Consider the following 72089-nt stretch of genomic DNA (forward strand, 5'->3'; position numbering starts at 1 on the left):
ACATTTGAGAAGGCCAACCCACTTAGGTTCTTAACCTGGAATTTTTCTTGTGCTCCTCCTTCCTCTCTCCTTGCACTTTACTATAACAAATTGCACTTTATTTTGCTTTTGCCTCTTCTTAAAAGTACTCTGTTGTATTTATTGTGCTGTATTCATTACTGCTTGGTAGTATCCTGATTAAATTGTAACTGTTATTCTAAGCCTTTTAGTTTAAACACTTGGGCTCCAGACCAGTTGTTTTACATTAAGAAGGTTTGTGCTCTGCACTCTTGTGGCAGGACAGGTAGCTTACATCTTTCTAAGTTGGGAATTGCTGATTGAAGGCTCAGTGTCTGTTGTTCTAAAAGTGTATTAGTTCTGGTTAAAGCACTTGGGCTTCAGGCCAGTTATTGTTCATTAAGAAGGTATATGGTCTGTACTCTTGTGGGAGGACAGGCTAGATTCTGCCCTTCTGAGCTGGGAATTTCTGGTTAAAGGTGTATTGTGCCTGCTTATTTGAACTGTTTCTTTCTGAAATTGGTGTGCCTTGTTTGCTGTAGCATAGACTAGATTTAGGCATCCTGAATCTAGCATTGTTTATATAACTTGAGCACTAATCCAGGCCATCTTTTTTGGAGAAGGTTCCCCTGCACCCTAGTGGCAGGAGTGTGCAATTAGAACTTGTCTGATTGAAGACTGCTGGAACAGGGCTCAGTTTTGAGCTTTTTTGCTGGTTAATTGGGTAATTTGTTTAAATCAGTTTGCTTTTTTTCTATTGTATAAAAAAAAACAAATTGCACTTTATTCATCTGCTTTTACTATATTTGTGTTTCTTCCTACTTTATTTTGCTTTTGCAGCTTGTTCTTAAAAGTACTTAATTGCATTTATTCTGCTGCATTTATTACTGCTTGTTAGTAGCCTGATTAAATTATAACTGTTATTCTAAGCCTTTGGTTGAAGCACTTGGGCTTCAGACCAGTTGTTTTACATTAAGAATGTCTGTGGTCTGCACTGTTGTGGCAAGGCAGGTAGCTTACATCCTTCTAAGTTGGGAGTTGCTAATTGAAGGCTTAGTGTTTGTTATTCTAAAAGTGTACTAGTTCTGGTCTAAGCACTTGGGCTTCGGGCCATTTATTTTACATTAAGAAGATGTGGTCTGCACTCTTGTGGGGGGAGAGGGTAGATTCTGTCCTTCTGAGCTGGGAGTTTCTGGTTAAAGGCTTATTGTGCCTGCTTATTTGAACTGTTTCTTTCTGAAATTGGTACGCCTTGTTTGCTGTAGCATAGACTAAATTCAGACCTGCTGAATCTAGCTTTGTTTGTATAACTTGAGCACTAATCCAGACCATCTTTTTTTTTTTTTGGAGAAGGTTCCCCCTGCACCCTAGTGGCAGGAGTATGCAGTTAGAACTTGTCTGATAGAAGACTGCTGGAACGGGGCTCAGTTTTTAGCTTTTTATTGGTTAATTTGTTTAAATCGGTTTGCTCATTTGCTACTGTTATATTAAAAAAAAATACACTTTATGCATCGCCGCTTAGCTAAGGTTAAACTATTCCTGGTGTCATAAAGTCTGCTTTTCAAATTTTCCCGTAGAATTAGCCAGTTTTTTAGTTTTATCACTCAGATCTGTTTCTTTGAGGTCAGCACTTGTTCAGAACTCGTAAGTACTAAATAAGCTACAAATTACTACAGCACACAACTTTCTCACTTGTCTACAGGAAAACAGTTTTTAGAACTTAATAAGTAAGCACCTATCCAGGCATGTCTAAGGGTCAGCTCCCAGTGTTTTTTCCTGTCTACCTGATGAATCTGAACATCTTGGGGGAATGCAGCAATTGCCACATACACAGACAACCCTCTCCTCCTGCCATCCAACACTACAACCTGTGAGAGATGCACTTATATAGCCAAACTGGAAGCAAAGCTGTCTTCACCCAAGACTGGACTAGATAGTCAAGAGGAGAAGGCAAACACTTGCACCACACCACACTCATCACATAGTCCCTCAAAACCTACATCACCAAAACACACAGATAGAAACACAAAACACACACCTACATTCGTGGAGGCTCTCAATAAAAATCTGCTCAAGCAACAGAGACCTCCAAACCAGAAACGCAAGCAACCTCCGCCCCTCAGCACAACCCAAATGACACATAACCCACAAACTCAGTGTGCCACTCAACCACAGCCCATAAGGCATAATAACGTACAAAACACTCTTGTCATAGGTGACTGTATAGTCAGGCACACTGATGTTCCACTCACCAGGCTAAACAAGGAGAAAGTTGCTGTCAGCTGCCTGTTGGGTGCCAGGATCCGCCACACAATGCACCCACTCAGGTCACTCCACAACAAGTACAAATATGACTCTGTCATTGTCCATGTTGGTGTGAATGACCTGAGATGTACCTCCCTGGACTACATGAAAAGAGACATGGAGGAGCTCTCCGATCTTGTAGCCCAGGCAGGTATGACCCTAGCCCTGAGTAGCATCCTGCCATCACCCAGAATGATACCACAGTACAAGGACAAAATGATTGACTTCAACAATTGCTAAGCTTCTGGTGTCATTCTAAGGGGATCCAGTATCTGTCTTCCTGGGATGACATGATCGACTGACCATGATGCTTTGCCAGAGATGGCCTGCACCCAGCACCCTTGGGATTCCGGATACTGGCTAAGGCTCTTGCCACCCCTATAGTGCCTTTTTTAGGCAAGGTTCAAATGACAGATTCACTGTAACAGGTAGAAGCAAGCAAAATCTGAGAGAATGCTACTTAGTGCTAGAAGTCTAAACCTCAAAATGCATTCACTTGAGGCACTCCTTAAAATGAAGAACATCGACATTTGTGCAGTGGCAGAGACCTGGTTCAAGGCTCCAGAGAGCAGCCCTGCATTATCACTCTATAATTCATTCCACACCTTTCTTCCACCTAACCTGTTCCGTAACACTAAAGGTGGAGGCGTGTCCATATTCATTAAGGATTTCCACACCTCCAGGCTAGGTGCTCAGCATAATGTATCCGAGATTATCCAAGTTCAGCTAACTCTGGGCAAGACCACAATTCAAATTGTAACTTGCTACAGATCCCCCACCATGCCCCAGGATTCCCACTCCTCATTTCTTGATGCACTGGAAAATATTAAGGAGCAACCCAACACCCTAGTAATGGATGATTTCAGCTACCCCACCATTAATTGGGAAAACTACTCGTACCAACTATTTTGCTCAATGTTTTCTGGATTTCATAATTTCCAACGCCTTGGATCAGCTTATCCACACCCTCACCAGGGGCAGCAATATCCTAGACCTGGTCATTACCAACATGGGCGACTGGTGTTCCACACCAGAGGTCAATTCTTCGTTGGTCAGATCTGACCACAAGCTAATCACCCTAGACATCCACATCTCTCCCCCACCCCCATTAGGGAAACCACCATAAAAAATGTCTCCCAAGCCAAATTCACGCTTCTGAAGACAGAAGTGGCAATCTTCACAACACCCATGCAGATGGACAATAGAGGTACGACTGCTGAATCCTACACAAAAGCACTTTATAAGCACTTATACGAGTGCATGGATTGTGCTATCCCTAACAGAACCAAGATGCTATCCTCCAAAAAAGGAAGCCAATCTGGTGGTCCCCTGTCATAAACAAGCTCTACAATAGAAGAAAGAAACTGTTGGAAAAAGAGTAAAATCCCATGATTGGAGGAACTCCCTGGTCAGCCTTAGTAAGAAGCTGAGATCCCTCATAAAATCCTCCAAAGCTAGTTATGAAAACAAAATCGCCACTGATTCTAAAGACAACCACAAAGCATTCTATAGCTATGTCAAGAATCTCATTGGCAACACTCAGATCTGCTCTGAGTTACAGTACAATGGCACTAAATATACAGAACCAACTGATATTGCTAACATCTTGGCAGATAGGTTCAGTGCTAACTTTACCCCCCCCCCTTTCACCCTCTAAATGGGCCATCTCTATATCAAAAGAATGCAAATTCCTGTAATCACAGCTTCACAGGTAAAAACCACACTCTCCAAAGCCAAGAACACAGCATCCGTGGGACCTGACAACATCCCAGGCTGCGTTCTACACGAGCTAGAGAAGGAACTGGCACCCCACCTAAGCACCATGTTCAGTTATAGCCTCATCTCAGACTTTGTACCCACTGAATGTCGCACAGTAACAGTTATCCCACTCCACAAAGGGGGAGCCACCACAGACCTCAGGAACTACCACCCCATTAGCCTAACGAGCCTGGTCTGCAAGGCCATGGAATATATCGTCATGGAACTTGCAAACAAAGACATTGGTAATCTCCAAACTCTGGACCCCACCCAGTTCAGGTTTGTAAAAGGCAAATCATGTCTCCTAAACCTGATAGACTTCTTTGAAGCAGTCACCAAAGCCATAGATGAGGGTAAGGTGGTTCACACAGCCTATCTAGATCTTGCCAAGGGTTTTGACACCATCCCCCACTCTGGAATTATAGATAAACTTACTAAACTAGGTATACATCCCTATGTCACAAGATGGATTGCCAACTGGCTCACTGACAGAACCCACAGTGTGAAAGTAGCAGACTCCAAATCCGACATCAGACCAGTGACAAGTGGAGTACACAAAGTTCAGTCCTGGGTCCTCTCCTGTTTGGTGTCTACTTTTCCGAAGTACAGGCTAACACAGAAGGTCTTTGGCTACCGAAGTTCGCAGATGACTGCAAATTAGGAGCCATAATCAAAACTCCTAACGATGTGGACATCCTACAAAAGGGCCTCACCGAGATAGATGCCTGGTGTCAAAGCCATGGCCTCAAGCTCAATGCCAAAATGTGCATCGTCATCCCCTTTCGTAAAAGCTCTGTACCCATGAGCTACCACATAGGTGGTAGTCTTCTTGACACCGAAAGTGTGATGAGACCTTGGGACACAGGTGGACAGTAGTCTTTCCTTTGATAATCACATCACCACAGTAGTCAGGAAATCCTTCTACGTGGCACACATCATTACAAAAGATTTCTCATCCAGGAAAAAAGAGGTCATTGTTCCCCTCTACTCATCACTCATTAGACCCATTATAGAGTACAATGCTCCTTTTGGTATTTACCTCACAAGACATCTACAACAACTGGAAAGGCTGTAGAAGTACCTCACAAAGAGGATTACCGGCCTCAAACCGATCCCCTACGCAGACGGTCTCAAAAAACTCCCGCTTTACTCCGTCACATGTCGCCTACTCAGAGGCGATCTCTGCCTAACATAGAAAGCTATGTCAAACCCAGAGCTGTTGGACATGCTCCATTTAAAGAAATCCCAATCCCTCCGAACTACACGCTCTAGGGACCTAAACCTTGTCACCACAATAAACAGAACATGCTGGAGGGATAGAGTCCTTTCCCAGACACTTCCCGTACTCTGGATCAAACTACCCATCTATCTCAAACAAAGCTCCTCATTAGCACTCTTCAAGAAAAATCTTGATGATTGGATGGGAAATAGAAAATTCACCCTGGGGATCAACAGGGGCACAGGAAAGTAATTTTCTTGGGTGGCGAAAGCCAGAGTACCTTTTTGGCTAGGCTTATATAGGCCCTAGGGCCAATAGCCCCAGATCAGGTTGCCAATGCAGGCTTCTCCTCGCCGCCCTTCCAGGCCGGTGTCAGTCACCTCTTCCTCCTGCTCCACCTGGAGCCTTAGTGAAGCAGAGATGCACAGGATGATGCAGAAATTTATCCGCACCCAGATTCAGATGGGAGTCTTGCCTGTCCCCCTTCCCTCTGGAGCAGGGAGCATGCAGCCTTTTTTCAGCCTAATTACTCCTCCTCCGATCTGACCTTTGGTTTTGGAGCCCTTGGAGGACACTTGGAGTCAAAGGGTCGACGTTGATGGTGCCTTCTACCTCTACACCGGCTATGACCCTTGAGCAGGTTGGATCCGACAAGCTCTCTGAGCAGTAGCCTTGGTGTCAGATCTGAAGGGGTGGTTTCCGCTCAGTGTGTGTTTGAGTGCAGCGTTCCTCTCGGTATCTCGGCATTTAGAGGCTTGGTTCTGACTCCCCCCATCGGGTTGAGGTGATGATTGCTCCTATTGGCCTTTCTCAGCATGTTCCTTTCCCCTTTGGCTTTCGATGTGGTGGAGAGGGTTCTCTCAATTTCGTTGAGACCCTTGACCATCTCGTCTTTGGACTCTGCCCTGACTCCCTCTGTTTTGGATATGGTTTCGGCCATTCTGCCATCTCAGGGTCAGCCTGCTGCCACTTTGCCTCAGGAAGCTTCCCATTGGGAGCAGAAAGATGTTGGCGAATCCTTCCCAGAGATCCAACTGAGGAGATCCCTTGCAAACGTACGTGCAAAAGGAGGCACTTAGACTCCCCACCGGAGTCTCTAACTGAAGACACCGACTTGGAGGAAGGGAAAGGTTCCTCCCAGTCATCTCCGAGGATGTCTCCTTTGGAGACATCATGGAACTCTTCCGCCAGCGAGGGCGCCAGCGAGGGAGGTTGGTCTGCCCAGAAACCAACCTCAGATGAATCGGTGTTCCCCGAGGCATTTGGTGCAGGACCCTCTACTTCCTGAGTGTCCCCCTCCCGCAGATCCTTTAGTGGACCTGATAACATCTTGGAAGTGGAAGGAATCAACACAGTGGAGCCCATCCCCAAACGCCAGGATAAAGTTTTGAGCCCCCCTTCAGATAGGTCACCAGTTGATGCCATGCTGGTGGCAGCTGCCACTATGAAAGAGCTCGCTCAGGAGAGCTCTGCAGTTTATCCTCCGGACCGAGAGTCAAGAGTGATGGACCACTTCGGGAAGCTTGTGTATGCTTCAGCAACTTTTTCTGTAAGAGTGCTGAATTACATGACACGTGATTTGGCTGCAGTGAGACCTAGTGAAGGAGATCACTGAGCCGACCCCCCCCCCCCCCCGAGTCCATGTCGTCGGACGAAAAGATGATGTTCATTGTGTTTCACTGTTGCAGTCATTACAATTGGGTTATCCTGCTGGCAGGCTAGCCACAGTCGGCCTGAATTCCAAAGTCTAGGTCTGGCGTCGGTTGCTGTCACCTCCTCCCTGACGTCAGTGCACCAGGGGTATAAAAGATGCAGCTGACGCCATTTTCTTCAGTCTTTCTTGCCGCGCGGTGCCCGAAGCAAAAGCAGTTCGCAAGTGCCGGTTGGCCGTCTCCTGAGATTTTCGTGTTCGAATTTCAGATCCGAAGTCTTCATTAAAAGCCAAGTACCCCGTTAGGGAAACGTTTTCTTGCTCCAGACCGATGTCAGAAAAAGTTAATTGTATTTCTTGTGGGAAGCAAATACCTCATAAAGACTTCCATTCTTACTGTATTCCTTGCCTAGGCCCAGATCACAACGTTGCTAATTGTCGGTTTTGTGCTAGATTTAACCAACGCACTATTAAGCGTCGGTACGATTTTGCATTTCACTATTTTGGCAGAAGATTTAATTACAAGATGTCATCAGATAGCCATCCGACTACCGCAATTCAAAAGAAACGCAAAGAAAAGGACAGGCATCCAAGGTCCAAAACTGATGAGGCTTCTTCTAAGCCAGTCGCCGGTTCGCCGGTTCTCAGTGAGTTGCTTTTACAGCCCCTGACGCCTGCTACTTTAGAGCCGCAGGCAACTTCCGATTCCCACGTGGAGCCGACTAGACCACTGGAAACTGAAGGTATTGGAACCTCGGAAACTATTCCCTCAGATGGGTCCGGAGCCGCTGAGCAGGCATCGGCTTCTGAGGGTATTTTCAGGCCTACACAGTTATATGTTAAAACTACTTCAGCATCAAAGGCATAGACTAAAGCATCTCTAAGGACAAAGAAACAAGTACAACAGCCCCATGGACAGGCCTCCATGCCTAAAAAACAGATGCTCAAAATGGCTGAAGACCTAATTACTTTGATCAGGGGTTCACATCCCCCTCCTGATAAGAGGCCTAGGCAAGAGACAGAATATGAATCTTCAGATCAGGTTTCCATTTCTTCTGATTCCTCTTCTGATCAGGAATACTCTCTTCCTCCTTATGAAGATTCTGATGCTGAAGAATCTATCCCTTCAGCCTCTCCTCCTGAGGATTATTCTTTTGGGGAAACTCTGCATACCATGAGGGAGCATTTCCACTGGGCACGCCAAGATTATTCAGAATCTAAGAAAAGGCTCAGAGACTTCCTTTTACTACCTCAGCACAGGCCCCTTGCTATTCCACCTGTGTTAGACATTGTTGATGATGTATTTTCAGAGTCCAGTCTGACTCCTGACTTTTACCTCCAGCTCATGTTAAGCCAGACAGATACGACAGGGTTCCTGATTCACATAAATTTCTTTTTAAGAACTCTGCTGCTGACCCAGAAACTATTTCTCAGGGTCCCAAAAGGGTCAAGGCTTCCACTGCAAAAAACCCTACCCCCTCTGACAGGGATTCTAGGGCAATGGACAGATAGGGAAAAAAGATTTACACTTCTGCTACCTTGGCTATAAAGGCTTTAAATTGTCAGTTTCATATGCTTAAATATCAGCAATATATTATGCCACTGCTTAAACAGAAAATGTTGATAAATTCTGAATGTGCAGAAAACAAAGACATGCAGGATATATTGCATGCAGCTGAACAAGTGGGAGAGCATACTTTGCAATGTGGTTTTGATTCTCTGGAGGCAGGGCCGCTGTTACGGGTTCTGTCATTAAGAGGCATGCTTGGTTAAAGGAACAGAATCTGCCTGATCATGTTAAAGCAAAATTATTAGATGCTCCATTACAGCATGATGCCTTGTTTGGTGTTAAAGCAGAAGAGGTGTTGAAGAAAATGGAGGACAAAGCTAAATCTATGCAAACAGTCAAGGATTTCTTACAGGTACAGCCTCCAAGATTTAGCAGGCACTGGCCTACAAAGAATTCGTCCTTTCCAGTGTCAGACAGGCCACAAAGAGGCAAATACAGACACCCTAGAGGCAGATCCCAGCCCCAAGGTTCATACAGGTCTAAACAATGGGGTACTTCTAAAAAGCAAGAAGACAAATCACAGCCATACAGGAAACAGTCCCAATGATTTCCCCCAGCCTGCGCCAAGCATTTATCTTCAGGCAGCACCTTTAGGGGGAAAACTAGCACTTTTTTCTCAAAATTGGCACGTAATAACCCAGGACAAATGGGTCTTGGATATAGTGTCACAAGGCTACAGGTTTCACTTTCACACCCTGCCAAGGGCAAACGGTTTGTCAGACCTGCCAAAAAATCAGTGGGCAGAGGCACAAAAGCAAGTGTCATCCCTCATGCAAGAGCAGGGACACGGATTTTACTCGACTGTTCTGGGTACCCAGAAAGGACAAAGCCTGGAGACCAATACTGGACCTATCCTAAACACATAACTGGATATTCCAAGATTCAAAATGTTGACTCTGCAGCAGCTTCTGCCCATGCTGGGCAAGGGCTTGGCTTGTGACTTTAGACCTAAAAGAGGCATACCTGCATGTCCCAATCAGACAATCATGCAGAAAATACCTCAGATTCGTAGCTGGCTCAATTCACTACCAATTCTCTGCACTACCCTTTGGCTTATCTACTGCGCCCAGGGTCTTCACAAAATGCCTGGCTCCAGTAATTGCATTTTGCAGACAAAGAGGAATACAAATATATCCTTACTTGGACGACTGCGTTATTCAAGCAGAGAACAAGGACATTCTACTACAGCATCTGGCATTTCTAAAAAGATTACTAACGTGCCTAGGGTACACAGTAAACGAAAAGAAATCAAAGCTAGTACCCTCTCAATAGATAATAATCCTGGGTGCAAGCTTAAATACAACTGCCCAGATGGATTATCTCACGCCAGAAAAACAAAGGCAACTGACTACTTATTTCTAAATGTTGGCAACAAAGACCCAGTTATCTGCAAGAAAAATTCTGCAGGCTTTGGGCTTCATGGCATCCTGCATTCTGCTAATTCCATATGCAAAACTGCATATGAGGAAACTTCAATGGTATTTAAAAAGTGTTTGGACTCAACATTGCCACAGCCTGGAAACACCATCATTCCCTGCCTGCAACAGGAGTTGCGATGGTGGGCAAAGGCCTGTCACCACAACAAGGGGCAGCCATTCGCTTTACCCACAGCCAGGCAGATATTAACAACAGATGCATCAGATTATGCCTGGGGGCTCACATGGCAGGAAGATGTATTCAGGGCACATGGTCCACAAGCCAAAATGCATCTTCATATCAACCAAAAAGAGATGCTAGCTGTTCAGAATGCCCTGACAGCCTTCAAGGATCTACTTCATCTGGGACAACTACTGATAAAGATGGACAATACTACAGTCATGTGGTACATAAACAAGCAGGGAGGCACTCATTCCTACCCCCTATGCAGACTAGCTATGAATTTGTGGGACACAGCATTGACTTACCAAGTACATCTGCAGGCACAATTCCTGCCAGGAAAGATAAATACTCTGGCAGACGAACTAAGCAGAAACCTCATGGATCCCCACAAGTGGAAATTGGATCCGCAAGTCTTCAGCATGATAACAAGGAATTGGGGATGCCCGGACATAGATCTATTTGCCTCCCCCTCACAACTGCCAACTGCAGAGATTCTGCACAAGGACTTATCACAAGCAAGTATGGAAAGTGGATGCTCTATCTTTCAGCTGGAAAAACTTAACAGTAGATGCCTTTCCTCCACTGCCTCTCCTCCCCAAGGTACTCCTAAAAGTCAGACAAGAGAAGCTAAAAAATATACTGATTGCCCCAGACTGGCCCTGCCAGCACTGGTACCCAATCCCAAGGAACTTGTCTCAATACCCAACCTGGACATTACCTCAAATTCCTCACTTATTGTCCCAACACAATCAGATCCTGCACAGCCAACTCAAGACCTTAAATCTGGCAGCATGGCAGATAATGTAGTCATTCAAAACACACCTCTCTGTAAAGCAGTGATGGATCTTATTTTGGAGGCCAGGAGGCCTAGTACCAGAAAATCTTATGCTGAAAAATGGAAGAGATTCTGTGCTTGGAACCAGGCACAAGGGATTAACATGACTGTACCAAATACTCATCAGATTTTGCAATATTTAACTGAGATGCTGGACAAAGGCCTATCCTTATCATCAATTAAGATTCATGCCTCTGACATTTCAGCCCGTTACAATACAGAACCACCTATATTTTCTCATCCTTTATTAAGGCAGTACTTCAGAGGAGCCAAAAACCTAAGGCCTCCAAGGAGATCACCAATACCTGCATGGGACCTCAATTATGTCTTGGAAAAACTCACCCTGCCTCCTTTTGAGCCAGCCGCTACAGCTGATATAAAATTTTTATCGTGGAAAACAGCACTGCTCCTAGCAATAACCTCTGCAAGACGAGTCTCAGAGCTCCAGGCACTCATGGCTGTGGAACCTTTTTATCATTTTCCATCCAGATAGGGTTTCTCTGAGGACAAACCCGATATTTATGCCTAAGGTAGTGTCCAGTGTGGCCCTTAACCAAACTATTAATTTGCCTATCTTTTGCCCAAACCCACAGAATAAGGGTGAGAGACTTCTGCATTCTTTGGACATACACAGACAACTGTGCTTCTACTTGGACAGAACCAAAGCTTTTAGAAAGACTGAGCAATTACTAGTGGCATATGCTGCAGGATCAGAAGGAAAGGCTATCTCAAAGCAGACTATTTCAAAGTGGATAGGCCACTGCATTCGTTTCTGCTATTCACAACATGGCAAGTCAGTGCCTAAGGGCATTAGGCCACATTCAACCAGAGCAGCAGCCACTTCAGCAGCCTTCCTCAGAACAGTACCAACCAAAGACATTTTAGTGGCTGCAACCTGGAGTTCAGTGCACACTTTTACAAAGCACTATCACTTACCACTCTACTCTAAATCCAGGGCAGGCTTTGCCACTGCAGATCTGCAGGGCCTCATAGCCGCTCCTAATCCTATTTAGCTCCAGCGTCCCAACCTTAGGTTTGGGATTCAACCCAATTGTAATGACTGCAACAGTGAAACACGATGAACATAGTACAGTTGTGTACTTACCACAAATGTAGATGTTCGAGTGTATTCACTGTTGCAGTCCAGGTTACCCTCCCACCATCCCCCTTATCTTTGCTGGAACTATCTGTACTTCTCTATTCTATACAACTTATGTGGTGTATTTGCTTGTAGATGAAGGAAAAATTTACCTTGGTGCATGCATGCTTTATTGACATATTTTTAGCCTATCCTTTTGGGGGCACCTGACATCTGGGGCAAGAAAAACTGAAGAAAATGGTGTCGGCTGCATCTTTTATACCCCTGGCGCACTGACATCAGGGAGGAGGCGACAGCAACCGATGCCAGACCTAGACTTTGGAATTCAAGCCGACTACGGGTAGCCTGCAAGCAGGATAACCCAGTTGTAATGACTGCAACAGTGAATACACTCAAACATCTACATTTATGTTAAGTACACAACTGCACTTTTTCCGTTCGTATGGCCACTCTCCTGGTTCTGGCTATGACAGTTCTCGGAACCTTTTAAGACGTTGTTCTCCAGTGCCCCGTTTGACGGTTCTTCCCAGTTTGGAAAGTCGGTACTAGAGACGTTAGTTCAGAGTGAGAAGGACGGGAATTCTCTGTCTGCCATTGGGATCCACTTCTCTGCCTCTCAATGATCCTTTTCTAGGAATTAGTGAGGGATTAAGAAGTTGTGGTTCTGGAAATTTCAGACTTTTCCCCAAGACACTTAGGACTCCCTTTTCCCCAGGGGCAGAGGGGGATACTATAGAAGTCGCCCCAGAGGCAGATGCGGTCCGAGAAATTATGGGTCTTGAGAACCTTTTTCGGAGAGACCCACACAGCAGCCCTGAAGGGTTCCTCAACTGTTTGCCTCTGGAGTCCGTAGGGGGCCGGTTACCGCTACATCTAATGGAGTGGAAGTCCATCACAACAGATTATTGAAGGTTATTCATTCCCATTCTTCAAACCACTCTTACCACCGAAACACCTCCCGGACGTCCCACCCACGCACAGGGAGGATGCAACACTGGAATCCCCAAGACCAGTCTGGATTAGGCATTTATTCCTGGTTCTTTTTAGTGCCAAAGAAGACGGGGTACCGAAGACCAATTCTGGATCTGTCCACCTTGAACCTGTCATTGGCCAATACAAAATTCCGAATGGTCACCCTTCAGTCTATCCTGCCATTCCTGCAGGAGAACGATTGGATGTGCTCGATCAATCTCCAGAATGCATATTATTATATCAAGATGGACAGATGCTCTTGGAGGTTCCTCTTCTTCTGGGTAGGAGCCAATCATTATCAGTTCAGAGCACTCCCCTTTAGTCTCACCACAGCCCCCAGGGTGTTTACCAAAGTTATGTCAGTAGTAGCGGCTTACCTGAGACTCTAGGGCATTCAGGTATTTCCCTACCTGGATGATTGGCTCCTCGCTGCCCCTTCCAGGCATCAACTTTGTCAAATGAGGGATTCCTTTCTCTTACTAGCCCAGAGGTTAGGCATCACCATCAGTCTCAGCAAATCATCTCTGACACCAATTCAGACCTTAGACTTCATTGGGGCTTGGTTAGACATGATTCAGACAAGAATTTTCCTTACTCCAGACAGGTTACGCAGTCGACAGGTTACGCAGTCTAAAGCTACATGTTCTTCAAGTTGTTCATACTCAGTATCCGACGGCAGAAGTGGTACTACAGACGTTGGGATCCATGGCGGCCACGATCAATCTTTTACTTTTGGCACATCTCCACATGCGAATCCTTCACTTGATCCTTTCCATACAATGGTCTCTGTTAGATCTCCTGTTGTGTCACCCAGTTCGAATCTCTCTAGTGTGCAAGGACTCTCTTCGGTGGTGGATTCTTTCCCTGGGTCTGGTTTGGGGATGTCCTTTTCTCCCATCATTTCCCAAGACCACGATGACTACTGATGCCTCTCTAGGTGTGGGTGGGTACATTGCTCGGGAAGGACAGTTCAAGGCACGCGGTCCTCTTATGAGACCAGTTCACATATCAACTTCCTGGAGATGAGAGCGGTGCTTCTCACATTGCAGGCTCTCCATGCCCATCTTCCCTCAGGAACAATTGCTATACAGACAAGGCAATATGTCAGTGGTCTGGTACATCACAGACGGGGGGGAACCAGATCTTATCCCCTTTGTTGCGAAGCCATCAGAATGTGGGAATGGGTGATCTCCACCAGCTGTTTTCTGGTGGCAACGCATATTCCAGGATGGTCCAACATTCTAGTGGACAGGCGCAGCAGATCTATCCTTATGCCTTACGCGAGTGGTCTCTAAACCCTTCAGTAGCTGAACAGATTTTTCACAAGTGGGGTCAGGCTTGCTGCGATCTATTCACTCCTTCCAATACGAAATGCAGTGAGTTGTTCGCTCTGAACCTCACTCTGGGGGAAGCCCCCCAGAGATGCTCTGACTTTTGCTTGGCCTCCCAGTCTTCTGCATGCTTATCCTCTTTTACCTTTGATACCAACATTTCTTCAGAAAGCTCACAGGCTGGGGAGCTTTGTGATCCTCCTTGCCACATTCTGGCCTCATCAAGTCTGGTTTCCCTCTCTCTGGTGTCATCTGGTGACTCCCACTATGGACATTGGATCCAGTTCTGGATCTCAGTTCTCATCCCTCAGGGATTCTTCAACCAGACTTGGACAGTCTAAAGCTCACTGCTTGGTTACTCCAGTTCCCATGATTATCAGGACTTCCGGTTTATCTTCTCCTGTCAAACGAATTCTGGTGGCAGCTCATAAGTCATCTACCAGGAAGGTACACTATAGCAAGTGGATTTCTGTATGAGCTTTGCAGCATACATTGGATTCATTTACTGCTCCAGTTTCTGCGGTGTTGGAATTCTTATCAGGGATTTTTCAACAAGGCGTCAGTTTGTCCACAGTCAGAGTTCAACTGGTTGCAATTTCTAACTATCATGTGGGGGAGAATATGACTTGCTTGGCATCTTCCAAGCTTTGCAAGACTTTTCTTCTGTGACCCCCGTGAAGGATCCTATGCCATCGTGGGATCTTACATTAGTGCTTTAGGCTTTAGTGTGTGTCCCCCCCCCCCCCCCCCATTTGCAACTTGAATGGATCTGCAGTTTCTGTCCTGGAAGACTGCATTCTTAGTTGCCATCACTTCTGCCAAGGGAGTGTCGGAACTTCAAGCCCTATCGGTCAAAGCCCCTTATATGATTTTTTATAAGGACAGGGTATCTTTGCGCACTAACCCATCTGTTCTTCCCAAAGTAGCTTCAGTGGCCAGCATCTCCTGGTCTTCTTCCCAAATTTTCAAAATAAGGGGGAATATAAATTTCACTTGTTGGATTTGCACAGACAAATACGTTTCTATTTACGCAGGACAAAAGCATTTTGTAAGTCTGACCATCTCTTTGTTTCTTACTCCAAACCCTTTTAGGGGAACCAATCTCCAAAGTTACTATTGCCCGTTGGGTTTCCCAGTGTATTATTTGGGCGTGTTCTGTCAGGGGGACTTCCCTGCCAGGCCAGGTGAAAACGCACTGTACCAGATCTATGGCCACTTCTGCTGCTTTTTGGTCCAGAGTTTCGTTGGATGATATCTGTTCTGCAGCCACTTGATCCTCATCTCATACCATCATTTCTCAGTATAAGTTGGACATCGTATCCAGGAACAGGGCATCCTTTGGCTCCGCTGTGCTCCAGAATATCTTTCCACGAGGGCATTCCAGGTGTTTAGTAGCTGGGGATTCTGTCCCACAGGTTGAAGATCAAATGAAGACAACTACTTCAGATTAAGAACTTATGTACTCACCATAACGTTCCATCTGAGTGGTTGTTCTTCATTTGTCTTCAGCCATCCCCCCTCCATCCTCCGGCCTTGTCTTAACTGTTTATTGGCTATATAAATATAGAAGGTGGACACCTTTGGGGTGCCCTTTGTCCTTCCGTTTGTTTAGGAATTTTTTTCTGATAGTGAAAAGACACTGTTGGGTTGGGTGTGAGTAATTGATTTGGCAAGTTTCTGCTGACCTCATTTGATATTAGAAATTTAATTGCTGATCTCCCTTCCACAGAGACTAAGACTTCTCTGAATTCTTTAATGTCTTTTGTGTCACAGGTTACACAACATAGTTTAAATGTTCTTATGCCACTGATGATGGTGTATCTAGAGCAGCTTGTACTGGGTCCATGATGGCTTGCCTGGTTACAATCACAGAATTTATCAGAGGATGTCAAAGCTGAGATTCTGTGTGCTACATTGGATAAAGAGTTGCAGTCTGGCCCACCTTCTGCTGAGGTCTTAAAAGATTTGATGAAAGAGTGAACGTTAATTTAAGGGTCACTCAGATTTAATTCTCCATGCCAAAGTGTAATGGGATCTTTCTTTCCAGTTCAGGTTCCTTTTACATAAAGCAGAATAAACAGTCTCAGGAAGGTGCAGGCACACACAATTTTAGAAAACAGTGGCAGGGTAGCTCAAAAAAGGAGGGGAATATCCTCCCAAAACCAAGGATAATCTAAAAAAAAAAGCAGACTGACTATGTCTCTTCATGTTTTCCCTATCTTCAGCCTGGCATATTTGTAAGACTGTCCCAAAGTCTAGGTCTTCAGTTCCCTCTGTGGCAACAGATGACTTCAGACATTTTATTTTTGAGAATCATTCAAAAAGGATACAGTCAGCAGTTTGAATCCCTTCTTTTTTTTAGGGAATTCCTCCAAACCTGTCCAATCAAACCTCCCTGTTCCCTCCTATTCTGGAGCAAATGCTGCCAAGAGATTCTAGAACCAGATCCAGCAGGGAAAGGATATGGTGTCAGAGAAAGAATGAACCTGGAGACCTGTCCTAGACCTTCCTTTTCTAAACCTTCACATTAAACCCCCCAAAATTCAAAATGCTTCTTCTTAAGTGTTTGCTACCCTTCGTACCACTTCTCAGTATTTTTGGTAAATGTGCATTTAAAATGTACTTGTCATCGCATTCCAAATTTCAAAGGTTTCCAGTGTTTACATTTTTTGTATCTGGTTTACATTTTTAATTGCTTGTCTTGCTCTTTGGTTTGTGTACAGCACTAATGGGGTTTACAAAGTGCCTGGTACCAGTAATAGCCCATTGCATGTTGCAAGGTATTCACATTTTTTCATATTTACACAACTGCCTTATTTTTGCTGATTATTTTACAGCTTGTCAAGAGTCTTTGGCTTGGGTAAAAAAACTTTTCTCAACATGGGATTTCACATAGAAAAGTATTCTCTCACTCTGTCTATTAAAGTAGTGTTCCTGGGATTTCTGCTGGATACATCCCTCATGAGGATTTTTCTTCTTCAGGACAAGGTAGAGTTTTGGAAGGAACACTTTCTGATGTTCTCTAACCGATCTTTGACAACTGCCAGGGAATATGGCAGGATTCTGGGTTTCATGGCCCCTACAATTCTCATGATTCCTTTGGCAAGACTTCATAATAAGGAAAATTCAGTGGTTCCTTAAATGAATTTGACCAAACATCAGCACTCCGCATCCTCTATTATTTCAGATTCTTGTGCTGGGATTTGTAAGAAAGGAATTGTTCTGGTGGATAGACCCAGTCATCTCTTGTCCAGGGAGTTCCTCTTTCTCCTTTTGGCCCCATGCTCAGTCTGTAACTGTAGATGCTTTAAACTTTGCTTTGGGAGCTGTAGTCAGGGGGGTGAAATTTCAGGGTCTTGTAGAACAAGCAGGGCAGACAGAAACACATCAGTGCTGAAGAAATGTTGGCTCTAACGAATACTCTCAAGTCTCTAAATCATTACTGAGTTCCAGGCCCACTACTAGTAATCACAGACAACATCTTAAGTGATGTGGTACATAAACAAGGATGGGATTTAGCAACTCATTATAATCTATCCCTGTAGGCTACTTACATTCCATCAGAGCAAACTGTTGTGGACAAGCTGAGCAGGACCAGGACAGACCCCCATGAATGAAAGTTGAACCCAGGCGTCTCCCAGGAATTAATCTAGTTGTAGGGAATTCCTCAAGTAGATCTTTTTACCTCCATTCACAACAGACAAAGAAATTTTGAAAAGGGCTGCAAGAGGAATGCCTTTTCATTTCCATGGATGGGAATATTTCTTTTTTTCCTTTCCATCCTTTCCCCCAATAACAAGGGTTCTTCTTAAAATTTAGAAGAACTCTCCTAACATAGTTTCTGATGTTAACCTTCTTTCCATTCATCACTGATGGGTTCAGTCCCCAGCCCTCAGAACCGAGTCGGCCTATTACCAAGCTCACGCCAGCCAAAAAAATTCTCGAGCTAAGTTTCTACCCAGAATGCCCTTCTCCCTGTTACCTCAGATCTCGTTTGCCGTGTAGCTGTAAAGCTGCGTTTCAGCTGAGCGAAATCTTTTTGATATTTGTGTAAACATTTTTGGGTATTTTCATATTTTATTAAGTGCTTAGTATTTTTAGTGTTGTTTCTTCTGTGTAACTTTATTCTTTCCTCTGTACCCGTTGTTAAATTCTTAAGTACCATTGTTGGTACGGCCTTTTTTCCCTTACCCTTGTGGTATTTCTTCAATACCATAGTTGGTATTGTTTCTCCTGTTTAACCTGTTGGCTTTAAACTTTATTCAGCTGTTTCCCTTCTCTTCTCCATATGCCAGTGTATTGTTATATTTGTGATTTTTTTTGAATGGAGTTGATGTCACTGTAGTTGGATTATACCATTGACCTGTGGTGTTTTTCTATCAAGATGTCGGATAACAAGAGTACATCTGGTTTTAAGCATTGTACTTCTTGTAAGGGCAAGTTACGTAACAGTGATTTTCATGATGACTGTGTATACTGTTTGTGTGTGGCACACCTTTCAGTGCAGCCTCCATGTGACATTTGTCAGAGTTTCAGCCAACGCACTCTTAATGAGTGCAAAAATAAACTCACTCTGAAAGGGTTACTCAAATGTCCCTTCTCAGAGGCCATTTCTGCGATAGAGGTCTCAACCCCTCCTTCTAAGGACAAAAAGAGATCCCACTCTGTTCCTTCTTCACCATCGGGTGATCAGAGCAAGCCTGGGAAATCAAAGGTCCCTAAGTTATCATCTGAGCATAAATCTGCCTCTTTGGCTCAGTCTTCTTCAGCTCTGACCATCTCAAAACCTTTGATACCGGCGCCTGTTTTGACACCAGTCGTGCCTCCGACACCAATCATAGACCTTACTATGCCTATTTTGACTTCGGCAGCCTGTAGCCACTTCGACTCAAGGCACACCTTCAACTACTTCATTAGTTTCCATTTTGGAACAAACCGTTTTGGCTCCAAGTGCCACTTCGGCACCAAGTGTTGTACCGACCTCACTAGGTTTGACCCCTTTACTTCCGGTCTTGAAACTAGAGACTTCGGTACCGGCAGACGTTTGCACCACAGACCCGATACTCCCCTTTCGTAGATCCGTTTCTGGGCCACGCATATAGTCCATTCCTCAAAAGTCCTGACTCTCCCTCTGGCGTATCCACTAGGAGCCTTTCGGAACACAATGTTGTGCGTCTTGTATACCAGCTGATGTTAGCCAGGGGGATTTCCCTCACTTTCTAAGACCCATCCACCTGCAGGACGTTGGTTACCTTATCCATGGACTCCATCTTACACTCCTCCTTCGACCATCTCAGTTCTGAAGCCTTCTGCTCCGACATCCCTTCTTGGAACCCATCACCTCAGCGCCTACGGTGCATCTCACTCTGGCTCCGAGTTTGTCCCTTTGGTCTTCAGTTCCCACTGAACAGGTCCTTCCTCAATCTGGAGATTGGGGGACTTGAGCGTTATCCCAGGGTACGGAGACACCCCTCTCCTCGGTTCCCTCTGCTGCACCGATAGCTGCATCCGCGCCAATCCTGCTTGAGGTTCCATCTGTGGGGGCAGGTTCATCGTAGCGGGGTGTGACCCCGGTCCCGAGGTTGTCTTTCTCGGTTCTGGGCTCCCATCCCTCTTCAGGCAGGCCTGCCTTCCACACGATGGAGGGCTCTTGCTTCTGGCAGCACTCCTTTGATGTCAGAACCCCAGTTTTCACCCCTTGAGCTACAGCTGTCACAGACCACCCCGTGAGACAGCGGGCAAAGAAGCTGCAAGACACCCCTGTTCATTGTACCCACTCTTCCGAGTCCTCCTCAGAGATCCCCGCTGTGGAGCCCCCTCGAAAGAAGACGTGCAAGAGGAAGCATGTGGACTTACCTGAGGAGTCCTTAACGGAAGACATGGATTACGATGATGGTGAAAGGTCCCCACGGTCACTTCCTGATGATGTCTCCTTCGGAGACATCCTGGAGATGTTAAAACAGAGAGGTGACTGGAAGCCCGCCAACCCTTCGTCTGAGGAGTCCATGTTCCTGCAGGGTTTTCGCACCTGGACTTCTACCTCCTGGGTGACCCCGCCTACCGATGAGTTCATCGTACACCACGTGTGGACGAACCCTGATTCCATTGAGGTGATCCCTTGGAGACCAGACATAATTCTTTCCCCTCGTATGGAGAACCCGCATTGGTCCAAAGTGTTACCAGTTGATGCTGTGGTGGTGGCAGAAAAAGGACTTGCCTGAGGAAAGTCCCGCTGTCCACCCGCCCAACAGGGAGTCCAGGGTGGTGGACAGACTTGGGAAGTGTTTTTTTGTATCGGGGACCTTTACCATATGGTCCCTGAATTATTTGGCTCATTTTATGAGGTTCCAGAGGGACTTGATCTCTAAACTCTCTGGGACACTCGCAGGACAGTTGTCTAACAAGGTCAGTGACAAAGTGGCCTTGCAGTTCGCAACCCTGGAATCAATATCCAACTCGTCCATGGGTTGCTGTCACATGCGATTGAAGGGGCGGCTAGAGCAGTGGGTTTGGGCATTGTTATAAAGCGTCATGCCTGGATGCGCATTTGTAACCTTGTGGATCCCTCAAGTCTTCCTTTCTGAATGCTCCCATCAAAGCTTTGTCCCTTTTTGCCTCCAAAGTGAAGGGCATGCTAGCCAGTTGTGAGCAAGACAGGAAAAACCCTGTCTGCCATAGGCCAATGGTTTAACCAGCCTCAACGTACCTTCTCCAGGAATTAGAGGAGTGGGAAAATGTGGCATAAGAAATCTCAGGGCCTTTTCTCTGCCGCACGTGGTGGTGATACTCCCAGAGGCATTGGGTATAACAATTCTGTAAGACGCCCCTATAGAGGCAGAGGAGGTCCTTATAATGAAGGCTGCAGGGACTCTTTCTCTGGACAGCCTTATCAATACTCCTGAGGGGCTGCCCAATTGCTTACCTCTGGAAACAGTTGGGGGTCATTTCTATCTGCACCAAGCTGCCTGGCAATCTATCACCACCAATCGTTGGGTGCAGAACATTATCACCATTCCCATTTCTTGTCAGCCAAAATTTCCAAGAAAACTTCCTGACGTTCCACCCAGTCAAAGGGAATAAGCATCTTCAGAGATTGTAAAGCTGTCTCAAAAAAAGAGTCATCCAACCAGTCCCACCAGACCAGCGTGGATCCGGATTTTACTCAAGGTTCTTTTTGGTGCCAGAAAAGACAGGGGACTGGAGACGCATTTTGAATCTCAGCAGTTTAAACAAGTCTGTCACCCAAACGAAATTCCAGATGGTCATGGTTCAGTCCATCCTTCCCTTTTTAAGAGAAGGTGATTGGATGTGCTCTGTAGATCTCCAGGATGCGTATTACCACATCAAGATGAACAAACACTCCAGGAGTCTGCTTCACTTCCAGCTAGGAGCCCGTCATTACCAATTCTGTGCCCTGCCTTTCGCTTTCTCTACAGCCCCAGAGTGTTCGGGAAATGCATGGCAGTGGTAATAGCTCACTTGAGACTGAAAGGATTCAGGGTGTTTCCATATCTAGACTACTGTCTCCTTACCGCCCCTACCGAGCATTTTCTGGTAACAGCACTGCACTATACTCTCTCTCTGGCAAAATTGTTGGGAGTAATGATACATTGGGAGAAATCAAACCTTATCCCTACCCAACAAATAGAGTTCATTGGAGCAGTGTTCAGTACTCAGTCCTGTCTGGTATCACTCCCAATTCACAGACTCCCATCGATTGAGGCTTCAACTCCGGGTGATACTATCTCAAACAACAGTCTCTGCAAGGGAAGTTTTTCAGGCCCTAGATTCTATGGCTGCGTTAATTCCAATAGTGCCTCTAGCAAATCTACATATGTAGATTCTGCAATGGCTTGTTTTGTGTCAGTGGTTCCCAAACTATTACCCCCTCGATTACCAGATTCGAATAACCAACTCCTGCATACAGGACCTGCTTTGGTGGATGAGGCCAGAAGTAAATCTTTGGACTCGCCCGTTTCATCCTCCCCAGCCCATAGCCATTGTGTCCATGGATGCTTCCCTGATTGGGTGGTGGGGCCATTTCCAGGGAAAGACTGTCCAAGGCACCTGGTCCACCTCAGAGGCCCAGTTGCATATCACTGTTCTGAAACTGAGAGCTGTGCTGTTAGCATTGCAGGCCTTCCATCCGACTCTCCTTAATGGGACAGTTGTAATTCAATCAGACAATGTAAGTGGTCTGGTACATCAACAAGGAAGAACCAAGTCTTACCCCCTATGTCGAGAAGCCATGAGAATTTGGCAGTGGGCAATAGCTTCCAGCCGCTTTCTGATAGCAACACATATCCCGGGGAGCTCCAATGTGATTGCAGACAAACTGAGCAGATTCATCCTCATACCCCGTGAGTGGTCCCTCAACCCCGAGGTGGCGTCTGTAATCTTTAGCCACTGGGGCCAGCCTTGCTGCAATCTTTTCACTTCCCTATCAAACACCAAGTGCAGCAGCTATTTCGCCCTACTACTGCCGGAGGGGGAGTCACCGAGGGACACACTGATCCATGAATGGCCCACGGGACTTCTCTACGCTTATCCTCCCATCCCTCTGATACCACAGTTTCTAAAGAAAGCTCTTTGGTTGAGATGCAAGGTGATCCTCATAGCCCCATTCTAGCCTCGACAAATTTGGTTCCCCTTCCTTCAGCCTCACCTGGTATACCTGCTGTGGATTCTGGACCCTCTACCAGATCTGATTACTTACCTAAATCTGTCCAGTCTCAAGCTGACAGCTTGGTATCTCCACTTCCATTAGTCACCAGGCAAGCTAGTCTCTCCTCACCTGTTCGAGACATTATTCTGGCCTTTCACAAACCATCCACCAGAAGACTATATTAGAGTAAATGAGAAAGGTTCTCCATCTGTTCCAAGGATAACATGCTAGACCCGTATTCGGCTCCATTTACTGCAGTGCTTCGATACTTGGCTAAGGTTTTTGATAATGGAGCCTCTGCCTATATGGTACGAGTACATCTAGCGGCAATTTCCCATTTCCACAATGGTATAGATGGCACCCCTATCGCTTTACGCCTTTGCAAGGCTTTCCTCAAGGGGAACTCTTATCTCAGGCCTCCTGTCAGACAGCCCATGGAACCATGGAACCTCACTCTAGTCCTTCAGTCTTTGACTCAAAAACCTTTTGAGCCTGCTGCTAAATGTGACCTAAAGTTTTTGTTTTGGAAATCTTTGTTCCTGGTAGGCATTACTTCTGCCAATAGAGTCTTGGAGCTGCTGGCATTGTGTATCAAGTGGTCCTATCTGGTCTTTCATAAACCAAGTGGCTGGACGACCTTCCAACAAGCCAATTTTATTGTTACCGTTTTCGTTTAGACAAATTTCCAAACTTCTTCAGACAACTTATCCCAAAATGCAAGAGTGTTAAATAGGGATACCAGTTTTAATTGTTCAGCAAATTAAGTCCTTAAAGTTATATGCACCTAAGATATAGATACAAAATTTAGAATATCAAAACCATATAATATCACATTTAAAAATACTCTAGATCAACAAATATATATAAAAATGTACATAAAAATACATTAGAACCATAAACACGTACCCTAAAAAATCACAATCAAATTTAAATACAAGTCAAATTTAGGAAATAAACTAAAAAACAAATAAAATAGAAACATATACTAAAACTAATAGGTTTTAGTAGTGATAACCAGATAGGATACATAATTAAGTCCTACCTGTTTAGTGCTTTTAACTTCAGAATACACATAATGGAAGCATATTCATTAAGCCCAGGAGAAATATGGGCACAAGTACGAATTTGCCATAACAGCTCATTTTCCTCAAGCCTAAGCTGCCAGGGACCCCCTCTAACACTATGCTTTTCTTGATGTAAAATAGTAAAATGAAATCTGTGCAGGGTGATCTAAAATGTGCCTGGCAAGTGCATTAAGTATATTGCCTTTATTAATGTGATAAAGATGTTCGTAGATTCTTTGTCTTAAAGACCTCTCTGTTTTCCCAATGTAAAATGATTGGCATAGTTGGCATAATGTTACATAAACTATTGCCTTTGATTCACAGTTGTATTTTAAGTTCACTTGATATTTTTGACCTCTAATAAGAAAGGTTTGACCAGTATAAATATGTTGGCACTGATTACAGTGTCCACATTTAAGCATCACCTTATTAGCATTTTAACTACCTTATTTTGTAATTCAACAAGGTTCTTTAAGTTTGGCCCTTGTCTATAAGATATATACAAAGGCTGGTCAAACTTTCTATTCATGTGTGTGTCTTCCAAGACTAGAGTCCAGTTTTTGTGTATTATACTTGAAACAAATTTAGCATCTATGGAATATGTAGTAATATATGCAGGACCAGTATAAACTACCTTATTATTTTGCAAAGGAGTAGCCAAAGTATCTAAGTGATCATGTAATACTTCTGGCGGGTTATACCCATTATTCAATATTGGTCGAAAATACCCATTATGTCTTATTAGTAACTTCTATGCAAATCTGATCAAATAAAAACCTATGATAACCTTGACTAGTGAACATATCTCTAAGGAGATCACATTCAACTAGAAAATCATGTTCCAAGGAAACCATCCTAGCAGCCCTCACTAACTGTCCCTTCATAACTGCCTTCTTTTGATAGAAGGGGAGGCTGCTAGAAAAATGTAAGAATGTGTTTGAATATGTGGGTTTCCTGAATATTATAGTTTTATATCTTTTGTGAGCTCTATCCTTAGAGACACACACATCCAAAAAATTAATACTGTCCATGTTAAACTGATATGTAAAATCAATGAAATCAGTTAGTTGTCGAATCTCATTAATAAAAGGCAAAACTGTAGCCTCATTACCTTTCCAAATAAAAAACATATAATCCTGATATCTGGTGTACCAGGATGTATATCTTTGGAAAAGGTTGCTTTTAAACAGGAATTCATGTTCCCAATAAGCTAATACACAGTTAGCAAAGCTACCACCACAGGGAGCCCCCATAGCTATACCTGACGTTTGTTTGTATAACTGACCATTAAACATCATGAAATTATTTGAGAGGACTATAAGACACTGACCGGTTCGACTCTCAGCTAGAGCATCTTCTGCGTGGAGACATGCGTGAATGGGCATACCTTCGTTGAAGATTGTGCGTCAGGGCTGGCAACTCGGCACGTAAAAATCAACTGCCAATCATTAGTGGACCGGAGTTCCGCTGTGGCGACCCCTAATTGGGAAAAGCCGAAAGACACAACAACATTTGTAATAATAATTCAATTATGTTAATATCATTATTATCTATCCTTTTATCTGTAAGTAAAGCCCTTACCCAATCTAGGCCAAGCTCTTGGGGGATGACGGTATATAAATCCTTTATGTCCACTGTTAAAAAATTATAATCAGCGTTAAAATCGAGATTATTAATACCATCCAAAAACCCCCATGAGTCTGAACAAATTTATTTCTCCCTTTTAATTATTGGTTTGAGTTTACTGTCCACATATTTAGCACAAGCATAAGTGATTGATTCCCTCCCATCCACTATTGGTCTTAAAGGTGGGTTATGAATGCTCTTGTGTATTTTCGGAGAACCAAAAATCATAGGTATACATGGTGCTAACATTGTCAAGTAATGCAAGGTATCCAAACTAATGCTTCCTTCAAGAAATAAATTAATAGTATCACGTATTTTCTTATATGCAATATTTAATTGCTTAATGCTAGAATCACAATAATGATCGCATTCTAACACCTTTAACCTTCTCTGTTGGTATTCATTTTCATACATGAATATTAGGCCACCACCCTTATCGGGCTTCATTATTCTAATGCCCTAAGAGTCTCTAGTTTATTTAATCCGTCTTTGCATCCAACTTTGGGGTTATTTGAACGCATTTGTGAAACAGATCTACACATGGGGTTATTGGGCCACAATATGAGAAATGTGCAATCTGACATGACATCTGATGAGTATGAGTTTATAGCTTGTTTGAAAATGCAGGGCATTATCAAAAAAAGGTAGTTATGAAGGGACAGTTAGTGAGGGCTGCTAGGATGGTTTCCTTGGAACATGATTTTCTAGTTGAATGTGATCTGCTTAGAGATATGTTCACTAGTCGAGGTTACCCTAGGTTTTTATTTGATCAAATTTGCATAGAAGTTATTAATAAGACATAATGGGCATTTTCGACCAATATTGGATAACGGGTATAACCTGCCAGAAGTATTACACGATCACTGCTAGAAGAGTATCTGAATTACAAGCTGTTATGGTGCTTCAACCTTATCTCATCTTTCACAAAGATCGGGTATCATCAAAAACAAGTCATTCATTTATGCCTAAAATAGTTTCAGACTGTGCATTGAGCCAAGCTACTGAACTCCCTACTTTCTATCTAAAAATAAGAGAAAGATAATTTTACATACTCTGGACAGTTACGAGAAGCTTAGATACTATACTGATGGCACAAAAGCCTGCAGAATTTCTAGGAATGTGCGACTGTCCATGTCAAAACAGATAATTTTGAAATGGTTGTCTCATGCAATTTTTGTTACTCTCAACTTAAATCCCTTCCAGGCAAAGTCAGACCCTCTCTGTTAGGGCTTTGTCTTCTGTGTCCTCTGGCAAGGGATGAACTGAGGCAACTGCTTAGTCATCTGTGCATACCTATACAAAACACTACGAATTAGATTAATTCTATAGGTTCAGAGGATGATATGCTAGGGGTATTCTTCAGTGAGTTTTGGACTGTGATCCTTCTTCCTTCACCCTTTCTTTCTAAGCTTTCTTATTCTACCCATATGGCTTCGGCTACTGCAACAGTGATCTAATGATGAACATAGTACAGTTGTTCAACTAAACTTACCATAACAGTACATGTTCAAACACATCGCTATTGCAGTAGCAACACCCCCTTTAAATTCCATTTCTTCATTTTAATGTAGAGTGGTTGTTCTTTCCCCTTTCTCCTAGCACATACGTAGTTTGCAGGGCTCTAGCATCCCTTATTACAAGGCTCTGAAGGATGGTCATTCATTGTCACTGCTACAGTAGCCTTAGCTTGTTTGGGTTATATCCTGACAAAGACATAACAGTTGGACAATCATAAAAAGCCTTGGTCCATCTCCCATAGGTTGCCCAGGCCGCTGGGAGCACAGGATCCTGAGAGAGAAAACCAGCAACCAGGGTGTCAAGACTGTCAGTACTTTGTTGCCGCCTGATAGGTCACTACATTTCCAGGCTTCATAGTTTTGATGGTCGGGTGACTTTTTTCTGTTAGATAATTTCCATTTCTGACAACACAGCTAGGCAAACTTCCTCAAAACAGTACTAGTGACCATAGCCTTAGAAGAAGTATCAACAAAGTCATACACAAACCTTAAGCAATGAGTTGTGATATGTAAAGTCTTAAGAAATTAAAGCATTTAAATCAGGTTTTTCATCACGTGAAGAAACTGCAGACAAAAACATTCCTGTTACCTTCACAATTAGTCAGAATAAACTTATAACATGTGAACCTGAAAATTCAGAATTCTGAAAAATCAAAGTCGAAGCGTGCAACCCCCCCCCCCCAATACCCAATTATTTCCCATCCTTGTCACTCTGGGATTGGAATTAACTAAATGTTTCACAGCATTAGGGTGAAACGAACTAAAGCTGTACCTGCTGGGTCAGGTTTAGGATGAGTGTATAAAAATTTTAAAGACTGTGAAGAACTTTATACAGTCTGTTTTTTAGGGGCAGCAGGTTGACTGTCAGGAAAGCTGCAGGCATTGAACATCAGTACATGTCAGATGTATGACTTAGGCAAGGTAAAGCCATGTCACCCTGGGCAGATGTCAGCGGTGACTACCCATACATCAGGGATCATACCAACAGCTTTACTAGATAGGGGCCAAGGGTACTAGCTGCTAGATCAAGGGCCTAGGGAACTAACCAAAGGGGCGGTGAATACCGCACAACGTGGCTGGGCTAATATATGCCTTTGGGCAGATAGCCCAGTACCTCCCTATGAACCTATGAATACTGATGAGCTGGACAAGTCTCACTTAGAGCGGCTAGGGCAAGTCAGTGATAGTTAAGTTGTCAAAGGTAATGTTCACAAGCAAAGTACACATTGACATTCCCAAAGTGCACTACCCTGTGCATGTAATTAGTATATACTTTCAGTTAAACATAAGGTTTTGCTCAAAAAGTGCTTCAGTTAGAAATAAATAAAAGTTAAAAACAGAAGATAACTCTGTCTGACCAGCTAGTCTAGAGTCAAAACAAAAACATCACAAAACCTAGCTAAAAGCACTGTTCACATAAAATTCGTTAACAGTTTTCAGGAAAAAAATCTATCTTGTGGAAGATTATCCCCAAAGGGAAATTATCTACTGCAGGTGTCACTGCTGCAGCAGGCAGCCCACTCGCCATTGGTGCAGAAGGCTGTGGGTTGTTTTCCCATACCAGGTAGATTGAATACTGATAGTGGTACTCCTTTTAAACATGATCTAGTCTTTATTTTTCCCAAAATATCATGCTGTATAGAATCAAATGCTTTAATAATGTCACATACAATAAATTTTGCATCTTCTTTCTTTGTATTTGTCTGTAATTTCTCTCACTGTTAATAATTCCTGACATAATTTCCTCATATCCTACACATTTTTCTCCATGATGTACTGTATCTTGTCTTCAAATCTCTTTTGTATTATTTTTATAAATGTCTTATCTGTATTATTTTAAACTATTGGTCTCCATTTTTTTCTTTTTCTCCCTTTTCCATATAAATGTTAATATTTGCTTAGATTTCAATCCATCATTCAGTCATTCATTAAATAGTTTTTCTGCCATTCTTCAAGATATTTATTCATTTCAAACCCAATACCATCTGGGCCTGATACTGATTCTACATTTAACCGTTTAAATACTTTTTCTAATTCATATAACGTAATCTCTTTTGCACATTCCCTATTATTTTACTCAGAGAATTTTTTTTAACTTCCCATTCCTTTATATTATCTCTCTTTTTATACTAAACATTCCTTTTACATAACTTATTTCCATAATTTATTGCTGACTTTTCTTTTTTCTTCTTTGTCTTTCGTAATACTACTATCCTCTTTTTTTACTGTTTTACCCAAGCAAGATTAAACTTTTTTCTACCTTCTAAAAATGTTGTTGTCTTTCGGCTTTTCCCGGTTAGGGGTCGCCACAGCGGAACTCCGGTCCACTAATGATTGGCAGTAGATTTTGACCAACGCCGAGGTGCCAGTTCGACGTTCAACCTTCAGCGAAGGCACACCCATTTACGCATGTCTTTCGAACGCCCACCCAATCGTGGGGAGGACATGCAGACTCCACACAGAAGGCACTCCCCGCACTCCAGTCGAGAATCGAATGGGAGAACCTCTTGCTGTGAGGCAACAACGCTACTGCTGCACCACTGCGGATTCTACCTTGTAAAAAATAATTTTGCTTATACAATAGTTGTCTAGTTCTTTCATAACTTTTCCTGTAAATTTGTTTTTTCTTTTTCATAATCTCTATTATTTTCTAAATTTATTGCCTGTGTATTTTAGCTTTTTTCTTTTTCTTTTAAAAACAATCCATCCCGACCAACTGAAGTAAAATGCTCATATTGATAAGATCTTTCCATAACTGTTTAATATCTATCTTTCCTTTTTTATTCCATTCCTTGTCATTTATTCTTTTTATACCTTTTCTTATCTTTATATGCTCTTCATTATAATGTGTTTCTACCCATATTTCCCAATTATCTGAAAAAAAAACTGTCATATTAGTTTCTTCTTCCATTTTATATATTCCCTCTGATACCAAACAATAATCTATTTCAGTCTTTAAAGTACCTCTCCTGTAAGTCCTTGTTTTTTTTTGCAAAACTAATTTTTCTGATTTTATTTCCATTATTGTTTTACATCTTTCCTCTTTTTTATTTCCCCTTAAGTCAAAATTGAAATCTCCTGTAATTATTATATCCTTGTTTCATATTTTCTGAAATAAATTCTCCCTTTCTTTACTGATTGCATATGCCTATATAGCAATATTTCTGTACAATTTGTCATCATAAATCTATAATAGGTCTTCCCATATTTACTAATATAACATCCAAAATGTTTACTAACCATGCATAGAATTGCTATTGCTGAACACTGCAGATTCCGTGTTCCATATTATTTCCCCATCCCATATTTTTGTGTCTGTAGTCTTCCTGTTACAAAATCCTTGTCTTCCAAAAGCAACAACACATTTGTTGGACCATTCTAAAATTGCTATTCTTCTAATATTATTTTTCATACTATTTACATTCACAGAAAGAATTAAGTTATTCCTTTCTCTATACTGTAATAATTCCTTATAAAAAAGGGCTCATCCATTCCCTTTCTTTTTTTCTTTAATAGCTTTAAATTTTCTTTTTTTTTATCTTTAACTCTTCAACCAATAGAAGTCTTTCTTCTTCTTCTTACCATTGTCCCACTCCCACTTATACCTTCTTTATCACTAACATCTGTGTCTGACGTTGTCTTCATTCTTCCTCATGACAGGGTCTCAGATATGGTCGGCCATATTCCCCAGACTTGGATCTGATTCTCGAGCTCTTCCGTCTTACCTGTAATGCACTACACCCATCCAAGCAACTTATATCTCATTTGCCTCTTCAGCATTCAAATGTGTATCTCTGTGAGCTCGAGCTGTGGTCATTTTCAAGCTAGTGTTAATTATTATCTTTTTGTGGGTTCTGTAAGTGATCCTTCCTCCTAGTTCCTTTTCTTGTATGCTTGTGTCTATGTGAGAGCATTTTCTCTACAACCTTTCTTTCTTCCTGTTAATGAAAAAAAAAAAAAAAGGCAAGGTAGTTGATATTTATCATTTCTTGTAGTTACAGTTTAAAGTTGAAAGTTTCAGTTTGAATGAGTTATATCTCTTCACTTTTTCTTGCCTTAGAGTGTCCGTTGGTTTTTGGTGAGCTTTGGTACAGTTATTTTCATGTCTGATAAACACTCCCCAGGGTTCAAGAGTTGCACTTCTTGTGGGCGTAAAATCCCTAGTCAGGGTGCCCACAAGGAGTGTGTGTATTGTTTAGGTGTGCATCACCTAAAAGCTGATTGTGTGGTTTGTGGTTCTTCCAATCCGAGAGTACTTGCAGACAGATATAATAAATTGATCTTAAGGGGTCTTCTTCCATCTTCAGCTTCTGAAACTCAGACCCCTTCCTTGACTTCAGCTTCATGTTCTTCTTCATCTACTAAAGAAGCAAAAAAAGAGGTCTCTCCCTGCCTCCCCGAGAGATCCCCTGGAACCGAAGGCCAAGACTAAGAAACCTTTGGATCCGAAGAAAGTGCTTGCCCCATTGGATCCACCAGCATCCTCTGTTCCAAGGGAAATCATAACTTTGTCACCTCCTTTGTTGTCGGCTCCAGTGTCTTATCCATTGGCTTTAGATTTGAGAGTTTGGCGCAAGTCTCCTACCCTCTCTCAGTTAAGTTTAAGCACTCCTGATCTCCCTCGTCAGTTTCTTCCAGATCCTCTAGAAGCTGGTCCTAGGCGCAGACATGGACAGGATGATGGGATTCCTCAAGGCCCAGATACAGATGTAGTAGTGTTGGGTCTGTCCCCTTTCTGATCTGTGAGCTACCCGGGCCATGCCATCAGGACTCATTCTCTGATCGAATCCTATGCTTCAGAGTCACAGGTTTCAGGACTCCTGCTTGTGTCACTTTTGGTGCAAGGGAAGCTTCCTTCCTTGACACCAATGGTACCCTTGATTAGCCCTGTTCCTATAACTTCAGAGCAGAGCGGATCTCGGAATAAAGGTGTCGGTGGTGGGTCCGGGGAAGTGGGATCAAATTGGTCTTTGTCAGAGCAATCTCTTCCCTTAGGCACCTTGGCCCTTGACAGTTTGGGTCTGATCCCTTCTGAAGGTCACCAATCTGGTGCAAGTCCTAGCCGCTTTCCCCTCATAGCTTCGGCTTTGGGAGAGATGGAGAGGGCCTCTCCCAGTCTGTTGGCTTTTCAGGTAGTGAAGATGGTTTTCTCCTAAGTTAGAGAACCATCACCACAAGTCCTGCAGTCCACCCCTGTATCTGCTTCGGGTCAGTGCCTTGATCCCATTCATTCTGTCCTGAGTGGCCTCCAGGACCTCCCTGCCCAGGAGGAATCCCCTTTTTCCAATTCATCACCAGAGTACAGTGCTGAGGAAGTCCCCTGGAAGAAGACATGCAAAAGGAGGCACATTGACTCCCCCGATGGAGTCATTAACCAAAGACACTGACTTCATTGAGGGGGAAGGATCTCTCCAATCCCCATCTGAAGATGTCTCCTTCAGAGACATTCTAAATATCTTGAAGCAGAAAGGTAGGTGGTCGGCCCAACCTCCTTCTGAAGAGTCAGTGCTCTTGGAGGTGTTCGGGGTGGGCCCATCTGCGTTTTGTGTGACCCCCCCCCCCCCCGGCAGACGACCTTGTTGACTTGGTTTCCCACTGAGCATGGAAGGAGACAGACACCATTAAGCCCATTCCCAAGCAACCAGATGGGTTCCTGGTTCCACCAGCAGACAGAAAACATTGGAGTAAGAGTCCTGTAGTTGATGCCATTATGGTGGTAGCAGCCACTAAAAAAAAGAACTGGCAGAGGAGACTGCCAGTGTTTATCTGCCTAACAGTGAATCTAGAGCATTGGACAGGATAGGAAAGTGCATTTATGCCTCAGCCACTTTTGTGCCGAGGTTGCTAAATTACCTACCTCACTTTACCTGGCTGCAGAGAGATCTGATCAAGTAGCTTTCATTTTCTCTGAATCTGTGCCTGCAGAGGAATTCAACAAACTTTCTCCCAAGCTGGCCACTCTATCGTCCATCATCAATTCTTTGATGAGGTTCATTTCTGATACAACTTAAGGTACCTCATGAGCTAGGACCCTCTCTCAGGAGGCATGCCTGGATGAGGCTATGTGATTTTGCAGAGCCCTTTAAGGCATCCTTTGTGAATGCCCCATATGATGGCTCTTCACTGTTTGGGCCATCAGTTAGAGATGCTCTCACCTGCAGCTAAATGGATGGGAAAACCCTTTCTGTTTTAGGAATCAAATTTTCTATGCCTCAGAGGTCCTTCTCCAGCAACCAACATGGAGGCAAGAAAATGTGGTTTCATAAATCCCAAGGGGCCTTTCCAAAACCCATGCAGGGAACCCTTCTCTAGAGGCAGAGGAGGAGGGTTTAATGGTGGGCACCACCCTAAAGGCAGAGGAGGTCCACAAACCCAGGGATGCAGAGACTCCTTTTCCGACAAGCCCTATCAGCACTCCTGAAGTGCTACCTGAGTGTCCATCTCTGGATGCAGTCAGGGGTTGACTCTCTTTCCACTCAGAAGCTTGGACCCACTTCAGTCAGAATTCATTCCATTCCTTTTTTCCTTTCCCTTCCAAACAACAACAACAAGAAACTCCCCAAAGTGCCACCCAGTCAGAGGGGAGCAGGCAGCAGAGGATATTCTTAAATCACTGGAAAACAAGTCATCCAAGAGGTCCTGACTTGAACAAAGAGGATTCAGAATCCACTCCCACCTCTTTTTGGTGCCGAAAAAGACAGAGGACCTAAGACCCATTCTGGATCTAAGCAAGTTGAATTATGTAAAGAAGGTGAGGTTCCAAATGGCTAAGCTCCAATCCATTCTGCCACTGTTGCGCAGGGACGATTGGATGTGGTCACTAGATCTCAAGGATGCATACTATCACATTAAAATAGACAGGAGCTCTAGGAGATACCTGTGCTTTTGGCTTGGAGCCAATCATTTTCAGTTCAGGGCTCTGCCCTTTGGACTTACCACAGCCCCCTGTCTGTTCACCACATGCATGGTAGTCGTAGCAGCTCACATGAGACTCAAATGATTCCAGGTGTTTCCATACTCAGACGATTGGCTCCTTACTGCCCCCACGAGGCATCAACTTATCTATGCCAGAGATTACTTAATACGACTTTCACACTCCTTGGGCATCACTATAAACCTAGACAAGTCCAATCTGATTTCTGGGAACCCAGAATTCATAGGGATGCAGCTGAACACGGAGGATCAAATGGCTTCTTTTCTCTTGCACAGCGTAACAAGATTGAGGAAGCAAGTCTGGGAATTGTTATCCCACTCGTCCCCCACTGTGCGGATAGTCTTACAAGCCATAGGATCCATGTCAGCAGCAATTCTGTTAATCCCTTTAGGAAAGTTCTTCATGCAGATTCTTCAGTGGACATTGGCAGCACAATGATCCATTATGCATCAACCGCTACTATCCTTTCCCATCAGACTGACACCAATTTGCAAATGTCACCTCAGCTGGTAGATTTAGTTGGACACTGTCCTTCTAGGCAGACCCTTCTTAAACCCCCCCCCCTCCAATAGCCACAGTGACCACGGACACCTCCCAGTTTGGGTGTGGTGGGGGCATTACACTGGGAAGATGGTCCAAGACATGTGGTCCTCCATCGAGATCAGGTTTCATGTTAAGTGTCCTGGAGATGAGAGCAGTTCTACTAACGTTGCAAGCCTTTCAGGGGGCTCTCCCCTTAGGGACTATTGCATTTCACAGCAACAACATGTGTGTAGTCTGGTACATCAACAAGCAAGGAGGAACCCATTTGTACCCCTTGTGCAGGGAGGCCATGAGGGTGTGGGGAATGGATGATCTCTTTTGACTGCCTTCTGATTGCAGTGCACATTCTAGGGAAAGCCAGTGACTTGGAGGACGGACTCAGCAGATCAATCCTGAATTTGCACGAGTGGTCACTCAATTAGTCAGTGGCGAGCATGAACTTCATTTGCTGAGGTCAGCCTTGCTGCGACCTGTTTTCCTCTCCCATCATCAACAATGCAGCAAGTTCTTCACTCTGATCCCCCTTCCGAGGAAGTCCCTGAGGGACGCTGTGGTGCACTATTGACCCGTGTCTCCTGTATGCTTATCCCCCTCTTCCACTTATCTCATAGTTTCTTCAGAAGGCAAGCTGATTGAAGTCATCCTCATTGCCCCCTTCTGGCCTCGACCTGTATGGTTCCCCTTTTTGTGGTTTCATCTGAAATATCCTCAGTGGATACTGGAGTCCAAGACAGGACCTCCTCTTTCACCCATCAGGACAAGAGTGTGGCACCCTAATCTTCATGCCCTCAGATTGACCGCTTGTTTTTTTTCTCTTACAACCGTAGCAAGACAGTCCAGGCTTGCTTCTCCAGTCCATAACATAATTCTAGCATTGCAAAAGGCTTCTACTAAGAAAGTTTACACCAGCGAGTGGAAATGATTTGTGGTTTGGGCTATAAGTAGGAATATTGACCCTTTCTGAGCAGCTGTCTCAGATATTCTGTGTTTTTCCTAGTTACCCTGTTTAAGAAAGGAGTTAGCTTCTCTACCGTCAAACTTCAATTAGCTGCAATTTTTCATTTTCACTCTGCTAGTCAGTTTCTTTCCCTGTTCACTTTTAGATTATGCAAATCTTTTATGAAAGGCATTTTCTTGTTGAGGCCTCCCATCAAGGACCCCTCTCCACCTTGGGGACCTCACTGTCGTGCTGCAGGGTTTGACTCAGGGACCCTTTGAACCAGCTGCCAGTTGTGACATGAAGGTTTTGTCATGGAAGACCGTCTTATTATTGGCCATTACTTCAGCGAAGAGAATTTCCGAACTACAGGCCTGATCTTCCAAACCTCTTTACATAATTTTTCATAAGGACAGGGTTTCTCTACACACCATTCCTTCCTTTATGCCCAAAGTCTCCACAGAAAACATCAGTCAGTCCATTCACTTACAGATGTTCTTTCCAAATTTTTCTAATAATGGGGAGTATGCGAAGTTCATAGACAGTTGTGTTTCTGTCTGTACAGAACTAGACAACACAGGAAGTTTGACCAACTGTTTGTAGCTTTGTTGGCTAGCAAATTGGACCAAGTGGTCTCCAAAATCAGGCTAGCAAAATGGATAACTGGTTGTATCACTTTCATTGACTCACAAAAAGGCCTAGAACTACCTCAGCCTCCTAGGGCACATTCCATGTGGGCTATGGCTACTTCTTTTCCCTTCTCATTTAGAACCTCCATTGATGTTATTTCTGCAACAGCTACATGGTCTAACAGTTACACCATTGTAACACATAAGTTAGATGTTGTTTCTAGGAGCAGGGTTTCCTTTGGCTCTATGGTGCTTTGGCATATCTCCTTCCATGAAGGCCACCCAGGAGTCGCGTATCTGAGGACTCTGACCCTATTGTGAGGAGGAATGAAGAAGACAACATCAGATTAGAAAGTTATGTCTTACCATAACTTGGCATCTGTGTTGTCTATCTTCATTCCTCCTCATTTTCTCACCCAGCCACCTCCCTGCCTCATTCTTCTAGAGGATTGTGGAATATGGTGGGAGTCCTAGGTCCCATATCTGAGCCTCATCTGCCGTTATTCTTTGCTATTCAGGTTGTGGATGTATGGAATTAGCAAACTCGATCTGAGGTGCTTGGGTGGCTGTAGTGCAGTATGGGTAAGAGGGAGGAACTCGAGAGTCGGATTCATGTCTGGAGAATGTGGCCGAGCCAGATCCAAGGGCCGGATCCGAGACCCTATTGTGAGGAGGAATAAAGATAGACAACACGGATGCCAAGTTATGGTAAGACATAACTTTCCATTTCATTGCCATCTTATCTCCTTTATTATCTTTTTCAGTGCCTTCCTTTTTTTTATTTAATCTATTTTTGTTTCCTCTTCAATCCTTTCCTTATCTTTCTCTTTACCTTCATTAGTGACACTTAGCTCATCCTCTTTTTCTTTACAATCCTTCTGTAAATGCCTCCCTCATTTTACATTTATAACATTCAGGTTCACATTTTTTTACTTCATGCCCTGTTTTACCGCATATATAATATTTCTTGTCACAACTATTAATTAAATGTCCTTTTCCACAAAAATAACAAGTCTTTGGTTGTCCCCAATATTTCAACACACCACTGTTACCATCCACATTTATAACACTTGGAATATGTACAATTTTATCAATTTCCATTTTCAGAATAATATTGCAGTCCCATGTACCAGTCAATAAACCAATAATCTATTCTTTGCATACGTTTTTGAAGTATTCTTTTAAATTCTTTCTATCCAGTTCGATTTGGAATTGTATGTGTACCTCCTTTTTAGTCTCTCAAAATGATGCCCTTATATATTCATTCCAAGGACTGCCATTTTGTCTTTTTCACAATTGCCCAAAAATCTCTCCATGGCCTGCACAATCTCAAAAGATATCACAAAATGTCTTTGTTAATTAGAGTAAATGGTTTTACTTCCTGTACTTTTATTCCCAATGGTAGAATTAAATTATCCCATACCTCATATCTGTTCAGTTCCTTTTCCTTTTTACTCTCTAATCTTGCTGCAGACTTTCTTTTTGCACTGTTTTCTCTTTTCTCTCTCTTCCTCTTTCCTGTGTAGCTGCTACAGGCTCTGCATATATCTTCTTCCCCTCAGACATCGCCTTTCCATCTCCTTCATTTATTTTCTCCATTATATCCTCCCAGGAAACCTCATTCTCTAGCTCACGCTTTAATTAAATCGTGCAGTATATTGTCCTACAACCTTCCCGACTGGAGGGTGATAATCATACTCCTCTCTATGGCTCTCCACCACATACTACCTCTGAGCTAGTATTCGCCTCCGCTGCCTGCTGCTGTTCTCTCACGTCCCATCCTCCCAGCTGCCTCAGCACTAGGAATGGGACTTGTGCACATATTCCCTTTCCAACAACGTGAATACAGATCGCAAGTAGGGGAAGTTTGCTGATGCCCTGGGCAAATTTCCCTGTAGTTATACAAACACCACCTTGAGTCCGCCCTGAAAGAAGGTTAATAGCCTAGTGGGACTAACTTGTTCTACAAAAAGATGCATTTAAAAAAAAAAAAAAAAAAAAAAAAGCCTTCCCAGGTGATGTGAAAAATGAGTTCTTAAATTCTGCTGTTTTGTGAGATGACTTTTAGTGCCTGTAATGCAGAGGTTATCAAAAAGTGTGATGAGGGGAATAAGCTGATCCAGGGAATTTCTATGATTTTTCAGCCCTACTTTTCTAAAATTTCTAAGGGATTCTGTATCCCCCTCATCCAATTTTGGAAAGAGAAAAAAATAAACAGTCTTAGCAAAATGCTGGTAAACAGATGTTTAAGGAAAAAATAGCAAGGGAGTTCCACAGCGAATACAAGGACCTCCCCAAAACCAATAATAGTCGATCAATTCAGAATGACTATTTAAGGAACCTTGTAACCCCCCTCCCAACCTTTCTAGAAAGTCTGAATTACTATTTTTCTCGTTGACAGCAGATAAGTTCCAGACAAATAGGTTTTGAAAATTACTCATCAAGCTTACATATGGCTGTGGGAGGAAATTCCTCACCAGATCAGACTTGTCTGTTTCCCTGTCTTTTAGCATATGTTATCCTGGGGAGTGATAGAACCAGTTCCTTCTTCCCAGGTTGGGAAAGGATTTTATTCAAGGATATTTTTGGTACAAAGAAAATGTGTAGAGACCAGTCCTTGATATTTCTTTCCTAAACTAATTTGTGGTAGTCCCCAAGTTCATAATGCTGTCACTTGACAACCTGTTGCCCCTTCTTTGAAACACTAGATTTAAAAGTTGCTTACCATCACTTTCCTCTTTATCCAGATTTCAGCATTTCTTAAGGTTGTGTGTGCCTGTATCACATTATCAGTTCTCTGCCTTGTATTTTGAACTGTCCACTGCACTGAGTGCTCACAAAGTGTCTAGCTCATTGCAGGGTACAGTGTATCCACATTTTCAATATTTAGATGACTTGCTTATCTTTACAGAGTATTTTTCAAAGTGTCAGGAATCTTTTTCTTGGGTGAGAGACTTCGTACACAAGCTGGGATTCCAGGAGAGCATTCAGAAGTCTTTTTTGATGACTCCTCAGAAGGATTGTGTTCTGGAGGTGTCTGCTAGACACCTCTGTTCAAAGAATGTTTTTTTTTTCACAGTAGATATAGGTCTGTAACTAAATATATAGGGATGTTCTTCATTCCACATTGCTGCAGTCCTAACTATTGGGTAGTCCGCTGTCCAGTCGGCCCGAATACCAAAGTATATGGCTGACGTCGGTCAGGGCGCATTAAACTGACGTCAGTACGTCAGGGTACTAATGCGCATGACCGACGTCATATCCTCAGTCTTTTTTGCCGCATGGTCCGATGCAGAAGCAATTTTGCGAGTGCAGGTTGGCGTTCTGAAAGTTTCTGAAGCCAGAGTTTCAGACCGAATCAAAGTTGGCTAAGTACCCCGTTGGGGAATATTTTGGTTTTTTCTTGCCTCAGTATTTAACCGGATGTCAGAAAAAGTGAATAACTGTATTTCTTGTGGGAAACAGATACCTCATAGGGATTACCATACTTTGTGTATACCTTGTTTAGGGCCTGAGCACGGCGTTGTTGGATGCCGCTCTTGTGCTAGATTTAACAAACGCACTATTAAGAGAAGGTTAGACTGTGCCAGGTTAGTGTTTGGGAAGCGTTGTAATTATAAAATGCCGCCGGATGCTCCGGCCCGGCTTCGCTAAAAAGCGCAAGGACAAAACAGCAAAGCCTAGAGTGGAGGAACCGACAGTCCCAGACGTCGGTTCTTTAGAGGGCTCAGTGGAGCCGGAGGTTTTGCCAGGTGTTTCTTTGGAGTCTCAGGGAGAGACTTTACTGTTACAGGATGTATCCTCTCAGGAAGTAGGCCAGGCTGAGGGGGCTTCTCAGGTGGCTGTTCTTCCCTCTCTTCCTAAGGTGGTCAGAGCCTCCCCTTCTGTTTCCAAGACTTCTTTGAGGGCAGGCCGAGTTTTGCTTCGGTGGGGGTTTCTCCTAGTACTTCAGGGTCTTTGCCTAAGAAACATATGCTTAAAATGGCAGAGGATTTGATTACTATGATAAGAGGTTCTATGCCCCCTCCTGATAAGAGGCCTAGGGTGGAATCTGAGTTTGAGAGTTTTGAACAATGCTCGGAGGCTTCTGAGTCTTCGGCTGAAGACTTGCAGGAGTACCCTCCTTATTCTGATTCTGATGTGGATGATTCTACTCCTTCAGCTTCCCCTCCTGAGGATTTTTCATTTTCAGAGACTCTGCATTCCATGAGGGAGCATTTTAAATGGGAAGGTCAAGATTTCTCTGATTCCAGGAAAAGGCTTAGGGAATTCTTGTTTTACCACAGCACAGGCCTTTAGCTATACCTCCTGTTTTGAATGTGGTGGAAGATGTTTTGCAGAGGCTTCCCTGAATCCAGATTCTTTGCCCCCTGCCCCAGTTAAACCGGATAGGTATTATAGGGTGCCTGAAGCTCATAAGTATCTTTTTAAGAGTCCTAGGGCAGACCCGGAAACTGTGTCTCAGGGGCCTAAAGGTGTGAAAGCCTCAGTTGTTAAAAATCCTGTCCCTCCTGATAAAGAGGCAAGGGCTTTGGATAGATGGGGAAAGAAAGTGTATACTTCTTCCACTTTAGCCATGAGGGCGTTGAATTGTCAGTTTCACATGTTAAAATATCAGAATTTTCTTCTTTCACAGTTGAAATCTAAGGTGGATGCTCTGGCGGAAGGTATTGAGTGTAAAGAGTTGCAGGATTTAGTTCATGTGTCTGAACAAGTGGGTAAACATTCCCTGCAATGTGGTTTTGATGCTGTGCAGGCCTCCTCCAGGGTGGCTGCCACTGGTTCTGTTCTTCGTAGGCACGCCTGGTTGAGAGATCAGAACTTAGCTGAGCATGTTAAGACAAGGATTTTGGATGCTCCTTTACAGTCTGATGTGTTGTTTGGTTCGCCTGTGGAAGCAGTTTTAAAGAAGATGGAGGACAAGGCTAAGTCTATGCAAACTGTTAAGGATTTTTGCAGGTGCAGCCTCCAAGTTTAGTAGAAATTGGCCTGCTAAGGGATGGACTTATCCTGCTTATGATTCCCAGTCTAGGGGTAGGTCTAGACGTGGTAGGGGCAGAGCTCAAGGTGCTTTTAGGCCTAGGACAGGAGTTCACCTGCTCAGACTTCTGGTGAGGGCAGGGGTCAGTCCTTTCGTAAGCAGACCCAATGACCTGCCTTTTCAGCTGCCAGTGCCTTCTCGCCTGGCGGCACCTCTAGGAGGAAGACTGTCTCTTTTCAAAGAAAATTGGGATTTAATTACCCAAGACAAATGGGTTCTGGATATCATTCACCACGGTTACAGGTTTTATTTCCATACCTTGCCTCCTTTCAAAGGCATGCCAGACATTCCTCCTCTACAAAGACAAGAGGCTCACAAGCAAATTTCTCAGTTACTCCAAATAGGGGCCATTCAGCCGGTTCCTGTGCCAGAAAGGGGCCTAGGATTTTATTCTCGCCTGTTCCTAGTACCAAAGAAGGGGAACACGTGGAGACCAATTTTGGATTTATCTATCCTCAACACTTACCTGGACATTCCCAAGTTCAAAATGTTGACGTTACAACAGCTTTTACCTCTGCTGGGCAAGGATCACTGGATGGTAACTTTAGATCTCAAGGAAGCTTACCTTCATGTGCCTATAAGACTAAGTTGCAGAAAGTATCTGCGTTTTCGAGCTGGAAATTCTCATTATCAGTTCTCTGCATTGCCCTTTGGCTTATCTACTGCCCAGAGTATTCACAAAGGTTCTGGCTCCAGTGATAGCTTACTTCAGGCTAAAAGGAATTCAAATATATCCTTACTTGGACGATTGCCTGATTCTGGCTCAAGAAAAGGAAGACCTTCTACAGCATTTGGAATATGTCATAGCAGTGCTAAGATGCCTAGGGTATTCTGTGAACGAAATAAAGTCCAGTCTAGTACCCTCTCAAGACATGTGCTTTCTGGGTGTGAGACTGAATACAGCAGCCCAGATGGCCTTTTTAACCCCGGACAAACAAAAGAATCTTTCCAGTTACTTCCATCAACTATCTCTTCAGTCCGGGCTGACTGCAAGGACAGTCCTTCAAGCCTTAGGGTTCATGGCATCTTGTATTCTGGTGCTTCCCAATGCCAAACTGCATATGAGGAAGCTGCAATGGTATCTCAAAAATGTATGGACACAGCACTGCCAGGATTTGGACACTGTCATTCAAATAATACCTTGCATTCAAAAGGAATTTTTGTGGTGGGCTCAGGAATGTCACCTAAACAAGGGACTCTCTGTGACCCGGCCAGAGGCGAGTCAGATTCTAACGACAGATGCCTCAGACATTGCTTGGGGAGCTCATCTAAATGGAAAGTGGATACAAGACAAGTGGCCTGCCAGACTACAGCATCTACATATCAACATGAAGGAGATGTTAGCAGTCCAGTTTGCATTAATGGCTTTCAAGGAGTTACTTCTTCCAGGGCAGGTGTTGATTCTAACAGACAACACAACTGTCATGTGGTACATCAATAAACAAGGGGAACACATTCTTACCCATTGTGCAGGCAAGCAATGATTTTATGGGAGACTGCGCTAAGCTTGCAACTAACTCTTCAGGCAAGGTTTCTGCCGGGAGCACAGAACTCCTTAGCAGATGTGTTAAGCAGACAAATCATGGATCCCCACAGTGGAAACTGGATCTTCATGTATTTCAAAAGTTGACAGTGTCCTGGGGAACTCCAGACATAGATCTGTTCGCTTCTCCACTAAACCACCAGCTGCCAAAGTTTTGCACAAAGAGGTTTCATCACACAGCTTGGAAAGTGGATGCTCTTTCTTTCAGTTGGAAAAATCTTCATGTGTATGCTTTCCACCTCTGCCTCTTCTTCCAAAGGTGCTTCTAAAGGTCAGACAAGACAAGCCAAGGATGATTTTAATAGCTCCAGATTGGCCTCGGCAGCACTGGTACCCATTACTGAGGAATCTGGTAAAGAAGCCTCCATGGCCTTTACCCTTGATTCCACATCTGTTGTCTCAGAAGGACGGTCGTCTGCTCAATGTCAAGCTTCACTCTCTTCATCTAACAGCCTGGCATATTCTGTTTTGAAAGACAGCAGGTCTCAACTTCCTCAACAAGTTTTAAATGTGATTATGGAAGCCAGAAGACCTAGTACAAGGAAAGTGTACGCAGAAAAATGGAAGAGATTTTTATTTTGGACTGCAGCAAAGAATTTGGAGATTTCAGAGCCTAATTTGAGTGTGGCTCTTCAATATCTTACTGAGTTATTGGACAAAGGTTTGTCTTTTTCTTCCATTAAGATTCATGCTGCAGCAATTTCAGCTCACTATGATTGTGACCCACCATTGTTTTCACATCCTTTGTTCAAGCAATTTCTTAGAGGGGCAAAGAATATAAGACCCCCGTGTAGAGCTCCTACTCCTGCTTGGGATCTCAATTTTGTGTTGGAGAAACTTACTCTACAACCTTTTGAGCCTGCAGCTACTGCTGAACTGAAATACTTGTCATGGAAGACTGCTTTTTTGTTGGCCATTACTTCTGCAAGAAGGGTTTCTGAGTTACAGGCCCTTATGGCGGTTGTGCCTTTTTTGATTTTTCATAAGGATAGGGTATCATTACGTACTAATCCTTCCTTTATGCCTAAAGTGGTTTCTAGTGTGGCTTTAAACCAAACTATTCATTTGCCTACGTTTTATGCAGATCCCCAAAATAAAGGGGAAAAGATTTTGCACACTTTAGATGTACACAGGCAATTGCGTTATTATTTGAGCAGGACTAAGGATTTTAGGCAGTCTCAGCAGTTATTTGTTTCTTTTGCTTTGAGTTCTCAGGGCAAGCCTGTATCAAAACAAACTATTTCTAGGTGGATTGGGTTTTGCATTGCATTTTGTTATTCCCATCATGGCAAGGAGATTCCAGCTGGGATTAGGCCTCATTCCACTAGGGCTACTGCCACTTCAACAGCTTTTCTAAGGGGTGGCAACTAAGGATATTTTGGAGGCAGCTACTTGGAGTTCAGTGCATACTTTCTCTAAGCATTACCACCTTCCTCTCTACTCTAAGTCTAGGGCTGGTTTTGCCACAGCTATTTTGCAAGGCATGTTATCAGCTCCTGCTTCCTTATGATTTGCCAGCCTCCCTTACCTCTGCTTTGGGATTCTACCCAATAGTTAGGACTGCAGCAATGTGGAATGAAGAACATAGTACAGTTTTGTACCTACCATAAATGTAGATGTTCGAGGATCCACATTGCTGCAGTCCAATTTACCCTCCCTCCTTCCCCTCTGTGTTTAGGGGTGGTTGTGTAGGCGAGGTTATATTCTGCTAATTTTGTATATTTTGTATATATATATATATATATTTTGATGCAGATATGTTGGGAGTTTTTGGTTTTGGCCTTATCTTTTCAGGGTCTTCTGACATCTGGGGCAAGAAAAGACTGAGGATATGACGTCGGTCATGCGCATTAGTACCCTGACGTACTGACGTCAGTTTAATGCGCCCTGACCGACGTCAGCCATATACTTTGGTATTCGGGCCGACTGGACAGCGGACTACCCAATAGTTAGGACTGCAGCAATGTGGATCCTCGAACATCTACATTTATGGTAGGTACAAAACTGTACTTTTTCCACTCAGACTTTGGTTACGCCAAGGGAATACTTCAAGTTTTTGGGTCTTATATCTGTGATTCTCATGATACCACTGGCAATACTCCACTTGAGAAAGATACAGTGGTATCTGGTCTGTTTGGTCCTAGCAGCAACACCCATTATTGTTTCAAATCCCAGTTCTGGGGTTTGTCAAAAGAGAAATCACTTGTAGGACAACAAATATTCCTAAATCTGGGTCTCCCCTTCTGCTCAAAAGTAGTCCGTCTACACAGATGCTTCAAACTTTGCTTGGGGAGCAGTTTCAGGAGGGATAAAAGTGCAAGGTGTTTTGGATACTAAAGAAAGATGCAGGCACATAAATATAACAGAGATCCTTGTTCCAAGTGAGGCATTCAACCATCTGAATCATTTTTGGTCTCCTGGACCTCTTCAGGTTGTCACAGACAATATCTCACAGTCATGTGGTTCATCAACAAGCAAAGGGGGAACCAGGTAGTACCATATTTGCAGATTAACCATGTTAGCTTGGGATATGGCTTCACAGCATAGTCTCACTCTCTAGGCATGCTACATCCCATTAGAGCAAAATTCTGAGACAGACCCTCATGAATGGAATCTAGATCAAGGGGATCTTCCAAGATTTGATCCATCTGTGGGAAATTCCTCAATTAGACTTCTTTGTTCAGAGTGAAGGCAATTGGCTGGAAGAATTGTTTTCTAGGATTCTGTGCAAGAAGGCCTGGAAGGCAGATGCCTTTTTTCCTTGGAAAGGAATGTTCCTTTATGATTTTTTTTACCTTTTCCAGTGGTATCCAGGGTAGTTCTGAAGATTCAGAAGGAATCCCCAAGATTATTGTAGTGTTCCCTTTTGGCCCAAGCAGCAGTGGTTCTTTCCCTTCTTTTGGAAATAATCAGGGGCAATTACCACAAGATTCCTCACAGAATGGATCTACTCCCACAAGAACAGGGGTGTTTGATACATCCTTACCCCAGTCAACTTGAGCTAACTGCCTGGATAATATGGTTTTAATTCCCTGCAGGCACCTGTTAATTGAGGACTTGCAGCAAGTACCGATGGATGCAGAAAAGTCTTGTTCTTCTTCTTTCGGCTTTTCCTGGTTAGGGGTCAGCACAGCGGAACTTCAGTCTGCTAATGATTGGCAGGAGCTTTTTTTTTTACGGCACTGAGTTGCCAGCTCGACGCCCAACCTTCAATGAAGGCACGCCCATTCACGCATGTCTTTTGAACGCCACCCAACCATGGGGAGGACATGCAGACTCTACACAGAAGGCACTCCAGCCGAGAATTGAACAGGAGAACCTCTTGCTGTGAGGCGACAATGCTACCGCTGCACCACCGCGGCTCTTGGATGCAGAAAATTCTGCAACTAGAAAATAGTATATTAACAAATGGAATAGGTTTTCTGTTTGGTGCCAACAACATGTAACCAGCACTCATTATGGGCTAGTGTTTCTCTGGCTTTACTGAATGTGTGTGAATTGCTACCCTTTGGCCGTTCTTACTCAACAATCAAAGTTCATTTGTCTACCATTTCTGCATTTCTGACCATGGATCATCCTTTTTCAAGGTACTCTCATGTTAAAATGTTTTTGAAAGGGGGTTTGTATAACAGACCTCCAAGAAGACTGGTGACTCATCTCTGGGATCTTAATTGTGTGTTAGAGAAGTTAACACTTGTTCCAGTTGAACCAGCTCATCTTGCTGAATTCCAAACATGGAAAACAGTTTTACTTATTGCTTCGACCTCTGCAAGTGTTGTATTTGATTTGTAAGCTTTTATGGTGGGTGAACCCTATGTCATTTTACAAAGAAAAAGGGTTTATTTGAGAACTAATCCTTTACGCCTAAAGTCATAGCCAAGTTTACTTTATGCTAAATTATCCCTCTCCCCATTTTTTTCCGGATCCAAAAAATGATGTAGGAAGGATACTCCACACTTTGGATGTACACACACAACTTGGATACTGTCTTGATGAAGAAAATCTTTAATCTGTGGATTCATTCATTTCTTGTGAAGGTAAGAAGGGTCAAGCTGTGTCAAAACAGACTATTTCCAAATAGTTGTCTCAGACTACCTTTGTTATTCTCCCCACAATAAACTATTCCAGGCAGGGTCAAGGCATACTCTACCAAGGCCTTGGCATGATGTAAGGTTTTACGCAAAGGGTTTGAGTTTAAAAGTATTCTAGAAGTCACAACTTGGTCCTCTGTACATGCTTGTTCAAAGCGCTACAAGCGTGATTACTTTTCTAGGTCTAGTTCAGGCTTTGCTAGGACCATTCTCCAGAGGCACCTTGATCCTTTCCCTTCCACCTCCCAGATGTTGTAAGCTTGGGTAATCTACTCCTATGGCTAAGGCCACTGCAGCAGTGATTAATGTAATGAACATAGTTCAGTTGTGTAAGTAAACTTAACCATAACTGTAGATGTCCGAATGATGACTGCTGCAGAAGCACCTCCCTTCATCCCCCCCTTTTTTTTTTTTTTTTTTTTTTTTTGCCAGGGTGGTGTATACATGCATATATTTAGCCGTTAGGCTGGAGCTGCATAATGGTTTGAACACATGGAAACTTTGGAAGCTGGCTGACTCTCTCATTCTTGGCAGGGTACAACGCCATTTAGCTAAGGATGCTGTAGCAGTAATCATTTGAACATCTACTGTTATGGTAAGTTTACTTAAACAACTGTACTTTTCCCTGACTGTCTTTGTAAATAAGGAAGTTTTTATTAGTTTGACTCAGAGGTTATTGCATGCATTGAAACTTTTCTTTTATAGGAAATTGGTATACCAAAATTTGAGGGTTTAATCTCTAGATTCCCTGTTTTATCCAAGGCATTTTCTAGCAAAGAGCATCATCTGTTGTTTTTACTCAAGTTCCAGTATCTAATTCTGAAAAAAAAGTGTTTCTACAGAGCCTACTGTTGAGGAATTTAAATTTCTGAAACTACTACTTATGATTTTTATGATTCATGGGTATATTATGCCAGCCTTTTTGTTACAAATAGTATTTTAATTTTTGATTTCAGGCATTTGCTGTTCCTCCACTTTTATCAGCTTTTAGATAAAGCATGTTTTTGGTTAATGCCTGCAGTATGCCTGCTAGACAACCTGCAGGCCTGTACAAGGTAGTTAGGTGATATAACTTCTCAATATTATAAATATTTCTCTCTGATCCAATTCTACATCAACATTGTTAATTAATGCTAATCCCCCTCCTTCTTCAGGGATGGGAAAGCCTTTGACAGATTTGTGACAATATTTTTTTTCCTTTTATCTTTTTAGTATTTGAATTCTTTACTGATAAGTTCTCATTTTAAAATACTTTTTTTCATTTTTTGAGAATGTGAGAAATATTACTGCTTGCGTTTTCCTTCCCAGATGTCATTCTCCACTGGATTCTTTAATTGCTTCTGTTTCCCAGATTATTTAACTCTTTTAAGTGTTGTTTATGATTGTGTTGATGCTGTCTTGAGCAGCAGATCCTTATTCTGTTATGAGGTGGTTTGTATGGGAAATTCACAGAAGATTCCTAAGGATGTTAAAGTTGAATCTTTTATTTTTCCTTTTGCTAAGGATGTGGGGCTACTCAGGTGGTCATGCTGTTATAAAAGAGGGAAGTGTATTCATTGGCGGGCTTATTTCTTTCAGCCCTCTTTCTTTAAGTGTGTAGGGACTTTGTGCAAACCCGGGTTCTTTTTATTTTTGTTATATGCAGAATAAGCAGTATTGCTGTGCTTCTTACTTACAGGAAGGTTTAAAGAAGTCCTTTATATTTTCATAATGACTATTGCAGCATTCCTCCCTTCTTCCCCTTCCCCACCTTGGCATTCCCTTTTATTTGTCCAAGATGCTGGTACTACTGTTTCCTTTTTGTCAGTAATTTTTCACAGATAAGTGGGTTTTAAAAATTATTCAGGAAGGATAGTAGTGACAGTAGGAGTCCTTCCCTCGTTTTCAGAAGATTCCTGTATTCTCTCCATATTCATTCAGTTTCTCCACAAAGCTTTTTTATTAATGGATTCTTCTCATGCCCAAGAAGGAATCTTCCTTGAAACCAGTTTTTTTTTTTACCTTTCCTGTTGCAATCAGTTTGTGAAAGTACCCAAGTGTAGTATGTTGCTTCAAAGCTAGTCTTAGTGTTTTTTTTTTTTTTTTCCGGGTAACACTAGATTGAAAGATGTTCTTCACCACTTTCTACTGGCACAGTTTAAGTTTTTCTATGTCAGTGTCACACTTTCAATTGTCAGCATTATCCTTTGTATTCTGCAAAGTATATACATTTTCCTTACTTTAGGCTATTTGCTTTATTTGCACAGTGTGAAAGTGTCAGAAGTCTTGTACTTTGATAGGAAGCTTGGGATTACTATTGTACATTCAGAAATCTTCTTTAATTCCTTTTTGTAGGATAGTATTCCAGGGATACTTTATGGAGATCTCCATGAAAAGATTTTTCTCCCAAAGAAAAGGTATATCTAGATTTGTTCCTTTCCTAAGATTTTCCTTCTAATTATAGAGTTCTGAATGTTTCTCATAATTCCCTTTGTCAGACTGGTTAGGAGGGAATTTCGGTGCTTCCTTATGTCAGAATGATTCCAACATCTTCATGACATTTCAGATTCCAGTCTTGAGCTTCATATAAAGAGAGTTTCTTGCTGTGACAGCTGCAAGAAGAATTACCTTAGTGAAGAGGTTCCTCTTCTGTCTGGCTACTCCTGCACAATCTGTAGTAACAGATTCTTCAGATTTTGCATGGCAGGTTGTGTCAAGGGGGTCAAAGTGCATGGTCCGTAGAACAAACTACACAGACTAAAGCACATTAAAAATATTTAGGATGTTGGCACATAAACATACTGTCAAATCACTTCATCTTCTGTGACACCAGGTCCTCTGCAAGTTATCACACTCTTCACTATAGTCATGTGGTACTTGCACTGTTTGTACAGGATAGCTAGCGTGGCTTGGGAGTTAGCAGTTTAGCTCATTCTTTCCTTCCAAACTGCCTACATTCTGTTAGAGCAAAATGGTGTGACAAACTACCGGAGCAGGACCAGGATAGACTCTCATGAATGGAAATTGAATGAGGGGGTCTGCCTGGAATTGGTTCATTTGTAGGAAGCCCCTTTGGTTGATGTGTTTGCCTCTTGTCAAAGTTTACAAAAAATATTCTGTTCCAGGACACTTCACAAACAGGCCTGGGAAAGATGACTATTGATTCCCTTGCAAGTGAGTGTTTTTGTATGTATTTCTGCCCCTTCCACTAATGTCTAGGGTCATTCTGAAGATTCAGAAGGACTCTTCAAAAAAAAAATCATTGTGGTGACTCCCTTCTGACCCAGGCAGTTGTGGTTCGTTCTTCTTGAGGAAATTGGCCAAGCAATTACTTCAGCTTCTTCATGCAGTGGATCTGCTAACACAAGAAGGGGTTATTTGATACTTTTCAGCATCAAACATCTACAACTGACTGCCTGGGTGATTTAATTTTATATATTTTAGGCACCTTTTTTGTGTGGTGATGCATAGCAGGTGTTAAGGGGCATTATTACTTGATAATAGGAAATCATATATTGGTGTTTTCTGCTTGTTGCCTCACAAAGAACCAGACTACTTTCAGGGTTATGCAACACTGGTTTTGTAGTATTTGCGTTATCCTCTGACCTTTTGTTTCTTGTCTCTCAAGTTTTTTCATTTGGCCATTTTATCATGTCTGTCCATAGATCCTCCTGTATAATCAATATCTCTGATTAAGCTATTCTTGAAAAGAGTTTGGCTTTTAGGCCTACCTTAAGAGGGGGTGATACTTACTTGGATTGTAACTTTATTATGTTAAAAAACAGTACCTGCTCATTTGAACCAGCTTTCCAGGCTAATCTAAAGTTTTTTGGAGGAAGCACTGTTTATTGCTGTAACAGCTGCAAGAAGAATATCTGAGGTGCTAACTTTTGTGGTGGGTCAGTCTTATTTGGAGTTCCATATGGATAGGATTTTCATCAGAACAAATCCTTCAGTTTTACCTAAGGTGGTTTTAGAGTTAATTTTCAATTAAGGCATCCATCTCCATCTCTTCACATAAGACATTCTTACATTCTTATCTGTACATTCATAGAAAAGAAAACAAACCATAAAGTAAACTCTCAGTTAACCGGAACTCAAGAAACCAGAACTGTCAAGCAACCAGGGAAAAAAAATTGAAGAAACACAGTGCAATTTACATGTGTTGCACTTTACCCCCCCCCCCCCCGCCCACAGAAACATACCTTATATTTTCAAAATTTTACAGTTTTAAAAAGGAAGATAGGAATACATTCCTTCTCAACCCAACCTAAGAGCAAGTCAAACCAAACAAATAGTGTAGGGTACAGTATTAGTCAGGCCTATTTTTAATAGCAACTCTCAAGCAACCAGAAACTACAGTTGTCCGGCAGCATCTATCAATTCCCAGTTTACTGTATTAACATTTTTTGTGCTTGTATATGTTATACATTACATACGTTTTCTCTCTTTATGACAACTGTAATTCAGTTCAGCATTACACAAATTGCTCAATTCCTGTTTTCCCCTTAAACCTCACTTCTCCTTTTGAACATTATTTGTGTACTGATGTTCATCATATTGATCACTGCTGCAGTAGCCTTGGCTATATGGGTTATATACCTCCATATCTGGAAGCCGTGCATGTAGCACCCCATTGTTTCTTTGTGAGTTGTTCATCTAATCTCTTCCGAATCTTTTCTGACCTCCTCTGATTGATTCCTGTAGTTATCATGCAATATTTTATATAGCCTACTAATGATCCCTTTTTTAACAGCAGCTTCTGTTCTAGATTCAGCTAAAAGCTCAACCAGTACTGTTCTTTCATTTAGGATTCCCCTGTTCCTTTCTCTTTACCTATACGCTGATAAGGGAAGGCAGTGTCTGTTGTCTAAGACATTGTGCCAGAAGTGTTTTGTGCTCTTGAGTTATCAGAAAAAAAATAGTTGCTTAACAGCAGTCTTTCTAAACTCATCTATGTTATCCAGGTACTCCCTTGTTTCCTTTTTAGCAGTCTGCAGTTGCACCTCCTGTTGTTCTGTGAGATCTCCCTTATTCTGTATTATACCATGACCCCCCCCCAAAACGTGCACGCTGATTGGCCAGCGTGCACATTGTAAATCGAGTTATACTAATGGAAAAAGGTCCGGTCGCCCGGACTTTTTTCCATTAGTATAACTCTACTTTTAAAGCACTGTCTTGCTATGTTAAATGGGTTTAACATAGCGAGACAGCTTTAAAATAAGCAACGGAGATCTCCGTTGCTTATTTTAAAGCTGTCTCGCTATGCTAAACCCATTTAACATAGAGACAGGTTTAAAAACAGCGGAGAAAGCAAGATCTCCGTTGCTTTTTCTGTTCGCTATGTTAAATGGGTTTAACATAGCGAGACAGTTTTAAAATAAGCAACGGACATCTCCGTTGCTTATTTTAAACTGTCTCGCTATGTTAAACCCATTTAACATAGCTAATAAAAAAGCAACGGAGATCTTGCTTTCTCAGTTGCTTTTGCACAACTCTGATGTACTGCGCAGCGCAGTACATCAGAACTGCCGCGGATGCCAGACATCTGCGGAAGGGCAGTAAACAGGCATTATACTATGCCATTATTTAAGAAAAGTAATAGTTTCTTTTCTTAAATAATGTCATGGTATAATAGCAATAACCCACTTCTGGGTGTAGGTAATGCTGTATTTATCCACGGTTGGCTTTGTTTGGTCCCTCGGGACCAAACCACGCCAACCGTGGGTAAATCCAGCATTACCCACACCCAGGCGTGGGTTATTGCTATAATAATTTAACTTTTTTAGCCACTCCAAATAAATCTTGTTAGTCCTTAACCATATCTTTTTCTTTTATTTTTTTTTCCCTATTTTTAAACTCCTCGTTCATTTTAGCCTGCTTACTAGTCTCTCGTATAATTTCCAGTATCCATTCCTTAAATTCCTCCTTTCTTTTAACAGGTAGGTGGGGAAGTAGCAATGTCTCATCTTTTCTTCATTACCCTGCCTTTCTATCTTAACTGCTTCAGATCATGCATTAATAGTTATTATTGTATGTGTTTCAAAGTTCTCAATTAAATGCACGTATTCCTATGAAATGTAATTTCTGTCTAGTCTAGCCCAGTTATTGTACTTTGGGGAATAATATGTAAACCATCTCAAAGTCCATACTACAGAATTCACATCTTCCATACCAAATATTTCCTTAAATTTCTTCGGAAAGCTACCCTCCTTTGTTATGTTTTCCCTTCTGTGCCCCTCAGATACATCTTCATTGTTGCAAATCAAATTCCAGTCCCCACCTATAAGTAGTATTCTTCTCAGAAAGTGGATTATTTATCCCAATTTTAAGTTCCATAATAGCAGTTTTAGATGGAATATAAATACATGCCACCCTAACCATCATCTTTTGCCAGTAGCCCCTTACTACCACAAATCTGCCATTATTACCCCCCCCCCTTCTTTCACTGTTGGAGCTCATCTAGCAATTAATGTAAGTAATTTTCTTTTCATTTGTTCCTGGTACTCTGCTGAGTATCCATTCTGAAATCCTTTCTGTATCAAATTCACACATTCATTTCTTTGCAAATGTGTCTCCTGTAGCATTGCTATTTGCAATATGCATTTCTTAGTATAATTAAATATTCTTTACTTTTAGTCTGTACCTGTAAAACCACTATTCATATTCCAAGTAAATTTGGAAATGGTTGCAACTGTGATAAGAAATCATTATTCCCACCTATTATATATGACTGATTTTTAAATGACTATTTCCAGCTTTTGTGATACTTGCACTCACTGATGTTTGGCAGGTTAATCCTTTATCATCAATATTGGAACCTATGTCACATTTTAGAAGACTTTTTGTTTTAATGACCCCCCCCCCCCAAAAAAAAAAAAAAACAAAAAACAGTGAAACACACTCCCAGAATCTATTAACTTAATATAAACACACAAAATAATGTACATATTCAGATTATGAAGTTTAACGCTCCGAATTGAGAATTTCCATGCTAATATGCATTTTATTGCTTATGCTTCTACTTGCACTAATTGGTGTCTGTTCTGGGAGGGGAACAAAGATAAAAAAAGGACATGAAAAACAACTTGCATGCTTTCAGGAATAGCCTTGAAACCAATGTTCTGGCGGTTTATTACATGTTATTAGCTTGCCTCCATGGAAACATAAGAGGAAAAAATGTAGTCCTCATCTGCCTTCTTCTGAAGGCAAACTGAAACATTGATTGGTTAAAAAAAGTCATTATACTCAGTGTTCTCTTATTTACTTGTTTCTACTTAAAGGACCACTACGGGCAAATGATGAAGAAAACATATATTTTTTATCTTGCCATGATTTACTACACCTCCCAAAGCTGCCTGCAGCAAAATAAGTACTCATTCCTAATTTTATTTTGTTTTTACTCTTGTCTGCCCTGATGGGGCAGACATCGTGATTCCTTTGGAAAGCTAAATCCGTCCCATAATGCACAGACTGAGAACAAATAGCCCTACCATTTGTTGTCAGACTAGACTTCCATTCACTTAGAATGGAACACCTGAAAAAAACTGCCAAGTTTGAGAGTCTGCAGCTCATGTGTCATTGACTGGTATGCGCTGAGTTTTACAAATGTTGTTCCTACTGATGTAGTACACATTCTCTGAAAGAAACTTGCAAAAGTGTCAACAAATTACTGAGATAAAAAGACTTTTCACAAGGAGCAGTTTTGCAAGTTTCATTTCCTGGCCAGGTTACTCCTCCCATCTCCCCTCCTTCAGTGGGCTACAGTCTCACATTTCCAGCTTTACTAGATTCAACTATTTTGTCAGCTTTGCATGACAATAGACATAAAAAAAATCACAGCCTGGTGTGCCACTAAATCTGTTCCCTTGTATGTCTCTATGCCTCTTCACTTCTGAATAGCATTTCCCAGGAATAAAAAAAAAAAAAAGCAAACACATCAGTCCAGAGTTTAGGCCAGTCTATCCATTTAAAATGTGCACAGTAAAATATTCAACTTATAATGCATTTTGGCTGCTGACATGGTTATCTTTACATAGTTATTCTCTTATAGTATAACCTGAATTTATGGTATTTAATGATAAATTTTACAACAGTTCTCAGTTTCTTAACAATGACCTCCCAAGCCTCTGATGTGACCTAGTACTTTTTTTTACTATTGCTTTATCTAGTTTGTCTTAGTTGTATAACTGAGTCTGTAGCATGTCTCTCATCCTCTCAGCAACAGACTCCTGGAGAAAACTTCCAAAGCAGATACTTGTATTGAAAGAGTAGCAGCAGCTGTAACAGTGAAACTACACTCCAAAACAATGTACTCAAACATAGTACTGACAAACACAGGGTAATGTATATGTCTGGATCAAGCAGTGATGAAATTGCTAGGGACTTCACTGAGCACAATTTTACTCTTAATCTCTCCATTTAATAATCCATAACATTCGTACCACACTTACAAAGGCACACCTCCACCTTCCACAAACACAGCTACCCACACCCACACAACATACCAGTCAAATTTAAGGCTTTTCCCACCTCTCTGCAAAACACTGCTGTAATGGCTTTGGCAAACATATGAAAATGATTGATGGGTGTTGGTTCAAGACTCCCATCTATATCTCTCAACAGTACAGATTTTTTCAGAAAGTCCAGATTTTTTGTCTGTTTTTCATAAAATTGCAGTTTTCTGTCAAATCATTGGCAAATCATTGAACACTGAAGTCAGAAAGTTGACAGGCGTTTGATTTTCAGACTTCATATCCTTAAGAAAATTCACTGTAATGCAAAACCTGTTTATCAACTTTCTAAGTTTGTAAGTGCGATATTTATAAATTGTCCCATTTTTGGGCCTTTGTCCCCTATTATTTATGGCCTTGTCCAGATTTCTTGTTCTATAATGAGAGTTATGCTGCCATCCCTTCCTACTGGAGCCAGTCCACTGCACTTGCACAAGTGCCCCCCTCAACAGGGCAGCAAGCAGGTATCAGTGCAGATTTGCTTTATAGTTCTTTTACACCACACACACACACACACACACACACACACACACACACACACAGTAAATCTTGTTGTCCATGTTATTTATTCTTTGTTTCGTTTCTCTTACTTGTAATGTTGCTTTTACTCATTTTTTTCTCCTGCCTCCCATATCTACCCTAATTATTACTTCTAACAAATACTTTTTCTCACTCTTTCTTCTCTTCCCCTCCTCCTTTTTATCCACTATTTGATCTTTTCCACTCTGACATTTGCTTTATGGGTAAATAATGAACTGTCACCCTTATGTCAACACATTTCAATGCTACATAATATTGTATTTAGTCTAATAATAGGTTCATAGGTAGGTACTAGGCTATAGGCCTAAGGGTCTAAGTAAGCCTAGCCAACAAGTTTCCATGGCTTATGCCACCCAAGAAAGTTAATTTCCTGTGCCACTGTCGAGCAGAGCCACAGAAGTGATTCCGGGGGTATATTTTCCTATCTCCCATCCACTCAAAGATTTTTCGTGAAAAGTGCTAATGAGGAACATTGCTTGACATAGATGGGTAGCTTGTTCCAGAGTATGGGAAGTCTCTGGGACAGGAATCTATCTCTCCAACATGTCCTGTTTATTGTGGTGACAAGGTTTAGGTCCCTAGAATGTGTAGCTCAGAGGGATTGGGATTTCTTTATGTGTAGCATGTCCAACAGCTCTGGGTTTGACATAGCTTTATATGTTAGGCAGAAATCACCTCGGAGTAGGCGATATGCTATGGAGTAAACCTGGAGTATTTTTAGATGGTCAGTGTAGGGCATCTGTTTGAGGACAGTAATCCTCTTTGTGAGGTACTTCTGCGGCCTTTCCAGCTGCTGCAAATGTCTTGAGGTACAATTCCAAAAGGGGCGTTGTACTCTATAATGAGTCTGAGTGTCAAGTAAAGGGGAACAATGGCCTCTTTTTTTCCTGGATGAGAATCCTTTTGTGATGAGGTGTGCCACGTAGAAGGACTTCCTGACTACTGTGGCGATGTGATTATCAAAGGAGAGACTACTGTCTACAGCCTATCTAGATCTTGCCAAGGGTTTCAACACCATCCCCCACTCTGGAATTATAGGTAAACTCACTAAACTAGGTATAAATCCCTATGTCACAAGATGGGTTGGCAACTGGCTCACTGACAGAACCCACACTGTGAAAGTAGCAGACTCCAAATCCGACTTCAGACCAGTGATAAGTGGAGTACCACAGGGTTCGGTCCTGGGTCCTCTCCTGTTTGGTATCTACTTCTCTGAAGTACAGGCTAACACAGAAGGTCTTTGGCTAATGAAGTTCGCAGATGACTGCAAACTAGGAGCCATAATCGAAACTCCTAATGATGTGGACATCCTACAAAAGGGCCTCACTGAGACAGATGCTTGATAAGCCATGGCCTCAAGCTCAGTGCCAAAAAGTGCATTGTCATCCCCTTTGGTAAAAACTCTGTACCCATGAACTACAACATAGGCTATGATTGAACATGGTGCTTAGGTGGGGAGCCAGTTCGTTCTGAAGTTCATGTAAAACACAGCCTGGGATGTTGTCCAGTCCCATGGATGCTGTGTTTTTGGCTTTAGAGAGTGCAGCTTTTACCTGTGTAGTTGTGATTACAGGGACTCTGCATTCTTCCTGTATAGTTATGGGCCCTTTTGGGTGTGAGAGGGTGGTAAAGTTAGCACTGAACCTATCTGCCAGAATGTTGGCAATATCAGTTGGTTCTGTAATTTTCATGCAGTTGTGCTGTAACTCAGAGCAGATCTGGGTGTTGCCATTGAGATTCTTGACATAGGTATAGAATGCTTTGTGGTTGTCGTTAGAATCAGTGGCGATTTTATTTTCATAGCTAGCTTTGGATGCTCTTATAAGGGATCTCAGCGTCTTACTGAGGCTGAACAGGGAGCTCCACCACTCATGGGATTTTACTCTCTTTTGCAACAGTTTCTTCCTTCTGTTGTACAGTTTGTTTATGGCAGGGGACCACCAGATTGGCTTCCTTTTTTTGGAGGCTAGCTTCTTGGTTCTGTTTGGGATAGCACGATCCATGCACTCATGTAAGTGCTTATAAAGTGCATTTGTGTAGGATTCAGCAGTCATAACTGTATTTGGCCGTCTGCATGGGTGTCATGAAGTTCGCCACTTCTGTCTTAAGAAGCATGAAGTTGGCTATGGAGAAATTTTTTACCATAGTTTCCTTAATGTGGGGTGGGGGCGGGATGTGGATATCTAGGGTGATTAGCTTATGGTAGGATCTGATCAACAAGGAGTTGACTTCGGGTGTGGAACACTGGTCATTCATGTTGGTAATGACTAGGTCTAGGATATTGTTGCCCTTGGTGGGGGTGTGGATAAGTTGATCCAGGGCACTGGAATTTATGAATTCCAGAAAGCGTTGAGCGAAGGAGTTGGTACATGGGTAGTTTTCCCAGTTAATGGTGGGGTAGTTGAAATCGCCCATTATTAGGGTGGTTGAAACCTAATATTTTCCAGTATATCAAGAAAAGAGGAGTGGGACATGATGGGGGATCTGTAGCAAGTTACAATTTGGATTGCAGTTTTGCCCAGAGTTAGTTGCATTTGGATAACCTCAGATGCATTATACTGAGCAACTAGCCTGGAGGTGTGGATATCCTTAATGAATATGGGCACACCTCCGCCTTTGGTGTTCCGGTCCAGGTTACGTGGCCGAAAAGTGTGGTATGAGTTATAGCCTGGTAGTGCAGGGGTGCTCTTTGGAGCCTTGAACCAGGTCTCAGTCACTGCACAGGTATCGATGTTCTCCATTTTAAGGAGTGCCTTGAGTGACTGCATTTTCAGATTTAGACTTCTAGCATTGAGTAGCATTACCCTCAGTTTTTGCTTGCCTGTTCCTGTTGCATTTGAAACTTGTCTAAAAAAGGCACTATAGGGACGGCAAGAGCCTTAGCCAGTATCCGGAATCCCATGGGCGACAGGTGCAGGCCATCTCTGGCAAAGCATCATGGTCTGTCGACCATGTTGTCCCAGGCAGACAGATACTGGATCCCCTTAGAATGACACCAGAAACTTAGCCAATTGTTGAAGTCAATCATTTTGTCCTTGTACTGCAGTATCATTCTGGGTGATGGCAGAATGCTACTTAGGGCTAGGGTCATACCTCCCTGGGCTACAAGATCAGAAAGCTCTTTCATGTCTCTTTTTATGCAGTCCAGGAAGGCATGTCTCAGGTCATTCACACCAACATGGACAATGACAGAGTCATATTTGTACTTGGTTGTGGAGTGACCTGAGTGCATGGGTTATGTGGCAGATCCTGGCACACGACAGGCAGCTGACAGTAACCTTCTCCTTGTTTAGCCTGGTAAGTGGGACATCAGTGTGCCTGACTATAGAGTCACCTATGACTAGTGTGTTGGGTATGTTGTTTTGCCTAATATATTGTATATGTTATAATATATATATATGTTTGTCCATAATATCTGAATAAGTGAGTGGGATTTTCATGACAGCATCAAGGAAACATTTTCCTTCCTCCTGTGTTTTTTTTCTTAAGTTTTGGATTTTTCTTGGTATATTGATTGATTTTCTTAGTATATTTTATTTTATTTATTTTCCATTTATTTACCAGGTTAGTCCAACTGGACACAAGATGACCGTTTTCAGCGGAGGCTGGGGGTGAAAAGCTCCAGATACATAGTAAACAATTATAAAAAATAATAAAAATAAATTATACAAACATAGCTATTTTGTACAAAGAGCATAGAAAATATAAAAGGAGTAAAATCAGAGTTTTACAACTGATGCAGCATACACAGTGGTTAGAATATTGAGAAACAATTAAACAAGATAATATACAACAAATATAGAACTGCTTGAACATAAATTCAAAAAGAAGTTTCCATAGGCAAACAGGGTCATAAACTAGAAATCATAACTATATTGATATGATTTATATTGCATTTATCTTGTTTTAATGATGGTATGTGTGTATTATTGTACGTGTCATATGTGCACACATATTTGTATTAATCTATGTATTTCCAGTATGTTGACAAAGTACTGGGTCACATCAGAGGCTTGGGAGGTCATTGTTAAGAAACTGAGAACTGTTGTAAAGGTTGGCATTGAATACCATAAGTTCAGGTTATGCTATAAGAGAACTATGTAAAGGTAACCATGTCAGCAGCCAGAATGCATTACACACTGAATGTTTTACTGTGCACAATAAGATATGGATAGATTGGCCCAAACTCTGGACTGATGTGTGTGCTTTTTTTTTATTCCTGGGAAAATGCTATTCAGAAGTGAAGAGACATATAAGGGAACAGTTTTACTGGCACACCAGGCTTTGATTTTTTTGATGTCTATTGTCATGCAAAGCTGACAAAATAGTTGAATCTACCCAAGCTGGAAATGTGAGACTGTAGCCCACTGAAGGAGGGGAGATGGGAGGAGTAACTTGGCCAAGAATTGAAACTTGCAAAACTGCTCTTTGTGAAAAGTCTTTTTTATCTCAGTAATTTGTTGACACTTTTGCAAGTTTCTTTCAGAGAATGTGTAGTACATCAGTAGGAACAGCATTTGTAAAACTCAGCACGTACCCGTTAGTGACACATGAGCTGCAGACTCTCAAACTTGGCATTTTTTTTCACGTGGTCCATTCTAAGTGAATGGAAGTCTAGTCTGACAACAAATGGTAGGGCTATTTGTTCTCACAGTCTGTGCATTGAGACAGATTTAGCTTTCCAAAGGAATCACAATGTCTGCCCCCATAAGGGCAGAGAAGAGTAAAAAAAAAAAAAAAATTAGGAATGAGTACTTATTTTGCTGCAGGCAGCTTTAGGAGGTGGCAAGATAAAAAATATATATTTTTTCATTGTTTGCCCGTAGTGGTCCTATAAACCTGTTATTAGATTGAGACAGCTAGTGGTGTTAATATAGGCACTCACCTAAGCAAAAGTAAGAGAAAACATATCAGCTGAGCCCCCACCTCAGTAACCCAAAAATACAGCCTGTTAACTTAAACGCGCTTTTCTCTAGCCTTTTTTCTCTTAGCATTGTAATGTCTACATTTCTTAATAATTAAAAAGAAGAAAAAAATGCATCTGTTTACTTTAGTATCTTTATCACATACCAGAACAACTAAAATGCTTTACTATAAAACATGCAGTTGATATCCTGAGACGTTTCATAGAACTACTGTTAAGAACAGAAATTGTTTTACCTACATTTACCTTTTTCCTTCCTTTTCCCCTCCCCTCAGTGTTCTTCCAAACGTTAATGACATTAAGTGTGGCAAATGCTATTCAGGTCTAAACAAGTGTAGCAAAGTCATCAAAAGTCCACTCTTTCCAGTTTTCCATATACATCTATATTTCACATATACGACTGATGCTGTGTAGTTTCACATTTTTCACTTATTTCCACATTGCTGGTCTTAATGGTTATTTCCATCTTCCAACTCCACATTCTGGTTCAAATCCAAGGTATTCCCAATTCTTCTAGTCAACTCCTATGCTTTTCTTTGTCTGTGGAGCGTTTTCCTTTGGAACAGTGGAAAAAGTTTCAGTGGCTTTATTATCAAAAGAATAAGAAGCAGATTCCCCATCTGCTTGATGGCTCACTTGTGTTTTTTGGACAAACTTTTGTATTTCTTCCCTAGTCTGTTCTGCATCAAAAAATAACTTTGATCCTCGATTGCTGGATACAGCAGCTTGAATCTCACACCTGCTACTTGGACCTACAGTGACTGCTATAATTTTTCTGGCTTGGTGTATATTGTAATCATTTCCACACGCACTCTACTGTATCCAACTTTTGTTATTTTGTGCTTTTGCAACAGTTTTGTCAGATCAACTTGTTCTGCTAGTAGATTTGCATGTTTACTAATACAAGTCTAGGCTGTTTCCTCATGGCCAGAGTTTGGAAATACATATGGTGTCCCCTTTTAATTACAGTGCCTGCTGTGCAATACCAGTCTAATTGCTCATCTATGACTTCATAAAATTAATAGTCTGTTCCTTCTAGTTTCTCTGATACAGCAGAAAATCTCAGATTTTTCCCTCTGTGCTCTGTCCTATAATTCTGATTTTTTGAAACATCTGATGTTCTCCAATTCCTATGTTGCAGTATTCATAACCTGAGGGATTCCCCACTTAGGCGATCGAAATGTCTGGCCAGTATACAAAAGACTTTTGCTACTGCTTGGTACATGCAACGTTGCACATATCAAGGCAGCCAGCGTAGGCCATAAAGGTGATGTTGGCATGTACCATTTCTCAGAACTTTTCTGCCGTTAGTCTGAATGCCAGTTTCTACCATTTGTCTGATTGCGAAGTGTTTCCTGTTTTCAGATAAGTGCCCGTTTGGGATAAATCTTTGTTCATTTTTGCTGTTGCATGTTTGAGGTTAGTGTCATCTAGAAAAGACAAGTGCCTTTGTAGACATCAGATTCCACACAAAGATAGCCATGATCTGTGTTTGTTTTGCCTAGGGTCTGAGCACAATTACAAGTCTTGCGCGATTTGCCAGGCGTTCATCCCCAAAATGCTTCATAATTTGTTGGCTATTAATATTTACCTCAAGAATGAATGGCTTTAAAGGCTAGCTTTTGGTATGGAGGGCACCACAGGTCCTTCTGGTGAGCTACCAAAGAAGGCCAAAAAGATCAGGCTCGAATCTTCGACTGCGCCTCTGGATCCAGACATTCCTCTTGAGGCCATTGTAGGCCTGTGCCCATTCGATCTCTCATTCCCAACCTGCAGCGCGTACCATTTTGGAAGCAGTTAGGGAGGGTGCCACTAGCACATCCACAGAGGCATCGTAGACATCCATTCAGGGCGGTAAGGAGGATCCATGGCCCACTACTTTGGATGTACTTTGCAGTGCTCCTCCAGCTCCTGCATCTCAAGTTATCTCAACACCTGCCCAAGAACCTAGGCCTATGTCTGATATTTCCTTACAGCCTAGGGAGTTCTTCCTGGCAAGAAGAAATTTAAAACAAAAACATGTTTCGTTTCCCTAGTGTCCTGTTCCAGATCGGCAGGCCTTCTCACAGGGAATCCTTAATGCCTTCCCTGCTTTAAATCCATCCACTGTTCAACTTTCCATTTCTTTTCCTTCCTCCACTCCTAGGAGATCTGTAGAGGAACACGAGGCTTCTGGAGAAGAAGAATCTTCATCATATGAATCATTAATTTACACATCTCAAATTGAGTCCCCTCTAGGCTATGCTTCCTCTGAATAGATTCTAACAGTGGGGATTCTCCAGAGGAAAATGTGTCTTTTGGAGAAACTATTTCTTGACTGAGAGATTTCTTCAAATGGGAAAGTAGTCAAGTATTAGAGATATTATGATCTGTTGCAGATGAACCCACCATCTCTCAGTCATTCCTCTTGTTCTCCCTGCTTTTCTGGATGCCTTTCTCTCTGTGTCAAAAAAATCCAGATTCTCAACCTCCACTCCCTAAAAGTTCTGATGGATTCTATAAAAACCCTGAACACAGCACGATCCTGCAGTTATTTCTTTTTCTTCAGACAAGTCTTCTAGATTTCTTCCCTCTACTAATCTCCTCCCTTCTGATAAGGATAGCAAAATGATGGGGAGGATAGGTAAAAAAGTGTATGCATCCTCTACCCTGGCTTTCAGAGCCATCAACTACCAGACCCACATGTCAAAATATGTTCTAGCCTTGCTTATCCAAGCTTCTCAGCTAGTATCAAACACTCCTGATTCTCCAGCTAAGACTCAGCTTTGCCTCTTTACTGTCTGGCTCAGGCCAGGTGCTTAGACATTCAATTAATTGCAGCTGTGGCGCAGCTGAGGTTTCTGCTAGATCAGCAGGTTTGGGTTCTGTCCTGAGGAGGTACTCATTCTTAAGACTCCAACTTTTGCCTAATGATATCAAGGCTAAAGTTATGGATGCACCTCTGGACAATGATGCCCTCTCTGGTGCTGATGCTGCAGCCCTTTTCAAGTCCCTACATGAAAAAGGGAAAGAGCTTAAGGAACGGAAACTCATCTTTTTGTTTCCAGATGTTCATCGTGCATACAGCTGCAGTCATAACAGATGGGTTCTCCTGCCGTCAGGCGGGTCCTCGGTCGGCGGAATTCCAAAGTCTAGGTCCGGCATCGGTTGTCGTCGCGTCTTCCCTGACATCAGTGCGACAGGGGTATAAAAGAACCAGCCAACACCATTTTCTTCAGTTTTTCTTGCCCCAGATGTCAGGTGCCCCCAGAAGGAAGCCAATACATAAATTTGTGTAATAAAGCAATGCCATATAATCAAAATACAGTAGTTGCAAGCAAATACACCATAAATGAATACCCCAATCAGGTTGTATGAGGAGGTGTTAACCAATAGGCCTGTCCCAAGAGGGGAAGGAGGGAGGGAAACCTGGACTGCAGCTGTATTTCTCAGAAAGAAACAACACAGTTCTCTTCCTTCCCATACGAAAAGGGCTCTTAGGCAGGGAAATTTCAGACCTCAGCAAACCCCTGCTCAAAAGACCACCTTTCCAGATAGGTGAGGTAGTCTGTGATTACCTGGCAAATCTCTCAAACACCCCCCTTTCCCAGCACCTATCTTCTTTGCTTTCCTCTTGGAAAAGTATCTCCACCGACATGTGGGTCATTTCCATTATCCATAATGGCTAATACATGGTATGGAAAGCTGTTCCTCCCTCCATGGGCATTCTACAACCTCCATGGGAATCAGGTAATCTGCTCCCTCAAATCCTAGAGGAATTGCTAAAACAAGGAAACATTCAAGAAGTCCCACCGCTACAAAAAGGAAGAAGGTTTTACTCAAGGATGTTCCTAGTTCCCAGAAAAGATGGTCCATGGAGACCAATCTTAGACCTCTCACATCTCAACCTTTTCCTCAAAGTGCCAGCTTTCCGTATGTTCACTCTATAGGTGCCGGAAGACGGGAGGGGGGGGGTGGAGGGTGACAGGGGCACTTAATGAATTAAAAAGGGTAATTTTTTTATAACTATTTGCTACCACAACATAGGTTCACTTGGAGGACATTTAGGCTTAGCCAGTTCCTTTTTGGTGAATTAACATTTTCTGATTGGTCTTAGTTATCCCCATGGCTGATAATTGTATATTAGCCCTAGTGAGAACAACTGTGATCATACCATAGATAATTTGAGGGGGCCATGTAAGGGATGTAGCATTTAGGAACTGCCTCTATCCATTAGTGGCATGAGGGGAAATCCTGGAGTACATTTTCTATTACCCATCCTTAGATCTGAGTTGCATTTGAATATGGATGGATGAGCTTTGCTTTATTTTTATGGATAGTCTGTTCCGGAACAGTGGTAGCCTCTGTGATATATATCCATCTCTCCACAACATTCAGTTTAGATACCTGGACTGAGTATTTCTGATGCCATTTGACTCGCTGCTGATCAGTAGGTCCATCTGTATTATGTCGGAGGATGCTTTGTATGCCAGACATGTCACCTCTAAGCACTCTGTAGGATACTGAGTATAGTAATAAATCTTTGAGGTGGTCCATGCAAGACCTATTGTTTAGGACTTGTATCCTTTTAGTAAGGCATCTCTGTAGGTATTCCAGTTGTTGCATAGGGCTGGACAGATACATGCCAACGTGGGCATTATAGAAAATGATTGACATAATGAGAGCTTTGTAAAGGGGGACAACAACATCTCTAGATGTAGTCACAATCAAATTGTTTATAAGCTGTGCAATATAGAAAGGCTTTCTTATGACTCTGGTCACATGTTGGTCAAAAGTTAGGTCACTATACACAGAAGTTCCCAAATGCCAAACAATTGGATCAGTTCTCAGAGGGCATTGTCATGATTTTGACACCAGTTATTATATGGGACAAACCTTCCTGCATGATGATCAAGTAATTTGGGGATTACTTAACTTCTCCTAGCTTGCAGTCATCTCAAACTTAGCTGGCCAAAGCTCTTTGATATTTCCTTTTACTTTTGAGATGTATATGCCAAACAGAAAAAGTCTCAGCACCGAACCCTGGGGGACTCCATTGGTGACTGGTCTCTTCCCTTGTTTTGATCTCCTGCATCCTGTGAGCCAAGCTGGCAATGCAGCTGGTGATGTAAGTGTTTGCTCCTACATTATTCATCTTTTGTACTACACCTGAGTAGGGGATTGTGTCAAAAGTCTTTGCCAGGTCAAGGTAATGTGGTGTGAACTGTTTTACCTTCATCCATTGATTTGGTAACAAGAGTAAAGCTTAAAATTTGCCCATGATTTTAAGCCTTTCACACTTTCCTCTGGGCTGTTTTTAAACTCATTTTTAGGGCCATGCTTACATGTATGCATTCCTTGATTCACCTTCCTGATTGTATTAAATTATATTCCTTGTATAATACAACACACTTAAGTTAGAGCGCATTTTAAATTTATTGTTTAAACATTTTTCCAGTAGGCAATGAAACAAAAATGCATTAACCAATAATGACAAAACTGCCCTATTCAGAAAGTTTTCATGATAACAGCATACTTCCACACACAATTGCATTTTAAATTTATTGTTTGAACATTTTTTTCCAGTAGGCAATGAAGCAAAATGCATGCACCAATAATGACAAAACTGCCCTATTCAGAACATTTCCGTGATAACAGTCTACTTCTACACATAATATATAAATATAGAATCACAGTAGTGTAAGCCATAGGCATGTTACACAGATTCTTGAACTTATTTTCATTTGGGGGGGGGGGGGGGGCAAAAGGCCAAAAACCAGGGACACATTTTAAACATTGCTTGTATAATTTTGGAAAGTTGCTTGCAAAAAATGTGTTACCACCATGCATTTCACTGCCAAGGCTTGAACTCAGAAGCCTGTGCACTACAGTCAGAGCAACATACCACTAAGCTAAACCAGCAGTTTCTTGAAAGACAGGAAGACAAACTTAAATGGCTGTCATATCATTTAGTGAATTCAGTTCTCACTTCTCACCATAGCTCTCGACCTCAGTTCTCACTTCGCACCATAGTTCTCAACCTCTTAGCAGAAAAAATATAGAACAAAGCCAATAATGAGGGAATACAGGCCCAAAATAGGGACACATTTCAAGTACTGATTTTATAACCTTAGAAAATTGCTAGAATACAAGGTTTTGTTTTAACACTCCTGAAAACCAGAGGAACAGAAAAAAATGTGAGGCATAAATTAACAAGTGATGGTGGCTATGGTCTTTAGGCTCTTTTTATCTGTACCCAAGGTACAGAGTTTGAGCCTGAGTACCTCTAGCCACCAGAACATATCCTGTTGGGGGCATTTTCACACAAACACAAACACACACACACACACACACACACACACACACACGCAAAACTGGGGGGCTCCCCTCCCCCCTCGCTCTATGGTTCCAGTGCCCATGGCTCACTCTACAAACTCTTTGCTTTCTTCTGTTTCCCCAGACCTTTCTAGTCACTCTAGACATCATCTTCAATGGACATCATCTTCAATGGAGGACGTTTTTACACATTTCTGTTGCTTCCACACATTTTCAGTTCTGTGCTTTGCCCTTTGGACTCTACGGCACCAAGGGTATTCACAAAATGCTTAGCTCCTCTCATTGCCTTCGGCATGATCTGTCCTTATCTGGATGATCTGCTAATTCAAGCAATTCACCCAGGCACCCTAAAGGAAAATCTAGTCTTCACTCTCTCTCTTCTCCAAGCTTGGGGTTCACCATAAACTCCGCCAAGTCTTCTGTCAGTCCTTCCCAGGTTCAGATTTTCTTAGTATGCATACTAAGGACAGATCTGATGATGTCTTTCATTACTCTTCAAGAAGTGCAAACTGCTGAGCTACTTCCTCCGACTACTTCCCTTAACCTCCATCTCTGCCAGGGAGTACTTGTGGATACTAGGGTTCATGGCATCACTTATCCCCATGCTACCTGTAGCCAGATTTCACATGCAGAAAATCCAGTGGTTTCCAAAATCATTTTGCAGCCAGCATGCCCATCCTCTGGAATTTTTACTCCCTCTTCTCCCATGCATAAAGAGAGAAAAACAATGGTGGGTTCAACAGATTTAATTGACCCCAGACCTTCCCTTGATACAGCCATCTCCAGTTCAGGAAGTCTACACAGATGCCTCGGACTTGGGAGGTGGGGGAACTACTGTGGGTTGCTTAAAAGTCCAGAGCCTTTGGCCTCCCTCAATCAAAAAGCAACATGTCAATGTAAAGGAAATGAGGGCTTTGATCCTGGCACTCCAAGCCGTTCATTCATTCCTACGCCCAGGTCCCCTGAAGTTATTCACAGACAACGCAACAGTTCTATGGTATGTGAAGAAACGGGGGGCACCAAGTCATACCTGCTTTGAAGGTTGGCCCTTCAAGCCTGGGAAATTGCCTCTCAAGAGAAGTTTTTTTTGCAAACAGTTTATATCCCTTCAGCTCAAAGTGTGGTGTTGGCAGACTCTCTCAGCAGGTCCATGACACAAGCCCACGAATGGATGCTTCACAGGGATGTGTTTCTGGACATTCTACACCAGTGGGGTACTCCTCAAATAGGCCTATTTGCCTCCCCCATGAACAGAAAACTTCCAAAGATTTGTGCCAGAGTCCCAGATCCTCTGGTATGGAAGGTGGATGCCCTATCTTTCTCATGGAAGGGGTATTTCTTTATGTATTCCCCCTTCTCATTCATTCAGAAGGTCCTACTGTGAAAATACAGCAGGACAAACCAAAAATCGTGCTGTTGACTACCTTTTAGCCAAGAAAGCACTGGTTCCCTCTTCTGCATTTAGCTAATGGCAGTCATCACAAGTTACCCCACAGGGTGGATCTTCTCACAAAGACAAGGTTTCGCTTATCCAAGCACATCTCATCTCCCTGAATCTAACTCTGTGGGTGATAGGCTTTTGATCCTTTCCGACCCCTTTTTTCTGATGACGTGCTTCTAGTCCTGCAGGAGGCCAGGAAACCCATCACTAGGGGATCCTATTTATCCAAATGGAAGAGGTTCTCCATCTGATGTCTAAAGAAAGGCCTAGATCCATTTTTAGTGGACATTGTTGTTTTTGTCCTATTTGTTTGAGCTACGTAAGGCTGGGTTAGCCTACGGTTGTGTTAAAGCCCATCTGTCAGCTATCAGCTATTTCAGCATGTCTGCCTTGTCTGCTTTTGTCTCTTCCTGTAGCTTCTAGGTTAGACATTAAGCTCTTTCTAAAAGGCATCCTTCACATTAGACCTCCCAGGAAACCTGTCCCTCCTCCCTGAGATCTAAATTTTGTCCTGAAAAAGCTCACTCAGGCTCCCTTTGAGCCTGCACTGTCAGCCTCTTTAAAATTTTGCACATGGAAAACAATCCTGTGGGTGGCTATCGCTTCTGCTTGAAGTGCTTTGAACTCCAAGCCATTATGGCTTTCCAACATTTTCTCATTTTTCACAAGGACAGGGTATCTATTCTTACTAACCCTTTCTTCATGTCTAAGATTGTTAATGACGTCCCTAAACCAATCCATTTGTCTGCCCAACTTTTTGTCTAACCCTAAATATCCTAGTGAAAGGGTTCTTCATTCCTTGGATGTCCACAGACAACTCAGCTTTTATCTGGACAAAACCAAACCTATTAGGAAATCAGAACAATTGTTTCCTTCCATCCCAAAGTGCTGGGAAAACCTGTCTCCAAGCAAACTATTTCTATTTGGATTTCTAAGGCAATTTCATTTATTTGTCTCCCATGGGAAGACGCACACTGCCTCTGTAAAGCTCACTCCACTAGAGCAGTAGCCTCTTCAGGGGCTTTCTTCAGAGTTTGTGCACCGGCTGTTTCATTAGTTGGAATGAGATTTCTACTTCCTGCTTTCTTCAAAGGTCTGGACACTACATCTATTCTGGAAGCAGCTACATCGCCCTCTGTTCATACCTTCACCAAACATTACAAACTGGATACTATTTCCAGGTCCAGAGCAGGATTTCCTAGGGCAATCCTGCATGGCTTCCTAGAAAACTCCTCTGCTCCATCGTCCCTTTTCCTTCCATGAGCTTTGATACTCTCCCTCAAGTTATGAATATTGCAACGTAGGAATAGAAGAACATAGAATAGTTGTGTAAAATCTTACTGTAACCATAGATTTCCTTCTCTTCCATGTAGCAGTATTCTGTCCCACCCTTCTACCCCATTGGTACTTGCGGTTTCTTGGATGATGATGCATACCTCGTATCCTTGGACTAGTTTTCTGACTGGGGCATTCAGTTCTGAAAAATGGTATGTGCCGACGTCACCACTATGGCCTGCGTTGCCTGCCTTGCTATGTGCAGTGTCGCATGTACCAAGCAGCAGCAAAAATCTTTTCTATACTGGTTGGACGTTTGGGTCGCCTAGGCGGGGAATCCTTCAGGTTATGAATACTGCAACATGAAAGAGAAGGACATCTATTGTAATGGTTAGATTTTGCACAACTATTATTTCTTGAGCAGTCCCATACTTACACAGCATTTTTTTCATTTCAACCTCTGATTTTTTGCAGTTTTAGAAGCTCATCTGAATGTATTTAAAGCTTCTTCCATTTTTCCACCCTTTTGTTATTTGAGTTGATATACTCCTTCATTGTTTCATTTATTTTAATCAGCTGTGAGCACATGTGACTTATTTTTCATCCACTTTACCAGAAGCCATGTCTTGAACCAAAGCTATAGCTTGAACTTCTTTTTGATGAACAGCTACAGGATTCTTCCCAGTCAGTGTTTTCTCTTCACATTTTCTAGCTGATTTTCTTTCAGGTTCTATTAATTTCTTCTTTGCTGGCATCCAGGCAGTGTACTTAGCCAGTAACTGAATTTACTAAAAGTGACAAGAGTTCCTGACCCTTGTCTTTCAGTTTCTTTTTTCACATTGGGAGAGTTGAATTAAGATGTTGCTTATTGTGCAGCCACCTTGGAAGGAGAATATGAGGAATATTTTATCTGCAGTTTCTTCTTGTGAGGAAAAATCTGCTTTAAGTAAGTTGTTTCTTTTATTTCACGGTCACTGTTTATTATTTAAAGTGTGTGTATGACTTTAATTTTTCTTCCAGGGTGATAGCCATTGGTACTGTTTTGAGGAGGTTTGCATGGCTGCATTATCAGAACCACCCAGATGTTGATAAAAATTTGATTTTAAATTCATCCTTTGGTAGAGATTTAGTGTTTGGCCCCTTTACTGCAGAGATGATCAAAAAGTGTGATGGAAGGGGAAAACTGATCCAGGGAATCTGTAAGATTTTTCAGCCTTCCTTTTCCAAACTTTCTAAGGGATATTCCAGCTCGTCATCCAGTTTTGGCAAAAAGCAGATTAAACAGTCTTATCAAAATATAGATAAACAGACATTTAAGAAGAAATGACAAGGAGGTTCCAAAAAGAAGTCTTGAACCTCCCAAAATCAAGAACTGTCCAACAAGTCTGAATGACTATTCAAGAGACCTTGTGACCCCTTTGCAGCCTGCCCCGTTTTCTTCCAGAAATTATAAATCTCCATTTTCAGTTTGGCAACAGTTTCAGATAGGTTCTGAAGAATCATTTGTTAAGGTTACATATGGCAATGGGAGGAAATTCCTCCTTTCCGTGGGGGGGGGGGGGGGGGTCAATGGTTCTTTATAACATGCTCTTCCAAGGAGTGAAGAATCAGTGCTCCTTTCCAAGGTGGGGAAGGGCTTTTATTCAAGGATGTTCCTAGTTTCAAAGAAAATGCTTTGAGTTCAGTTCTGGGTCTTGCTTTCCTAAAGCTGTTTGTGATGGTAGGAAAGCCTGCTACTAGAAAATTATATATTAGTAAATGGAAAAACTTTTGTATTTGGCACCAAAAAAATAATAATCTCTCATTCAGGGGTAGTTGCTTGCTGGTTTTACAATATTTGTGAGAGTTACTTTCCCATGGCCTTTCTTGTTTTTCTGTCAGGGAGCATTTATCAGCCATTCCAGCATGTCTGCCCATGGATCCTTCTTTTTCATTGCAATCTAATGTCAAAATGATTTTGTAAGGGTTTTACAAAAAAGGTCTCCAAGAAAACTACTATCCCAACCCTGGAATCTTAATTTTGTTTTAGAGCTAACACTTGCTCCATTTGAACTAGCTAACCCAGGTGACTTGAGGTTCTTATCACGGAAAACAATTTTATTGATTGCTTTGACCTCTGCAAAAGAGATACGAGTTGCAAGCTGGTGACTATGGTGAGTCAACCATATCTCAGTTTC

The sequence above is a fragment of the Protopterus annectens genome, chromosome 7.part0, assembly GCF_019279795.1.
Source record: "Protopterus annectens isolate FY-2018-M chromosome 7.part0, PAN1.0, whole genome shotgun sequence".
In the NCBI taxonomy this organism is placed as follows: Eukaryota; Metazoa; Chordata; order Ceratodontiformes; family Protopteridae; genus Protopterus; species Protopterus annectens.